This window comes from Parambassis ranga, chromosome 2 (assembly GCF_900634625.1).
Source record: "Parambassis ranga chromosome 2, fParRan2.1, whole genome shotgun sequence".
In the NCBI taxonomy this organism is placed as follows: domain Eukaryota; kingdom Metazoa; phylum Chordata; class Actinopteri; family Ambassidae; genus Parambassis; species Parambassis ranga.
Window position 1 is genome coordinate 43,123,444 of NC_041023.1, and position 63,392 is coordinate 43,186,835.

Genomic DNA, 63,392 nt, shown 5'->3' on the forward strand with positions numbered 1-63,392 from the left:
AAAAAATTCCTGCATGTGTGTGCAAATATGCACACTTTGAACACGTGTGCGCGCGCATGTTTCTACAGTATGTGCGTGTGTCAGCATCATCGCTCCATCTCCCTGTGCGTCTCCTGGAAACTGACAACTGGATAATAGCTTTTACTTTTCCAGAGCAGGGCTCCGGAGAGAACTAATATGATTATAAATCATTATTCAAATAGAAAGGTGAGGAGCGGGCGCTCAGGATAGTAAGAGAGCATGATAATAGCATCATTACCTTTTATTTATAATTCAGTTTTTGTGTGTGTGTGTGTGTGTGTGTGGCAAACGTGGTAACTCAACCTAATGCAGGATTTCTCTGTGAGACGAGAACATGCATCAGCCTGGATAAAGATGAAGTGAGGAAACGTGCATAATATGGAGAGGATGTAGTTTGTTGCCGCCACAAAAATCCTTTACATGTCAATTTTTACTTTTTGATTAAAAAAAAAAAAAAGGCACATGTGGAACCCAGATTTACACCGATTTTTCTGGAGGGATACATAGTCAAAAACTTGTCGTCGGCCTTGAATCTTCTTCGACTAAGACTTTCCGAGCTTCCACCGGAGCTACAGAAAGAATTATCGAACTGTTTTCCCAGGCTGGTCAGTAAGATTGACTTTGACATGTAAAATTGGTGATATGAGTTGTTTTGAGAGGCCGGAAAGTTCCTTGGATGCGCTGTTTGCCAGCAGATATCACAGATTTAGACTGGCAATCTTGTGGTAACACAAGCATTCTTCATATTATTCTGAGAAATATTTTTTTAAAAAGGAACATTTAGAAGAAAGACATGCTAATGTAATAAAACTGTTCTGGTGCCAGGTAGGATGCTTTGTTCTCTGAAAGCTTTCAATTCCTCCTCAGATTCATCTGTGATTGCTTGAACTTGGACAGCTGAATTGTGTTGTGTATTGAAATCAGGCTTTGAATCCACTTTGAGACCTCATCCATGTCAGAGTCGGTTTTTGTTCTGATTGCAGTTTCGGGGGATTTATCTGATGCTCTTATCCAGACAAAGGTTCAGGATCATTTCGACAGGGAAAACATTCTGACTTAACTAACCGCTTTGTTATTCCGCTGCTGCTCAGGTATGAGTGTGTGATGAGCAGGCAGCTCATCGGACGTCACTGAAATTCAGATGATTTAGCAGCCGATTAGTCACGAAGCTGCAGCTTTGTGTGGAATACGACAGGGAGGGAGAATAGAGCAAATCCGTCTTTGTCAGACCAAGAGATGCTACAGACTTAGCAATTCCCCCGCTGACAATTCAAAACGATGTAAATCGGAGAAAATGTGAAGTGACTGAAACAATGTCGTCTACAGTTTAAGATAAGGTTGCCATTAAACATCCCCAGAGTAAAGAGATTTAGACTTGAGAGCTGATTGAGGATCAGTTTTTCCTTTGAGGTTATGTCAGCTCTTCCCAAGGAGAGATAAAAATCAATGCCTTGATGTTTGCGCCAACAAAATGTTTCTGTTCAACCATGTAATGAGGCTTTGTGTGCATGCATCTGTGTGTGTGTGTGTGTGTGTGTGTGTACACATACAACAGAGGTGCGTATGGATGAATGTGTGCAGGGTTCTCCAACACGGCATCCCACTGAGTAGGAATCTCACCATTTGTCCTCCAGCTGATTTCTGTAAATGCAGCTAAAGGAGGCCCAGCCCAGTAACTTTATTTTTGGCCTTCAGGCTCTAAGGCGTAACAGATGTCACTCTTAGCTCCTCTGGTGTGCTGCAGAGTAGTAGTAACTCTGATGTGTGAGTAATATTGTCTCTTTAAGTTCCGCATCACTTCAGTCTGTCTTTGGATTTTTAGTTTTAGACATTTTCTTGCAATATCCAGGATACGTCCCGCCCACGTCTACAAACATTCTTGTGACCTAAACAGATACTGATCAAAGCCTTTCTGTGACCCTAATGTACAGTCAGCAGAACATCCGAAGCTCTTTTATCACACAGTCTCTAGTCAATAACAGTGTTTGCTGCTTATCGCCTCCTGCAACTTCCAGCATCCTTTGGGAAAAGTGTGTTTATACCTTTTCATAGCAATTATTTCTGAGGGGGCCCTTAAGCAAGCCCTGGACCTCTAATTACCTGAGTGGAGAACAAAAGAAGAGCGTGCACCTTTCTTGGAGTAAATGTGAATCTTTGACAAAAGAACATGCAGATTCAGCAAACATCTCCTGCTAAAGGTATTTCAGTGTGTGTTGGATCATGGCCAGTGCAATAAAATCATTTTTAAAACCTGTAGTAAAGACTGTCAGAGCTTTGGGGTTCTGCTGATGGATGATAAAACAGGGTGGGGTGGCAGACTTGACCTTGTAGCCTGGAGGAAGGGGGGGGGGCCATCATTAGTGTGGCACCAGGAAGGTTGTACACTTGACCTGACAGCCCTCACTGTCGAGATAAGAGTGAGGGATGAGCTTCGGATCCTCCCTCCTTCCCTTGCTTCCTCCATCCTTACCTCCAGTCTAGGAGTCCCCAGTTCCTGGCACTAAAAAAAAAGGAAAAGACAGACTATTCAGCTTCTCGCTGTTTCCTGCCTCAGCAACACTTCTTCATCTCCCTCCTTCTCCTCCTCCTCCTCCTCCTCGCCCTCCCTCTCCATCCCTGGCGACAGCACAGAGACTTGTTAGAAGACTGATGTCTGCCCCAGTTTAACTAATTAATCATTCTCAACTGCGCAGCTTTTCCTGAAGCCCAGCAGAACCCGTCAGACCACTGAGTGATCACACCTGGCTTTTTGTGCTGGGGATGCATCACTTTACGCTTACAGGGAACAACACACAGTGAAGTGGCTGCGTTGTACTGGCTCTTTCTTTCACAGAACATCTTGAATCCTCTGCAGTTCTAAACCTCATCTCAAGCAAAGATGTGTAGATGTAAAATATCCACACGTCAATTTAAACAGCCCGGGGCCAAATTCCAGGGACTTCCTCCCTTGCAGATCCTATCCTAACTGTTTGATAACCATAGTAATTAGAACTGGGAGCTGATTTTGCAGGAGATAAAAAGCTCAACCTTTTGTCACCCAGCCTCTTAACCACCATTGTTGGACCACAAGTAATGTAATGAAGAATGAGGGTTTTCTGTACAGTAGTGCTTCAGCTTTGGTCTAATTTAGCAGCCTACATTACTGCGGCCAGTGTACTTAACCAGCCATTAATCTGACTGGGACAGATCTGTTGCTGCAATGCCATCCTTCAGCCGTCAACTCTGGAAAAATCTGAATAAAGGTTAAACAAACACACTGGAAATATTTACTCGAAGCCTTAAAACTACTACTGTATGTCTGATGACGTTAATAAATCACAGTTTGAGACATTTAGTCTAACTACAGTGAATAAATCACTGTGTGCTCACAGAGCAAGCTTTGGCACATCAGGCTGGATCTTGGCTGCATTGAGATTCCTTTCTTTTTCTCTATACATAAGAAAGCTACAGGAAACACTCCTTTTTCTTTGGAAACCCCAAAAAAAGAAACAAAAAGTGTCCCATCGTCATCTATTTTTACACATTTACGTTATGCAGCCAATGAAACCTCCTCAGAGAGGATTGGCAACTCATCTTTGTTGTGTACTGCGTGAATAAGTCTGCTCAGTCGCTTTATAGAAATGATACTTTTACCATTTCTGGCAGTAGAAAAGACGTTCTTGCTATGGACAAGTTGCAACATCCCGTCCCGCAGGAAATAACATGGGGATTTATGGGAAACTAATGCTGACAAATAACTTGCTCTAACATACATCATGTCTGCCATGATCTCACTTGTTTGTCACTGTACCCAGATGTTACAGGTAATTTGACAGTGATATATGGATGTTATTAATTACTACAGCTTTTAAAACCTGACCTCTCGAACATGCATGCGTCAGACCAGTAACAAATTATGTCTTGTTCATCATAAATCCACAATAGATAATATTGCTTCAGTGTCTGGGCCATATAGGATTGACTGTCTGCAGGACGGCAGAGAATGAGCTCTCATGTCAGGGCTTCATTAAGTCCTGGTCCATGCTGATTATTACCATCTGTACTGAGTGTGTTGGTTCATAGAGTTAGTGGATGGTGAGTTATGTCCTCAACCGATCTAATGAAGGACCAGGGGAGGAACAAGGACAAGATACTCTTGATATTGGAAATATAAAGCCAAATCGTATCCCTGATGTTTTTTTTTTTTTTTTTTTTTTTTTTTGATGCACTGCAGAGCGGGATGACATGATATAAAGTGCGATGCTAGTGTGGGAGCAGCACTATAGCAGGAACTTTCCCAGAGCAACTCAATACATTAACCTGCAGGTCAAAAGCCAGAAAAGAAGACAGAGAATATGCACGTTACAAGATGCATTTAGAAGCATGTTGTTTCCTCAAAGATGCTGGAATAAACATGTACTTTCTGGTCTGGGCAGGCGGTTTAGCGGTCTAACCAAAGGACCAAAGGCTCAACCCAACAACATCTCTGAGTCTTATTAAAGATTCTGACATATAACCCTTTGTTAGCTGTTGGGTTTAGATGTCTATCTTATACAAAGCGTGTCTCCAACATATTTGAAAATTTCGGTTTCTCTCCCTTAGGTCCAAACTGGGATAGCTGAGGTAGCCACAGAGCCAACGGAGTAACTTCAGTCTTACACGGTATGCTGTAACCCATCAGAGGTGAGTTGACTGCATGAGGGTCTCAAAAATGGGAGTTTAGTTTGATTAGTACCTTACAGCTGGAGTCTGTAAGTTACTAAAATAACAATATTGAATTTAGAGCTGCTCTTTGAAGACGTTTTTTTTCCAGAAATGAGCTGTGAAGTTAAAACTCTCTTGTGGTATTTGGAGCAAAACAGAAGTCAGTGTTTCAAATAAAGGTTTCCCTCCTCGTGTGTGAGTCGATGGTCCGTTCCATGTTGATTTAATAAAATCACACCTCGTCCTCAGTGGGACACCCACTCTCTCACGGCGGATTGATCCTCACCCCCGCTTGACTTCTAAAGCCAATAAACAGCTATCACATGCTGATCAAGGAGAAGTGAAACTGTTACTTTTGGCTCCCTGTTCTCTGCTTTGATGTGAAGTCACTGGAGGACCTTGGCTGATAGACTAAATATATACAGACGTCTACACCTCACTTCATTGCTGTTCTTCGCAAACATGTTATTTTTTTCTCTTCTACTCGCATACTGCGGAGAGAGTCGTGGTAGGCTAATGAAAATCGGCTGTCGGCCGAGTGATTGATAGCACGAACAGCCAATTGGAACCCCGCTAGTCCCAAAATTGATTTCATGTAAAGCAACAGTGGCACTGCTGCTTCTTCATTTCATTAAATGTACCGAAGGCTTCAATCCTTTTTATCCTGGACTTGTATTGAATGAAAGAGAGCCAGACAGGATACCTATAGATCCAGAACCATGTGTGTAACGGTGCAAATAATTCCACTTTTCATCAGCCGGAGAGAGAATAGAAGAAAGAACAGAGCAGAAAAACAAAGCATGTGCCAGATGAATTAGAGAAAAATATATCATGGAAAATGACTTCTTTACAAAGCGGGGGTCATGTACCTGTGTAGGATTTAAAAAAGCTTCTATGAGTTATCATGCTATCATTCCACGCTGTCAGTGCCTTATTATTTGGAGGATCAGTGACGCTCGGATTATATTTCACTCCTCTCTCCTTTAGGGAACCTTCCTCTGCAGCCCTGCTGGGCCCACTCATAACTGGAGGAGTTTTAGGACTTCATAAGTTTTCCCAGAGAAAAGCCACAAGACTGATTTAGCTGTAATCTTATACTATGTCTTTATAGAAGCCAGATCTGGTGAATCGTGAGCCGCACAGTCAGATATAATGCGAGCTGTGGAATCGACAGCCGCAGCTTATGTTACAGGGAGGCTGTGTGTGATTGGTAAAAAGAAACGGTGCTCATAAGGATAATATTTAATATTTTAAATGCCAGAGAATTATTTATGCTTGCTTCAAAGTAAGTACACCAAGACAAGGTTACTGTAACGGAGATTTACAAAACAATATCCTGCATGCTTTACAGCCCAGCATCACAAATAATTGCACAGATTTTTACACATGCAGCGTTTATGCTCTCCAAATAGCTTGCAAAGATGGCTGCAGAGTGGCAAGACTTACCCCGAGGGACTGAAGCTGTGATTATTTGGAAGTTAGCTTGCGCTCTCTTTGAAGAAACTTAGAAATATGTATGGAATTTGGTCCATGGAAGCGAGGCAGAGGTGTCGTCAGTTGATACATGACCCAGTCTCATTTCTAACCAATTTGACTGACAGTGAGGTAGAAAGAGAAACACATGCAGACAGAGAGCTGAGTGGAGAGATAGGGGGGTGGGTGGTTGTAGCGGTCAGGAGTATCACCGTCAAAGTCAGATCAATTTATGCTGCTAAATTCTTCAAGGCGTCTGCTGAAAGCTGGAGGGGGGCTTGGCGGCATGCTTGTTTACCGCTGATGAGGGATAATTTCATATTCTCTGTGTGGCAAGAGTCACCTGATAGTCACTCACATCGCCGTATGAAAAATCGGGGCCACGATCACAGCGGGGATTCTAATGACATTTCAGTCTGCTGCAGTAGCAGGGCTACTTGTATACCTTGCGGCTGGATGGGTCAATTTAGATCACGTTCAGAGGATAAATTAATCAGGGAGCTAGGGGAGAGCATTTCAATTAAGGAAACCTGGATTGAATTGTGCTCATCTTTTCACTTGAACTTGCATGATTCAATTCTGTGTCATTAATATGTGTTCCCTATGATCTTTAATTCTGCACCAAAGTTTTCATGCATCTGAGCATAATAAATGGTGCATCTCATGCTAACCAACAACAGAAATCCAAAACCCGTGCTGTTTTTGTACCCATGCATGAGAAGCAGTGCGTAGACTTATCCCAAATGCAGATGTCAGGGCAGGCTTTCTGGTTATCTGATCTGACACATAACATGGCAGATCTATCTGTGCAAGAAAACAGGAAATGAAAATGACTTTACTCTCCTTTTTTCATTTAAATAGCACGCTCATTGATGCATGTTTCATGTTTGTGGGGATAATATGTGGAGCGGCATGGTTTTCTTTCACAGAGGAGGTCAGGATTTGGCTCACAGTCCACCATACACATGGCTTTAAGTGGCATCGGTCAGCTGAACTATCAGAGCAGCTTTTCATTAAGGTTCTTGCATGCTTTATATGACATATTGACAGACATAGTCCCAGACTGTTTATTCAAGCTAAAATCTCAAGTGAGAAAAACACTTGGTTTGCAGCGGCATGTGAACTTGGCAGGCGTCTGATTGCTGTGTGGATGCGGAAGTAATTAAAGAAATCAGGGAATAGAGACAATGGATTTAGAGTAGGGATGCACCGAAATGAAAATTCTTGGCCGAAACCGAAATCTGAAAATGAGGAATCCAAGGCCGAAACCCGAAAACCGAAACACAGAAAATACGTATTATGCCAATTATTAGTACCATTGCATTTATGGCTATATCTGTGTACTAACCTCACTAAAATCAGGACATTGCAAAAGAATAAAGCAATTAAAGAATTATTAAAATATTTACTTAGCACATTCAAACGATGCACAATATAAGTGCATAAATAAACATTTTGTCAAATTAAAAAAATGTCCAGCAGAAAAATAAATCTGATGTCACATATATAGTAAATCAGAACAGAATAGCCTGTCTATGATTTGAGGCACTCTACTGCAGTAGCACTCCCCGTCTCGTGCACGCTGCTTTATTCCCACATCTAAGTATGATCTTTATAACACGGATCAATACTTCCGTGATGAAGTGCAGAGGATCTGACTAAGTCTCAGTGAAACGCGTGCTGATGGACTACGAGTGTACTTTTCAATGTTTTCACCCTGCGGTCCGTCTCAACCTCTTTGCTTAGAAAACGCTTTGGTGCTGCGTTTTAAGGAATAACGTCAGCTGCAGATGCATCAGAGGAGCTGATCTCTTTAGTTAGCTGCTCAAATGGAGCAAGAAACGACACCTCAGACATGCTGGAGCGTCCAGACAAGCCTGTGCTGATTGCATCATCACAACGTTCTGTTTCGGCCGAAAACCGAAAATGCACTTTTGGGCCATTTTTAGCCGAAGATTTTTGGTGGCCGAAAATTTGGTGCATCCCTAATTTAGAGTAGCTATATTAGCATAGAGTTATATTAGCATATGCTTGTTGCAAAGACGTTTTCTCCCTAAAATGAACCCAACAGAGGGTGTTTCCTGTGTGGCTGCCAACTCTTCCTGGAACAAAAACTCCTTGCATACTTTGTCCTTCTACCTCAGTTGATTACTCTTGACCAGTGAAATGTGGACTGAGCCACATGTTCTGATTCACAAATCAGGATTTGATGAAGATGCAAACAAAGTGTCTGAAACTGAAGATGCGAGGGACGCTGGGACTGGGTGAGGCTGTCCCCTGGGTTTGGCTTGGCTCTGTTGAGTAGCATTCACTAAAGGAGACGTCGCTCAGCACGGAGAGAACGCTGTGTTACACAACTTGATGAGAAGTCAGAGAAGGCAAACAGAGAAGGGGAGAAAATATAAGAGATAAATAGAGAGATGACGCTGATGAAGAGAGGGGAAAATGAGAGCTGGTTAGTGGCTGTAGACGTGAACTCTGGCTGAACCCCCCCCTCACTCTGGCGGCCTCTGCTGCAACCTCAACGGGATGAGGGTACGACTCAGAGTGCCTGACATCAAACCGACAGCAAGACATGATATCTTATTTTCCTGAGTTGACACAAATTCAGCTCTCCACTTATTGTTTTCTCATGCCCATAGAGAGGGAAGAAGTTTAACACAGGAGAGAACTTGGCTCCCAGATGTTGCTGAAGTTCCTTCACGTTTAATTCAAGTAATTTTCAGATTGTTTTCATGACGAAGGATAAAGACGTTCCCCTTGTCAGAACTCTTAGTTTTTGATTGAAAGAAATCCTTGACCTTCAAGTGCCTTCAAATTAAGCTGAAGGAACACGATTGCATGTGCATGCAATTGTGTCTGTCAATCCCAGCATGAATATAAGACATGTGGACATGCCTTCACCATGTGATTCACTCTGTGTGTGTCTGCGTGTAAGAGAGGGTGAAAGAGATTGTGTTGCAGCTCCATATCATTGCAGACAATGTCATTTGCAGTCCGAGAAGATAAAACTCATGTTCAAAATATACTTTGCCCTTAAATTGCTGTAATGGCCGAGAGGTGCAGATAGCTTTTATCGCAGTGGTAGGGGAATTTTTTTTTCTCCTTCTCTTCTCTCTGATTTGGTCTCATGCTAATTCAAAAGCAGGCGTAGAACGGTATCGAATTTGTCCTGATCCTTTGCCAACGTGTCACCTCCCTGCAGCTGCACTCCCGTGACTCGCTGACAGGAGCTTCAACAATTAAAGCTGAACAAATAAATGGCTATCACATCACACGGGGAGGTGAAATTGGCCCTCTTCGAGCATATCAATCAGAGCAGATGTGTGTTTAGATAATAGAAAGACCACAGCAGGGCATGTTTCTATCGTTTCTTTCAGTGCACGCCGGCTGACCGCTGTAATTTTATATCTGCTTCACTGTGGAACAGTACAAAGGTGCTGACAAATTAGCTGTAGCACTGAATATTTTTATTATAGCATGAGATGAAATGACTGCTCCTAATGTGAAAGGCATCTTATCAAACATTGGGCACTTGTTGATGATCGTGTAGTAGAGCCAAGAGTCCTTTTCATCCTCTTTGTACGTGCAGCACTTAAACGTTGAGCTTGACTGCCTGCCCATGTTAAAGTTTGCTTGTCATCCAGCTACAAGCTGGTAAGCAGGAACAGTTCGGGCTTAAACTGCAGCACCGTCTTTAAGCGTTTTTGCCTTACTGCCACAACTGCACATTCCAAGTGGAGTCTCGGCTGGGTAAGAATGCACGTGGTGCTGGCCAACAAACCAGGCGAATTAGCATAAGTGCCATGTTCGATCCATCAGAGGGGGACTCAAATGGCTGCTGGTCCCCATCCCATCCCACGTTTTGGCCTTGTTTGCAGAGGAAGTCGTGAACTCGGAGAGAGGGAGAAGGGAGAGGCAGCCTGTTTAAGTTGATATTTGCACTCAAAGTAATTTGGAGCAGATTTTTTGGAATCAGTGAAAGGGCTTCGCTGTAATTCCCTTTCATGCTCATCTTCTATCTCTGAAGTCACCACGGGGCCTAAACAGCAGCATAAGGATGCCAGATGGATTAGAGGGATTCTGTCTTCCTCTCCCTCTCTCCATCCCTTTCAATCGCAACATGTTTTGTGTACAGGGATCCAGAAGGCAGATGACAGAAGACCAAATCACACTGGCTCTTTCTCACTGTCACTCTTTTCTTTCCTCACAGTAACTTACTCTGACATGTCTGTTTTTTTTTTCTTCTGGAGCTTGCTGAACTGATTTCCTCCCTCGCATCATGACTTGCTTGAGCAGTCGCTGGAAAAGGATGACAAAAAGTGCTAGAGTGCTATGATTGCTTCTTGTTAGTGTTTTTTTCCCCCTCTCTTCTTGTTCAATTCATAAAAAAATAGAAGTGTTTCACGCATTAATAGCAGAATCCAGGTCAACAGTAATAACCCAGACACAACAAACAGCGACAGACAGGGATCCGGGTGTTTATCCCTCCTTAACCAGTTAGTGTTTTTCCACTAACAACCTGTTACCAGACATTTACTATTGCATTGTTTTACTGTCACAGTCCTATGAGGACTGAAGCAAAGCTCTTCTCTTCCAGGAGCACTGACTTATTACTGATGAACTGTCTTGCTGTAGATTACCACACACCGTAAAACTCACTCCCCTGAATGACAGTTGGAGGTAACATGTTAAGTGCTATCATGGAAAAAAAAAAAAAATCTGGGATCTGTTGGCCGAGTTACGAGGATCCTCGTAAATATCTCTCGCCAGCTCATCAGCTGCATTGCACACCATTTTCCAGCTCGAGCTGTGGGCTGCTGGAGACGAGCCGTGATGGATGCAGTGTGGCACGGTCACTCGCAGCGCTGAGGGCCACACTGATAACACCAGAGAGAGAGAGAGAATATTAGTCTGTAGACCAAGGTCAGTTTCAGCTTACTGGGACAATAAATGTAGTTTTATTTTGCGTTTTTTTCCAAGAAAATATTATACACACCTACACTGGCTTGTTGTGTCTGCATCAGATGGGATGGATTTTATAAACCCAGCACGCGAAAAGCATGCAGATATTTTGAGGATGTTGGAATTCTGGGTGGTGAGATGGAATGAGAAGTAATGCAGAGCAGGTATTTCCTCAAGGCCCTGAGAATGAATATCTTCTGAGCTGACTCCCCTGCTTAAATGCAGGCTTAAACAGGGATATTCTTAATGTGACAACCACTGCATGCTTGTGCCAAAATGCATTTGCTGGCGAGATGTCTCCCGGGACAGACGTGAAATCCTAGTGTTGGTTGCCATCTCTCCTGTCATGCAGCTTGTAAAGGAATTATTCGCTCTTGTCTGTGGCTACACTTGTGACAAGGCTGCAGCATCGGGCCAATGAAATTACAGCTGTCGTTAGCTGAATGAGAGGATTGAGTAGATCCTGCTGCTTTGTGTTGGGATTTGTGCTGAAATAGGACAAGGTCAAATCTGTAAACTGCATCTAGTTGGTCCTGCCAAAGTGGCAACGGGAAGGAAAAAAACATATTATGAAGTGACAGAAAGCTTCAGGTTTTGTTGAGGCATCCTCCCTAACCTTGGCCAAAGTCTTCCATGGTTTGTCCTGTCCACCACCACCACCTCACACCTCTCCCCCAGCAGCTCGGTCCCCACCAGGTGGTTTGACTTTACAGCCACTTTTCCACTTGAGGACTTAATGCAGACACACAATCCCAGCTGGAACCCATTAGGTCCACAGCTCAGCCACCTAAGCCGAGATCATAACACCAGCTCAATCAGCTGATACAGGAGGGCCTCCGAACGGACAGATTACGTCCACTGTTTTGATCCCAACAAGGCCACATCGGGGGTTTTGTTTATTGATAAGTGGCTGACTCATCTTTGGAAGGATAATGATTTAGATTTTTGGTGCTGACTGTTCGGCTATGGACTGTTTTGGACTGCCTGCCTCCTGATGTGTGAAAGATCAAGGTGTGTGCAGATGGTCCTCAGGTCACTCAGGGCACCGCTCTGTCTCTCACTCTCTCACTGACTCTCTGCTGCATGACACCCACAGACAGCAGCTAGTTTAGCCTCTGGCTGACCTGGCCTTGGCACCTTGTCAGGTAGCACTCGTGGTTGGAAGTTTCTTGGTTGATTTCCCGAATTATTTTTAAATAATGCAGTCAGTTTGAACACAGTCAAGTGTTCTTTTGTGTATTTTTTTTTTGGTGTGAATCTGGCCATGGTCTGGTCTGCGTTTTTGGTCTGCTCCGAGGGTCTTTAAAGGTCTGTGAGGTCACTGAAGGCTGAGCCGGGGGCTGAGCAGAGAGACATCTGTCCAGGCCTGGAAGGATTTCACGCTTCTGGCCGTCCAGATGATTTAGGCCCTCCAGGACTACCTGCTGGGAGAGGCTCCCAGCAGGTTAACCTGACACAGATGGATCCCGACGCTGCACTGAACACACACATTAAGAAACGCACACACATGCACGCACACAATACAGTCTATGAGGGTAAAGACAGATGCAAGTGTGAACATATAGGAACAAAAACAGAGCTGACATGCAGAAGTTTAACGCCACACAAACTCTCACACCCACACAGCAGCATGTCACAGGCAGACTGATGTATGTCATACCACACAGGCATCACACAGACCAGTCAAACAACTGCAGCTAGTGCCAAAGAATTTCCCTTTTTTTTACTGACTGATGGGTAGTTCTGCTGTCAGACCGTCTCAAAATTAAATGCTTGCAGTTTGTGGACAGATCAATTACTATTAAAATCTCTGATTTGTCAGCTAGTCGATTATTATACTGATTATTTGGGAGTACTCAGTCGAATTGAATCAGCATGTCGCTACAGTTCCTATAAGTTACGTTTTGTATTTGCTGGTATTTTTTTTTAATGAAAGGAAGAATTGGTTAAAAAAAATAGCAGTGTAATGGCTCAGTAATACAGAAAAAAGCAAACAGGAAGCACAAATGTCTCTGAGAGCATAGAAGTTACATCATGTTTATTTGAATCACATACCACCCACTGCAAAAAAAAAAAAAAGAGGAAAAAAAAATCCCCTTTAATGGCTAACCAAATTTGTCCAGCGGGTCTGACTTACTCATCCCAGTCGTCTCTCTTAATTCTGTAAAGCTGGCTGTAAACTTCCCTCTGTGGAGTGGCAGGGATCAGCAACATCTGGCTAGGACATCAGGAAACGCCTCTCTTTCTCTCTGTAACACACACACTCACACACACACACACTCACTGAAGCACACTGGTACTCAGAACGTGCACTCCAGTGAGCGTGAGGCTTATGAACATCTGGCTTCCCAGACTTCTCCCGAGAGGGAATCAACTTTTTGTTGTTTTTCACCGACTGCCTCTCATTTCATTTTTCGGTCATTCTCCTTTTTGTCTGTATGAGTATGGACACATTTAGCTTAGCTGAGCGAGATCTGTCAGGATCAAGTGTAAAGAACCTCTAATTACATTCCTGCATAATTCATTTGTCTGTGGGGCCTATTTTGGTTTCTTTTTAGAGCCAAATAAAGCGAGCTGCTGTGCTGCTGTGTTGGTTTCCTCAGGGGGTGCCCTGCTTTAACCATCAGCCCCATTGAGAGCCTGTTTCTACACACATTAGTGGTTAATTATTATCAGCCCGCAGCCATAATGAGCTCTGCATCGACCTGTGGCTGTATGTGTAGCAGTAATATTACTTAATGGAAAAACAATCAGCCAGCTTTTTTCCCCATTGAGCAGCTTAAGGAGTTTGCATAGATAATAGTTGATCGATCACAGAGAAAATAGGAAGGGGTGGAATGTGTGAGTGTTTGCTAAAATTAAAGCCTTGTAGTAATTTGAATAAAAAAATCCACCCCGCCTGCACAGATCTGTTTCTCGGCTCAGTCAGAAGTCACTGAAACTTCCAAAGGAGACACAATGTGGCTTGACTTAACACTATAATGAAAAACTGTGGCTTTTCACATCTGTCTTCAAATAAAGCTTTAACCAAGAAAAGATCTATGCAGCAAAGTAAACGTATAGATCCAAATGCTACTTTTTAGGATTTGTTTTTTTTTGGTCATTTGTGGAGGCAAAGCTTCCAGGACTTCTTGGCAGGCCAGCTGCGAACGTGACTTTCCTCCTGCTCACATGTCAGTGATCCATTACAGCTCATCAACCCATCGTCACATCCTTTATAAAATGTCTATTAGTGTTACCTGTACGTTATTATTAAGACGTTTGCAGTTAAAATAATATATAACAATATCATCAAGATGACACCGGTTCTGGTTGTATTAATTGATATATTCACAACAAATATTTATTATAGTTTAAGTTCCTTTTTGAATACAAGATGTTTTTGTAACAACCACAGACAGACGTGCATCATATGGCTTTGTTTGGTGCTCGGCTTTCTATTTTCCATTTGAAGGAAACAAAAAGAGCATAACCAGAATGCAGTTCTTGAAAACAGACCGATGGAGCAGCGTCACACTGCTCTGAAGTCTGTATTTGTGAATTCCTGTGGAGACGTGGTGAAAAAACTCGCACACATGCATGTGACCTCCGCATTCACATCCCAGAAATGGCTGACATTTTTAAAAAAGATGACTTTTAAACTTGTTTGATGGCTCTTTACCATGCAGTTGTCACAATGCTGGATTTATATAGTTATTATATGTATGTATATATCTCCTCTGAGTGTTGTCATTCCTTGTGAGACCACTGGCTAATGCTAGCTACAGACCAACGTCATGCACTTCCTAGCATAAACGTGGTTATAACTTTCTTTTTTCGTACATAGTAAAAATAAGAGGACTGTTTTACAGTCAGAATTCAAATGTGCGTCATTTTCGTGCACATTAAGCGGTGCAGGAGGTCGTCTGTGCGCTGACACAAATCTGATCCCTGACCAGCTGTTTAAGACGGCTCATCTTCTGTCGACAAACATCTGCGGTTCATCTCCACAGTTTGACGGGAAATGCAGGACTTGAGCTCCCTCATGCTCCTCTCTTCACTCCCTTCCTCTCGCTCTCAGTTCTCCCTCTGATGTTTTGTTTTTGCAGCCATCTGCTCCTGCTTTCTGAAATACTGACTTTAATACACAGAGGCAGGCGAAGGCGAAAAGAAAACAAATTTAGTCCAAATCAGCGCTTCTCCGTCCACTTTATTTTTTTGGGAAAATGACACGGAACATATCCTCCACATTGCATGTTTGACCTTTCACCTCTTTGATTCGTCACATCCAGCATGCAGGTGTTCGGCCTCACACCTGTTAGCACACAAAAAGCACACATAGATATCCATAAATAGTTCTTTTGCCAAAACGCTCCTTGCAGAATGTTTGGTCGTTGTGTCAGCGTCAAGTGGAGATGATTAATTACCACAGCAAATACACTGGATGATGTGGCTCAGTGTTCCAACAGTGGTTGCAATTCAAAATTTGTATCACAACGTTGCATTATCAACATTTAATTGCACCAAACTTAAAGAGGAACACCGTATAGACAGCGCCTATGACAGCCGAACACCACGATAAGGACGAAACACATGTACACTGACAGACTGACGTCAGACTCACAAACACAGACAGACAGAGTTATGCTTTAGATGGTATGTTACAGACCACACAATGTGCCGGCTGTGTGTTAAAACAGTTATTCACGGTCTCGCATTCTGCTGCCTAGAGCCAGAGATGAGTCGGCCTTGTAACCTGAACTTCTGCCCTCTGTGTGTGTGTGTGTGCTGATGTTGTTTGCATATGACTTTGAAACTGTACATTTAAAAATGATGTGGATTGTGGATAACTTTACCCATTTTCCACCAAATTACTTGGTCTCAGCTGCAGCAAATTGGATTCATTGTCAGCTCTGGAGCAGCCCGGCTTGCTGAATATGGGATGCTTTACTGTCTTTTGTCAAGTGAGGCTTTGTAAATAACTTAGATTTCCTCCTCTGGATGCCTGCCAGTAGCTGTTCACTTTAAACTACTCGAGCTCCACAGCTTTCTCTGAGCAGCCGACTGCAAAACGGACCCCAGACTCTTGACCCCAGACTCTTGACCCCTTTGAGGCGCTGAGAGCCATATTTAAGCTAATATTTCTGTACGGAAGAGCTAAAGCAAGCACCCAAAGTGTCCATGGTGTGTACTGTATATCTTGAACCGGTGGCTTTTGTTGCTGGATTGTCAGGGTGACATATATCTGGCTGTGGAGCTGATGATGGTGACTGTAAACATTGTTCCACATCTACATTCAAGTGTACCTATTTCAGTCAAAACAAACACAAAGTATACACGTGCTATAGTAAAAGCACATGCACGAATTTCCCCACATTCATCATACTGCTCCAACAGTGATAGCGCTCCCATCAGGATGGAGGCTCCTTCCTTTACCCTATGACAGCGAGAAGTCTTCCCATACACCGGGTGGCCACAGAGGGCCCCCACGCACCGATGACATCAGCGTCAAGCCTGGAGGAGCTCTGTGACAGCCGTATGTAAATTGAATATGAGTAATGGCTTCCCCGCATCACCTCTCGCCACCTCTGGGCCACCGCGATGAGAGACAGGGAGAGGGGATGGAGAAGAGGGAGAGCTCCACAAGTGCGTCTGCTTTTGAAGTGTGAGAGGAGGGTTAGAGGGTTAGCAGCCAGACAGACAATGTGTAAGTCAGCCATTGTTTCATTCTGGACAAAATAAACCCACAAATGATGAAGAAAGGTGTTTCCCGGGATGTCTGTGGTGTCTGTGTTCTCACCACTTAATGGCTGACCAACATGGTGCACTGCAAAGTCTGGAAGTAATGCCTCTCAAGGGGGGAAGAGGATGGGAGTGTGATCACTATTTTCATCGATGACCCTCTTGTTCTCACAGCTTGGGTTTTCTCAGTGGAGTGAAGTGGTTCACACACACACACAGAGAAGGACAGAGACAGTGAAACCGAGTGATAGAGGCAGTGGGAAGATAAAGTGCTTCCACATGTGGAAGGCATGAAGAAGGCAGAGGTGCGTGTGACCACCCATACAACAAGAGGGGATTCCCAGGTGTCCCTGCCTTTGTTCTCACTGTGTTTGTCTGTGTATACGTGTTAGTGCATCCACAGGAAATCTCCATGAGAAATCTGCATTAAAGACAAACAGTAAATAATCAATATAAGCTGTCACAACGGTGACCGCGATGCTCAGTTCTCATAATAATAACTTCATATTGTCCATGTTTTCTCTCATTGCAATATGAATGAGTGAGGAAGCAGATTAAAAAGCACCCAGCAGCAGCCTGGATTGATGTGCTGTCTTGCCACATAGCTGCGGCTGGAGATGCACTGTCATTTCCTGACGCTTGCTTTTTAATTAGAGCCGAATAACTGTCCTTAAGCGCGCCTTCTTCTCAGTAGCTATATATTGGAAAAAAACATCTTTTTGTAGTAAATTTGTTTTTATAAAAAAAGAAGAAGATTGAGTTCACAGGAACCCAAAAATGTCATTTTTATCTCTGTATGACAAAGATCTAGACGCTTGATTTGTGTGATGTTACCACTGTTTCGCTCCTAAACCAAACTTTACACAAAGCTCCCTCCTGAAAAAATGGATGTTTTTACAGCGAGCCTTTTGTGTGACAACAGTTCAACATCTACACGATTTGCAATTAAAAACAGTTTTGGCCTACAGTGTGTGTGTTTATGATGTCCTCACCACAGCCACCTTCTCCTCATCCCACTCTGCTCAAATCACCCCCTGATGGGCAGAGTAAACAAGTGGCGCTGGGTATATCCTCCATGTAATCTGGATTTAGCTCGGTGAGATCACGGCTGTTGGAGCAGAGACTCCCCCCCCCCCCCCCGGACTCTCAGTTGCATTGTGGGAGGCTCCTTCTCAATGCCACCTTTGTCTGTGTGTGTCTGAGATAGTGTGGTCCCGTTGACAGGCCACAATAACTCATGAGTAAACTTCCCCCTGTGGTGAGAACCCATCTTGGGTGAGTGTGTACTCCTGAAGTAAAAACACTGGGACAAGATGAGCGTCAAATGGTTTGAAATTCAGTCTTACTGTTTCTTGCTGCTCTCGACTGCTCTCACATGGAGGCTCACACACACACACACAGCAAATGTTATACCAAGTCAAGTGCAAGGGGGACGTGACCCCTCAGCAGTTCACAGCAAACTAATCACATTTTAAGAAAAAGAAAAGCAAAACGTTGCTTTAACTCAGACCTATAATTTATACTATGTTTGTGTATTTATTTTTCTACATTTTTGCAAAACATAGTATTATAGAAAATAAATAAACAGCTCTTCTTTTGGTGTGTTAAATTTAGCCGGTTTCGTATGCAGTGTGAAAAGGCCGATCTGATGTGGAACCAGCTGGATATCTGCAGTAATTTAGAGGGAAGAAAGTTGAAGGACCTCTCTCTCTCTCTCTGTCTTTCTCTTTGTCTTCCTCCTCTTCTGTCCTCATGAAGGCAGCAGCTGTGAAGGAATCACTTCCTTCTCTCCTTAGCACCGTCACCGTCACAGGGTTGTGATCTAAGAGGCTCTGCATGGATGCATTTTATGTGCGTTTGTCTTTGTCCTCAGAAGGCTTTCTTACTTCTGTGTTGAGAAGTTAAACAACAGTGCGAACACCTAAATTGAGTGAGGTCACACACACGGCCGTCTCTTTTTGCTCGGATGACAGGTGTTTCTGTTTACTGTAACCATGCAGTGTGTCACAGAATGTTTGTAGTGGCCAATGAGAAGATTAGACATTCACAAAACCCCTAAAATTCCTTTCAATCGACTTTAAAGCACCCAAAGAGGAACGTCCTATACTTTAAAACTCATAAAAATGAAATTACAGAGGCTAAAAACCTGATTTAAATCATATTATGTGCATCAAATCTTAACATTTGTGAGTGAAGTGTGAATTATTATAGGAAGAGATATACATGTGCGACAAATATTACAGCATCAGTGCATGAAGGCTGAGAGGTCACCATGCACTGCTGACTCTCTGAGGCGATGCAAATTTCTGGCAGAAAGAATGGGAGACACACCAGTGTGTGTGTGCGTGTGCGTGTGTGTGAAATATATATAGACACAATTTCTATTTAGAAATTCACTTTTTGCAGTGCTGCACTTTGTGGTTGTTATATAACAGAGTTGTGAGGCTGTTAATGCTTCGTTTTGTGCGTGTGGTTCTACCTGCTGCTCTGAATCCAACTCCTTCCTCCTTTAAACGGCAGAGATTTCCAGTGTGTATTCTCTTTTTATTGCTATCATTTGCATATAAATTAAATCCATATTGTGCCTGCGAGGCAGACTGTGCTAACTATGCAAACGACCCCTGGCTTTTCTTTGTTTTACAGATAAACCCTCGGCTTCCTCAATGACAAGGTGGGAGGGAGGGGGGGAGAGAAATCCTCTCGCTGTTTCATAATTGTATGAATTTTAAATACACTGTCATAAGAGCCTCTTCCGCATTCACAGCAGGGAATGAAACTATCATTATAATATTAGAGCTACAGGGTTAGCTGACCGTGAAGAGCCAGGCAGCCTCTTCATCTCTGTTCACACATGCAGGCCAGATGGCCAGAAATGGCTGGATTTAGAATCACATTAATGCTCCGTGTGTGTTTTCTAAACATTTACACCATTTAATTCCTAAAGTACAGAAGTGTCTTTAAGTTATTTTACATCTAATCTATTGTTCTGTGCTGTACACAAGCAAATGTCGTATGATTATAACAGAATAAATTAGATTCTGTCAAGCTGAAATCAAGTCCCATAAATATTTATTGATTTTTTTTTTTTACTGACATTAAATTAGCCCTAATATTACTGCTGGTCCCCTGGAAGCCCCTTCAAGGATCTCTGGAGGTTTTCATTGGCTGCAGGGAAACTGATTATACAGTTCATCTGCACCATAAACAAGAACCTGACTGTGGAAAAAATAAATCTTTGCACCTTTTCCGGATGTAAAGTCCTCCTAGATAAACAAAGGTCATTTAAAAAAAAAAAAAAAAAAAAAAAGATAAACTGGTAATTAAAATCTAAAAACATGCAGAATAACCTGCCTATAACCTGACAGCGATTCCCTGGTCGTCATTACTGAAATCAATTATTAACACGCTATGCTGTGCGCTTATTAAATCTCTGCTCTATAGGCAGAGCTGAACACAAACGCAGCACTTGAAATAATTAAAAAGCCTGAAACGCGGAGGCCGTGAACTCCTCCGCTGCAGACCTCTGCAGGCTCGTTAGCTCTTAATTAAATAATCCGATCTGCGATCAGTTGTATATGAGCCACGCAACAAATAGAAACAATATGAAGAGCTGAGGAGCGCAGGAAGCCCCACCGGAAGCCCTGCACGGTTTTTAGACATCAAAAATAAACCTCGAGGTGAGAGAGCGGCTCTGACCTGTTTCTATGTTTTAGAGAAAAAACGGATTTTATTCTTAAATATTACCGGTATTTGAATTAATATTAATGTTTTGCATTGAAGGTTTAGGCACATTTTTAACTCAGTAAATGATATTTTGTGAAAGAGGGTTAAACTAGTTAAAGAAAAGTGTAAAAAAAAAAAAAAGTAATAATGCATCTGAAGAATTTAAATGACGGAACCAAATATCTATGAAGATTTTTCTAAAGCAAGGCGAGAACACCACCTAAAACAGCGTCTTGCAGAAGATAAAGAGGAATTAAAATAACCTCTTCACAGCCTAACATAAAGAAAAATCATAATCATATCTATAGTGCAAACAATTCCTCATAATCCATTAAAGTTCGTCTTCTCTTTTTGACCTTGGGGTACAACATAAACACACACGCCGTGTCACAGAGTTCACAGCCAGGCTCTATCAAATCTGATCCTGAGGTCAAGTCAGGGCGAACGGGGCGAAATCAAACCCAAGTAGGAAAAAGAGAAGAGCGTCTCCCCTCAGATGATGAGACAATATCATCATTTATGCAACCAGACTGCATGTATTCACTGAAGTTCAGCGAGGGGCTTCCCAGGGATGTGAAAACTTGTGAATGCCCAGAATAGTTTAATAGCTGAAATGTTATCCATTAGGGAGTGAAAGGGGGACGTGCGGGTGGCTTCCTCAGTGTGTGTGTTTATATCTCCAATAATATCATTTTTATACATAAAGAATTTAAATTAATTAAAAACAAAATTGGCAAGAAAGAATTAAAATTGGCGGATTGCTCCTTTAAAATTGCATACACCCATTTTAAAATTAAAGGTCGTGCGTGCTGCGAGTCAAATGACAAAATATTCATAATAATAATAATAATAATGTAAAATGTGTTTTAAAATTCCCCATTACAATCATTGTTGATTTCCAAATCTTCCAACAAACCGATTTTATTTTGTAGGCATTTTTAAGAAATAAAAAAAAGAATAATTTAGTCCATTATCTACCGTTCTCTCTGTCTCTCTCTCCTTTTTTTTTATTTCAGACTACATGTGAACATATTAAAATCTTTGGCTTGTTTGCGGACTTGTGTTTTTTGAAGGAAAATATGGTGCAAAAATATATGGAGGACAGGAGAGAGACCACAAGGACCAATGGAGCCAGTCAAGACACTCTAAAAACAGTGAGAACAGACAGAAAGGATCCGGATGAGAATGAATATGAAATTAAATATACTGTGTACAACATGATAACTGCGTGGCTATATAAACTTTAATAACGATCGTTCATTTATATAATTATGTCCATATACTGTTACCATTAACAGAAATCTGTGTTTTTAAATAGCGTGTCCCCCACTTTCATTTTTTTTTTCCATTATCTCCATTAGAGTCTTGTGACGCGGGCCTCTGCGCAGGGGGAAGTGTCCGGGGCCGCACATTATTCACTCTCCTCTTTGTCGTCCTTCACGGTGGTCGTGGAGTGGTTGTAAAGTCCTTGCGCCATGAGCTGCAGGGCCAGGCCGTTCTTGTAGCCGGTGGCCTTTTTAATCTTGGCCCTCTTATTCTGGAACCAGATTTTAATCTGGGACTCGTTCAGGTTGAGTTCCTGGGCCAGAGACTGTCTCCGCTGCTCCGTTATGTACCGGTTGGCCTGGAACTCGGTTTTCAGTCTCTGCAGCTGCTCGGCCGTGAACGCTGTCCTGGGCCGCTTGTCCTCCTTGCTGCTCTTCTTCTTTTTCAGTTTCCGTGTCCTTGGGCCTGGTGTGGAAACGACAATAGGAATAAAATATTTATTCTAATGTTACACAGAGGGCGCACAGAGCTGCGCTCCATCTTATTATCGACGGAGCGTCTCAATGATGAGTGATGATTGCGCCTTATTATCAAATGTAGGTCACCGGTATGAGTGATTTGGTGCGTGCGTAAAGCTGCGGAGACGCACGTCTCTTTTTGTGGTGACTCTTCACAATATGGACATTATGTTTGGACTATATGTGAAGAGGCACACCGTGCGTTTTTAAAGGCCTCCATCCAAACCAGGACGCATTAAAATAAGACACCAATCCAGTGTCTTATACATAAAAACACACTCATACTGGCTTCATACGCACCACAATGAGTTAATAATAACAACAAGAGAAGAGCTAATAACCCATTATAATAAGATTTTTATATTTTACTCCGTGAGTTATATGCTTTAGGCGTGATTATTAAGTTAAGCAGTTTGGAAAGTTTGCACGTTTGTTTTTTTCTTTCTGGACATAAATCAGCCAATCAGAAGCCAGCATAATCCAAGAGCAGCACTTCTAGAGAAATACCCAAATAAACAACAGGCCAGGAATGTGTCTGAGACATGTGAGAGGACAAAAACAGCAGTCATCTTAATCTGCTGCTGTGTTTAAGTGACGCGAGCAGGTTTACGCATTACACCCATGTGGAGCTTTCTGTAAAAATCTAAGTGCCAAAAAAACAAGCAGCAAACCGCCGCCATGCTGCAAATACAAAAAAAAAATCCTCTTTTTGACAAGAACCCCTAAGCAGACTTTACAGGTCCACATCATCATCATCATCATCATCGACTTTCTCTCCAAACAATGCATGGAATCCATCCAGGACCACATTGCTTAATCATTTAACTGCAGCTTAATAATAATAATAAAAGAAAAGGGGGGACGCGGCCTGGAGGTGCAGGAGCTCGCACACACACAACTAAACGTGTATTGTGCAGCAACAACAAAGCGATTTAAGTTAAAGTGGAGATTTGTTGTCATGAAGATACACAGTGAACCCCCGGACCTGAACGAGGCATTAAAATATAATGTATAGGCTACATGTGCCAAAACCAAAAAAAGGGAGCACTACAGGCAGTGATAAACAACACACACAACATTTTAAACAACACAAATCTGAAGTATTAACCCCCAATTTAAAACTGTTTAACGTCATATTGATTTATAAATTTATCCCCATGTGTTATTTAACGCTTTTACATTCGAATTCCAAATATATAAACACTAAACGTCGGAGTCTGCACTTTTTCTCTTTGATAAACTACAACAATGGCGGAGTTTCTGACTCACACATGCAGAACACTTCACTTATCCTGTTATATCCAGCGTAAAATCAGAAGATAAACAAAAACCAGAATAAAGAGTTTTATCTGACGTCATTTAATATAAACATGTGTCTCAGATAATTCTGTTAATTTAATTGAACTCTTGAGTGTTGGCCCTCAGAGTCATAGCACGAATATTCAGTGAATAACTGGCATTGTTGTTTTTGACTTTCTGTTGTTTATGACCTGTACCGTAATGCATATATACCAAGCCAAACACCTTTTCATGATTTTCAAATGACCTCACGTCTTGTGGTCATATTCTGTGTTTGCTGGCGGATGAAAACAACATTTATACAAGAGAAGTTTTTTTCAGCCTAATATGATGCAACTGCACTTTAAATGATGACCTGTTTTTAAGTTTTAAACTAAGCCTGTAGGTCACATGTTTCGTTTTATTTACCTGCGTAATGTAGAAGAAGAGTTATGGTTTATAAAAACCCTCTGATTTGATCAGCTGGGATTCATTACGGTAAATTCAAGATGTTATTATTATGATGTTTTTTTTTTTAATATAAGTTTAATGAAACTGTGCAGGAGCCCAACAAAGTTCCCCCAGCACTCAGCTACCCCATTCGGGGACTTGTAGCGCCTTACCAGATGAGGGCCGGTCCGAGTACCGTGTACAGTAAACCCAAGCGGGCCACAGCATCGGCTGGCTTTCTTTCATTCTGGGCGGGGACCCTCCATTGCTGCCGCTCATAACCATAATTGACGAGGGGCTGTCTGCGTATCTGCCAGTCCCGTTGCTCGCCGGTTCGCCCTGCTTGGACGAGTTCTGCTTAGACGAAGGGGAGGACGACGACGACGACGAGGAAGAAGAGGGCGACGACGACGACGTGCTGTCGCTGCTGCAGTTGGAGTCCAGGCAGAGGCTGCCGGTGTGCGGCGGCCTCGCTCCCAGCGGGTTGACGTTCTCTCTGCCGGGCGTCTGGCTCCTGTCGCGGTAGCTGGGCTCTTTCCTGCAGCCGAAGTCCGGCCTCAGGATGTTGTCTATGAAAAAGTTCGTGGTTCTGTGCGCCTGCTGCGCAGCCTGGTGGGGTAGGATCATGGCAGGGGATGGGAGGTTCGGCGACAGGGACATGCTCTCCTCCTCGGTCGAGTCCCGGCCGCTGTTGGGCTCCTTTTGCTCTTCCATGGCTGGGTGAGAGGATTTCAGCCACTCCACGCCAAACTCCACTTGTTGCTCAATCTCCCGCCCCCTTCAGTATCCAATTAGACCGACAGCATGTAAAAACAAGCCTTTTTACTAGAATAAACACCTGTGCGCGTTAATAATATCACCTACAGCGGCGACATGTCCTCTCCTAACCGTCTTCCAAGACTTGGCATAGCGATCAGATCCACGTTGCGACCTGCCTCTCTCCACAGCAGCATAATATCTGTGTATTCGCTCTTCCCAAACTCTCCTAAAACCGTTATCTCCCCCCTCTCGTGCGTGCGTGCGTGTATTTATGTGTGTGTGTGTGGGTATTTTTCTCCATTCTCTTTACACTCAGCCGGAAGCACGTGTGCGCGTGCAACGGACCAATCAGGAGCTGAGCTGGTTCCTGTCACAGTTGACGACGACCAATTGGGGAAGAAAAAAAAAAAAAAAAAAAAAAAAAAAAATCCGCGGACCAGCACTCCTGCGCGCACACGCACACACAGCTCCCGCGCTCCTATAGTTTAGTTGGATCAATATTTGTTGCATATTGGTGCACGTGCATGTATACGCCAACACAAAACAAAAACAAAAGGGGCCACCTTTAACAAATGTTTGTGTTTAAATGCAGATAAATGAACGGCTTTATATATTTATTAATGATAAAGGAACGATTTTACAAGACATTTACATTATTAGGAAAAAAAAGTCTGGAATTATTTTCATATTTATTTTAGGTTTAAAAAAATGTGTATTCACATTTTATATTTGGACCCATTCATAAATACTGAAAAACATTTCCATGATAAATAAATGTAAAAACAGAAGAATAATATTCCTCCAACTGCTCATTTCTCCCTTTTTTTAGGTGCATTTTCTGTTCGCATGTTACTTTTTGTTTTAACATACATGTTTTTTTTTTTTTACCAACACAACAAAACAATAGACCTAGATGCGTCTTTTTTTATTATCACCTTGACTGAGAGCAGAACTTTGAACGCAGTGAGGTCTAGAAAGCAGGAGTGTGTCCTGATAATAAATAGTGGTTTTGCAAAAAAAAAAAAATCTCCAGGATATGAGTAAAATTGCCATCGAGCTCTAATTGGCGAACTGAAATAATAATAATATTAATAATCATAATGGCGACAGGCTGAAAGTGGGGACGTGTTGATGGTTAACACAGTGAAATCTTTATCCCGCAGGCCGGAGTGGGAAGCCATGGCTACTTAATTAAATTCCAATTAGGACAGTATCAATATGCTGTTTAGCCGCAGCGCCATTGTGGGTAAATGAGCGCTCAGTCTGCTCTTATCTGGAGCCGCAAAGAGAGGCTGCTTGAGAGGGGCTGCAAAAGATAATTTATAGCTTTTAATTAGTCTTCATTCCGCCCGATCTGCCCGGTGTTCATCACGGGGAGCGTGCTGAATAAAACCCGAGTCAAAAGCGCTGTCACCGGTCCCTGGCAGGGCCCTTAATCAAAGTGAAGCAGGGGCCGCGCTACAAGCCACGTAATTTCCAAGGTGCTGATAAAGCTTGTTGAATAATAGCGCGGGCCCTCTGAGACACCATTTACAGAAATGACTTTATTGACGGCTTAACGTTGGTAATTCATTTTACCTTTCATGTATTGGGAGCCGGATTTGTCGCCGTAATAGGATGATAAATGCACTGACGGATCGCAGCCCCGGTTTTATTGAGTAGCCTATATACCCGAGGTGCTTCAGCACACACACACACACACACACACACAGGGAGTCATAATGTGCCTCTTGTAGGAGTAAAGCTGCGTGACAGTTTGCACATTGACTTCAGAGAAGGAGAATGAAGTGTGTGTGTGTGTGTGTTTCATTTAAGAATAAAAATAAAGTGCGAACAGGCCCATGTTTTTGTTTTCTTCTTCGTCTTTTACTTCTTCACCTCAATATTTACCCGCAGTGTCTGACTCTATTCAGCAAACAGCAGCTTCATGTGTATTTCAAATGATCAACACTTTCGTGGAACAATTTGTGCACATGAAAATCATTTAAAAAACATTGAGAGAAAAACACACTTTTTCTTTTGTAAGACTTTGTGTAATAAAATATCATGGATTATGATGTGAAAGGAAGTAATCATTTGCTCTAAAAAATAACAAATTTAATAAAATATTAAATAATTATTTAAGTGTAAACTGACAAATAATCATTTTGCTGCATTTATAACACATTAACACATATTACACACTTACAAAAAATGTTTTTTTTTATAATTTTATTTTAACACTTCCTGTTACATGCTCATACTCTCTGTGTTGGGGAGTGGTCTTATTTTATATGTTTCTTTTTTTTCCTCCAGGTGATGGTGTTTTTAAAGTGGTCCATCTTTAAATGATGAGAGGGACAAGGAAGCATCTCAGAGGACAACATGACTGTGTGAACCTCAGATTCAAGTTCTGAAGCTTTTGGTTGGTGATCAGTGCTGCAGCTGCTTGCTGGTGCTGCCACCTTTTGGCGGAAGAGGGGAAGTGCAGCAAATAATTCTACAGGTATGTGCATTTTCACACTTATTCAGGTTCAAAATGAGTCAGTAGAGATGACTGATGAAACTAACAGTTTATGTATTTTCTCGGACTGGATACAACCCTAATAAAAACAAATAATGTATTTATATATTGTGGAGACATTGCATGAGTCAGGGTGGCTTCACATCTGTTAAGTTCACAAGTTAAAAGCTATATGACTTTGGCGCCACCTACACGGACTTTATTGGCAGTGTATAAACATACAGTCAAATTAAAATTCCAACCTTGTGTTGTGAACAGAAAACAGATACAGATAAAAACACAGAAGCAGCACGAGTGATTTGGATGTAAACAAACTGGTGACTTTAGTGGATTTTAGTGGTTTTACTTGATATAAATCCATGTTTTCGTGGCTTATATATCAGATGTGGACAGTAAAGACCATGGAAGAATAGTACATATATAAAGAAATAAAAATGCTTCAGTAAAAATCCAATAAATGTTACAAAACTGTGTCTATATAGGCTACCTATTACAAATGCGCATCCTTGTACTACTCTGCGTGTCCACAAGATGTCAGTGTAGCACAGCTCATACTGTACTGCACCCATATAAAATTAAATGAAGCAGTTTTTATTATAGGGAACAATTTCATTAAAACTACACCAAGAGTTGAATGTGTAACTTGCAGAAATATAAATGAATAGGTATGAAATGTGTGTGTGTGTGTGCCAGAATTGTGCTATTTATGGTATGATGGACTAACGGTGAGTCACAGTCAGTGAAGGGTGGAGGTACTGGGTGTTGCAGCCCTGTGAAGTGTGATGGCCGCCAGCACAAAAAGTGCCCCAAATGTTTTTTAAAGGCACGTGGCCAGATGTGAGTCTGTGCTTGGGGTTGCTGCTGAGAGGATGAGACGGGCTGTCTGTGATTGCTTCCCCTCCTCTCTGACACTGCCCATGTGCAACAACAGACAGGACAGAAAAGGAGAGATGGATGGTGTTCCTTCATTAAAAAAAAAAAAAAACAACCAATAAAACCCAACAAGTTTTATTTCCTTATAAAATGAGCAAATAAAATACTTATATGACCATATATAATCATTTCCTTTACAACTGTTGGTGCAAGCGTCTGATGAATGGTAGCCATCATCTTCAAAATGATAAATAAGTCCACTTTTTGATTGTTTGACATTTTCAAATTTGTGTTGATTGAGAGACAAAGAGGCACCACACAAGTCCTCCTTCGTAATATTAAAATGCCAGCAGTGTACAGAGGACATGTTTGCATACTAAGCAGTGATTATCATTCACTGGGTTTCCTCCCCATTACCCCACCACCACCTTTCTCTCTCTCTTTCTGTGTGTGTCTCTCTCTCTCTAAGGTCCGGACTCTCTCCAGTAATAATACATGAAGGGCTCCTCTCCCTCATCCATTAATCAGGAGGGAGACTGGGGTAACAGAGGGCTGATCTTTGGCCTTCTCACACATACACACACTCACCTATCATTAATAATTGAGGGGATATTAATGCAGATAAATAATTAAGCTTCAGGGGATCTCTTCAGAGTCCTAATGAGAAGTGGGGGACAGATTGCTCCTCAGTCTTATTACATCTTGCAGAGAAGTTTGTGGAAGCTTAAGGTGATGATAAATGGGCCCCGTCTGGTAATTGGCAAATGAAATCGATGCAGGCACTTTGCTGGACAGTGTCTCTTTTTATCTCTGTGTTGATTGTTTTTGGCTGTACATGCCAATCCTAACAACTTTCCTTGCTCCGAAGCTGAAACCTTTCAGCTGCTATCGAGGATGAATCACAGCGACTGTCTGCGTCTTATTTATAGCACTTAAAAGCCACAATCACTCGTTGAAAAGCCTGTGCAATGACACGCTTAGGCCACATGAATACAGCATCTTATGCATGATTGAAGGGCTCTTGATGTGTGAGTGTGCATATATGTGTGAGTGTGTGTGTGTCCTCATCAGCAATGCTGCCTGGGGCCAATCTAACCTTTCAGTCAGCTCTCCGAGGACCGTCCCTCTCATCTGGCATCCTCGGTCTGTCACTGTCATCAGCGATAAAAGATACAGTCCTCATCGGCTCTGTTACAATAAAAAGCTGCCGCCTTCAGTGACTTATTTCTTTAACCTTTTACTCCTCTATATTCACAACTGACAAATTGCATGACATGCGGTTTCAAAGTCCCTGTAAGAGATGATAAATTAATTATATCTCAGAAGATTCATAATCAGATTTTTCACAGCAAAAAGTAATTAGTTTTTTGGCTACTGTTTTAACAAGCTGTCACTAATCTGCAGCGTGATGCTAATATAAATGAGACAGAGCATCTGCAGTCATGCTATTGGCTCTGTAAGACCGTACTTTGACACAGCAGTGCTAAGAGCTAAATGCTAATGATCTGCAGGTTAGTGTGGGTCTAGGCATGCTAAGAATGAGAAGTGATAAGAGTATACCAGCAGGTTAGGCGAAAATATGGCTATTAGACTGATTCTGAAGCATGTAAAACTTGGTGAGGCTGGACATAGGTGGGACATAAATAATAATGCTAATTTAAAAACTGTTTGAGAGAAACAGTAGAGCAGGAGGAGGAGGAGACAGTCAGGAGGGAGAGGTGGATGGCCGGATAAGGAAACCAGTGTGTGAGAGACAGATTGATCTGTGCGTAGCCTCCTTTAGCCGACCTGGAGAACAAGACTGAGATGTGTTTCTGACAGTTCTGCCATTTTCCTGCCTGCTTGCAAATCATCTGTGTGCATGAGTGTGAGCTGGTGATTCTCAGGTTTAAATGTCCTCACAGGGGCAGAAACGGAAGCGTATGAGGCAATGACATTTTGGCTGTGAATCACATTTAAAGATAGAGTTGTTAGGTTACACTATGAGCCCTTTATTATGACTAAACTGTGAATTCAAAAGGAGTTAGTAAACAGGAGCTTAAGCCTATTTAAGCATTCTTTTTGAAACTGAACCACCACTGCGGGCCCTAAGGTTGTGTCCTTTCAACAATAGGCTGTGACGGCACACAAACAGGACAAACTCGGCTCATTTGAATGACTCACAGGATGCTGATATGATCTCTAAAAACCTCAGATGTAAGAGACTGCTTGATGGAAAAGGGAAAAAGGTCACACATGTGTGCACTCAGGATGCCATGTGCAGAACTTGACAGAAGAACCTGGATTACAAAAATCATCCAAACAAGCTGCATTTCTCTTATTTACCTCCACAGAGAGGAAAAAAAAAGCTTCTTTTTACCCGCCTTCTCTTTCACTCTGTTTACTCTGTTTCCCCTTGTTTGGCCGATTAAAGCACGGAGTGCAAACTGACAGATGAAGTGAGTCAGCATTCGGCCCAATCATTATCCAGCATAGGAATTGTAATCCTGAGCAGAGATTCCACTGAAGCTAAATTTGTATCTCAGTGTTGTTTTTGATTTTTTTTCCACATATAAATGGACATTAACACCAGTTCACTTTCACGTGTTACCAGAGGTTCTGCACTGCTTTTAAACACATAATAAAGTTTAAGGAGATTTCTTATTTCATCTCTTGCAGACACTCCACAGTTACAACTTTAATATGACAGCCCTCTCCCAGCTGTGGGATTGCGAGCGCACCACTGGCTCAAACAAAAAAAAAGAAGAAAAGCAGAAGATTTTCGATTAAAAATGAAAGTTTTCAGCATTCAGCCTTCTCTCTGGGGTCTCTTTAGACGTCCCCTTTTTTGTATTTCAGTCGTGCAATGTTGGCATTTGCATCTCAGGCATGAACAGGGATCAATCATCGCTGGGTGAAAATCGGTGCAGTGAAAGAATGAGGAGAGGGTTTTAAAAATGTCCTGATGATTGGCTGCCGGCGCACAGAGCTCGTCGGCCGCAGTGTTTTATTGCAATCGTTGAAATCAGCTCAGCCAGACTGCTGCTTATTGCTGGAGACACATGTTTGAGTAGCAGACTGGTAGGCGTTGCTAATGTAAGCTCTAATTGTTTGAGTAGAAGTGATTAAATTTAATGAAGGTGGCACACGTGCACAGTCATAGATCAGCAGCCAGAGTGCCCAGCGACACATACTATCATTACTCCAATATGATGCCTGTTGCTCAGCTGCCTGTCAAGCTAAATTCCCCTGAACACTGTGTATGTGTGTGTGTGTGTGTGAGAGAGGCTGTGTCCCACTTATCTCATCCATCAGAGAATTTCACTACTCTGCCTGTCAGTCAGCAATCCCTCACTGTCATCCAGACTAGGGGGACGGAGCAGTTGGATCATCTATCGTGTTATATATGTGTGTGTGTGTGTGTGTGTGTGTGCAGGCATCCGTCAGGCCACCAGTGACACGTAGTGCTGTTGATGTCTCAGTCGGTGTCAGCAGCTCCACTTTTCATCCTAAATGTGTCTGCAGTGGGAGCTGAAAGCCTTTCAAGGCCATCACACGCTGATCTTTAAACAGTTTAAAAGACATCATCGCCCCTTCTCGCATCTCTTTGCTTTCTAAGAAAAGATCCTCTCAAACAGCCTAAAGTGTGAAATAACATCTTCAGACATCATCTTTTGTATTGTCCACTCAGTGCTAACTTTATGTTTCTAACTTCTGTTGCAGAAATTCTCAAACAAGGTCAAGCAAGGACTGCAACATCAGGGATTGTGCTCTTCAGCAGGTATGTGGAGCCAGATGTAAGCACAGTAATAAGCTCTACAATTCTGATCATAAACCTGGCAATGGCAGCTGTCAGCGTGGGTCTCTGTTCCTTGAGCAGCTCAAGAATAACACAATCCCCCTCAGGAGGAGGACAGAGATAGTTTATAGAACGCAGAATAATAAGCCACCACCTTAATAGAGGTTTATCTAAGCAGACATGCTAATATTTGTTTCCCATGATTTCCATTTAAAGTGACAGGAGTGGTGTGTAAACAGCTGGTTTGTGTGCGTCCTTGAGGGGTAGAAGAAAAAAAAAAATCTAAAAGACACACAAACCGGCCTCCATCATCATCATCATAATGAAGGCTTACAGCGATGTTTTATTGTGGTGAAGCATCTGCAAATCTCAATACAAGCAAATTAAGAGTGAATCTGGCAGCCACCAGCCTTTATATTTGAGAATGTACCCTTTCTATTCATCACCTCACCTCAAACATGTAACTGAATGAATCCACTTTTTAGTGGTTTGTGTCCAAGCTCAGCAGCTGCAAATGTCTTCAGGCACAAAAGAGCAAAGGACATTCAGGGATACACCTGGAACCTGAAGGACACGCTGTTATTAGACTGCAGTGCAACACATTCAGGCAAGTGTGGAGCAAAATATGTGCCGACAGGTTTCAGGCAGAGCTCTGATATAACCTGAATCATCCTGTATCCTCTTTAGATTTAATTACTCCTTGCAGCCTTATGTAGGTCCATGCATGGTACATATACATCGGCCGCACCTGGATTCAGAGATTTGCACACAGATGTTTAGTTAAATTGGATTTATTGGCATATATAATAGAACACAATAGAACAGATTAAGTCCAGATGCAAGACATCTGCTCACATCATTTATGTGTGGTGATTGGTTATTTTGTTAAAACACTGAACACGACTCAAAACACCACAGTTTTTGCTCACTGCATTGATCAAAACATCTTGCACCTAAAATTTTGTCTCTCATTTCTGGCAGTTTCTGCGGAATATTCCACAATAAATGAAAGGATAAAGTCTATTTCAAACCACTGCTCACATGCTCATATGAATTTTTTTTGCCTGTTTTAGTCATTGCTTCTGTTTTGGCACACGAAATCATAACCTGGTGGGCTAGCTACTAATAACCAGGGCCAGATTGGAAGGGTTGAATCATTACAGAATGATACAAATGAAACATACAGCTTCTAATGGGTGTGTATAACTTCATGTTATATGTTGCTGATGCAACCTCGGCCTCCAGATGCCGCCTGTCACACCATCATTTTGCACTACAAGTTGCAAGTGTGAGTGCACAAAAAAAGTGCAAAATGTGCTGCTTTTTGACAACTTCATTTCGTTGCATTTTCTTTAAATATCCTGCTTTAACATACACTGCTTCCCAAGAACCTCTCAGTCTGTAACCCATCAGTCCATCTTAAGGCTGGCATTTGTAAATAACATTTTCCCAGGGGTATACTTACCGATGACAGCGGCCTTCAACTGAACTTAAATACATATGTACAAAAGGATCTTTCACTAAATTAACACACGGTTGCAGATAAGCCCACCAGTGTGGCACCTGTCTGCAAAAAAAAGATAAACATATTTGATCATACATGTTACTTGTAACAATTTTCAGTGATGATTAGTGTCCAGTGATGTGCTGCAGCCTGTTTTAGTCTGGGTAGAGGATAAAGCCAGAGAACGTGCTGTACTTGTTGTTATTGCCTCCATGAGCTTTTCCACCATCCAGTTTGACGTAGACCTCGTCTCCAGAGTCCAAGTGCAGCACGGCGCTGTTGCTGGCGTAGTCGTAATTCTGGTCTGCATCCTGAGCTATGGCGCTGGCCCGGACCTGGTGCAAAACAAATAAATAAATAATAAAAAAAAAACCAAGAGAGAACAAGACTTGGTGTAAAAGTTCACATATACCTGAGAGGCAAAGTGAAGCATCAGTGGTGCGTAAAATGATTCTAATTTTAAACCATCTAGTAGAAATTTAAGAGGGAAAATAGGATCATAGAATAAAACCTGTTTGAGCTGAATCCCCTGTCAGCACCTTTAATGAATAGTGATAATGTTAAGCCTCGTGTGTGACCCTGCATTCAACTGGAGCTGTAAACCTCTGAGAGGGAAGACTCATCCAGACGGGATTTACGCATGAGTGACACAGCCAAACAGAGCGCTCAGACAGCCTTGGAGATGGCCAAAAATATCACCGATGTTGCTTTGAATTCATTAAAGATAAGAATCAGTTGACTGTGTTGTTATGTAAGTCGTGTTAGGGAGAGGAAAGGGCAAGTCTTATGCCACGCTGTGCGCTTTTGGTGCGTAAAATTCATTGTTTTCTCTGTATAGAATACAATTATCATAATTTTTTATCCAGTCAAGCTGAACAAAATCTTTTTGGTTTAGTAGTCAGTTAGTAGTTGTTGCAAATTATTGTCATTGTTCCTCATTATTATGCGCGTTCAGCGACAGTCATACCTGTCCGTTTTTGCACAGATCGGCCCACATGCTGGTCCCGTCTCCACCCCGCATCAGTACATGGTAGGTGAAGAAATAGATCCCGGACACATGGCAGGTGAACTTCCCGGTGGTCGGGTCGTAGTGGTTCCCCAAGTTTGTAATCACGTCGTCAAACTTTAACACCTCATATCCCTCGTGTGGATTCTTCAGACCGACGTAGAAAGCGATCCTGAAACCGCTGGCCGTGGAATTCACACCCTCTCCCGTCTCGCCGTTCTCACCTGCTGTGGATCCGGTTAACGCGGGGAAAGCGAGTTTACTGTAGCCGCGGTCTCCCGGGGGCCCCCTCGGACCAGGTGGTCCTGGTTCACCCGGTGGGCCCCTAGGTCCCGGTTTTCCCGGTCGCCCTGGTTCCCCGCGGCTACCGTGCGCCATAGGCGGCTGGGGAGCGACACCGTTCACGTTTTGGATCACCTCCATGGCGGTTGCGCCTCCTGGTTTTGGGGTGTACGGGTCGCACACCATCCGACAGGTGCCCATCATCTCGTAGTAATGAGCAGAGGTTTCAGAGGTGCGGAGCAGCACTAATGGGACAGCAACGGCCAGAGCCAGCAGAACCATCGCGACGGCGGTCACAAGAACGACCACCGACCACTTCCTCCGCGCCGTTCGGGGACAAATCGACGACAGGAGATCCGTGGAGCCTCTTCGGAGAGGAATCGTGACAGAGGACAGTGGGGGGTTCAGGATGAGAAAAACAAAATAGATGAAGTTAAGTTACGGCGCATAACTCGGTCCAGCTGTTCTTCAAGCCCCCGGGCTGCGACTGTGACGGAGACGGGGTGCGCGTCTTGGCTGGATGGATGGGGGCGCGCGGACAGCTGCGTCCAGCTGCGTCCAGCTGTGAAAGCTAAAGAGGATGAGACCGGAAGATGGTAAATACGGCTTTCAAATTAGCGTGCGTGGAAGTTTGGAGAATATGCAAAAGTAAATCATAATTAGATTTTTTTAAAAAAACGTCCAGTCTCCCTCAGTGTGGCTAAAAGTCAGCAGCAAAAGTGCAGCTGATGCTGAGCTATATGACCTGAGGTTGTCCTGTGTGGCTCAGATTTATCATGCCTGTTACATAATTTGCAGATAGATGTCAGCAGTACTCAAGTGTACAGCACAGTTTTCAGGCAATTATCCAGTATTTCCAGTTACTGCAAACTAACTGAATAATTAATCATGTAGACGTGCATATTACTTTTAAATGTGTGCCAGGAAGTTTTCTAATTAGTTTTGACTTGACAGAAGGAGAATTGAATAAAGTTTGTCTGTACAGTTTGTATTCTAAGTGGCAGCGCTTACAAGTAAACAGATATCCAAGTGTATCAATGTATGCATACACATGCAACCTTAAAATGCAGCATGAATCCATATTTATATTTGCAAATCTCAAAGGTATTGAGCCATTTATGTAAGTTCTTATTGGCAGAATACATACATACAGATTGCAGGCACAATTTATTCACCCACTCCCCCTCTGTGGAAATAATGGGTTGAGCTTATAGTTCTTCAGTTAAGATGCATTAATGGAAACTTGTGGAAGCAAATTACGGCCAAATATTTGACTCAGACTGTGAGGGGTCTTTTCAAAGTCATGTCAGACAGCTGAGGGCAGGTTCACAGCGGTGTCATCATCAGTGACCGCCTCTGCATTGGTCACCTCACATACACACACACACATATTTTGAGGGAGAACAAGGAGAGCAGGCGAGGGGGGGATCAGCTAATATATGCAGGAAGTGGACCAGAGATGTCTGACGGCTGTCGACACCTTCAGCTCCAAGCTCCCTGTGGCTGCAGGGACATATTTGATGTCTTGTTTCACGAGGTGGAGTGCACAGGTCTTGAATTTAGATTCTCCAACAAATTAAAATTCTCGCCGTGCACAGGCAATCATGACTCTATTGCATACAGATTTGTCTTAAATGCCTCTTTTTTAAATTCTGTGCCACCGAGGCCCCCTTGCACCATGCTCGCTGTTCGATAACAACTGTTATTAATGCAATTATTTTCTTGCTAATACAAGCTATTGAGAATACACAGTGCTCTGCTCACTTAAAATCATGATTAATTTTGGCCATGAGTTTAAAAAGGGGGTTCTGAAGGACCTGAAATGCTTCAAAAACTGTGGTTTGGTGTAGTTAAGCACCTGGAATTGGAGCACAGGCCCCCACATCCACAACAGAGGCTTTAGAGCTCAAGGTTGATGTGCAGAGGCTGAAGACGAGGCTTAGCTGCAGCCTTGCACTCCCACCCCCAAAACCCATTTTTAACTGGTGCTCTGCTCAGCTGTAACTCCTCAGAACACGGCTCCAGCCTGGCCGCTCCTGTCTGAAGGTGAGCACACGAGAGCCGGGTCAAAAACAAAATGAAAACAGGTCCTGGCCAGGCTGAACATTCCCTGTCATGTTTTACATTTCCCCTGTCTACTAACTGATAGGAACAAAAGTGCACAACAAAACCCTAAAAATAAGAACGCAGGCAGGCATGCAGGGCTCCCTGCCTCTGCTACACATCTGCAGAAATGACCTTTACTCAGGATTAGTACAGTGAACGCTGTCTTTAGGCCATGGTGAGCACTGCACGACACACTGTCCACATTATGCACTGCAACGTCTGAGATTATCCTGCCCCGCAGCACCGCCGTGCTTCCAATCATGCCGCATGTTAGTGCTCTGCTGCGTCATGCACGTATGGTCAGACAAATGAATCAGTCCATTATTAGCTGCCTTTAGACTTTAAGCTGCGTTATTAAGGAAAAACCGACACGTGAACAGGATTCCTGAGTGTGTTTGTTTTGTGTGTAAAAAAAATATAAAGAACTTGAATCACTGTGTTTTATCATAGGGTGAATTATGGGTCAGTCACTGCAATTATGTTCAGTCTGGATGAGCAAAACAGTGCATTTACTGTGGGTAAAATGTCAGAGTGTATTAACTGTTAATCTGTGTGGGAACCCATCACCAAACCACAACAGGACAGCCATGAGAACTTGCAACATCAGCTCCTGTCTCGACGTGTGACCCTAATCCCCCGTGAAGGGCACTGAAGACACCTCTACCCTTGATAGCACAGATATAAATGTCTTCCTGCTTGTAGCGCTTTGACAGTGAGGTCCCATCAGATGTTAGCATGGCTGTACCTGCCCACCTCAGGCAACCTATTGACCTTTCCTTCCTACTTCTGTCACAGTAACTCTAATCCAAGACATCGAACTATTGTAAAATTTCCTCACATTTTACATTTGGTTTTTAAACCTTTTCGATGCACATCACCAGGCTTTTTCAAGGGAGAGCAGCAAGTGATCTTGTGTTACTGAATCAGAATAACCTCCATTGATTTGAGATTAATGGGGTACCACCAGCAATCCATTTCAATGAATGAAGAGGCTCAAATATGTATGTCAAGGACTGTGACCTTATAAATAAACAAAAGGCTAGAGAGAGAGAGAGAGATTGTGTGTGTGTGTGTGTGTGTGTGTGTGTGAGTGTGTGTGGTGACACTGTTGCAGCACAGCAGCCGGAGGGATTCAACCTTTTGCAAGTGGCAAAGGCAGACATGATGAAGTCATGTTGACAGTGTGTGACCTGCGGTCAGGCATCTTTTTAACACGGTTTTGCTTTTGCTTTTTTATTCCAATCCCAAGGCCAACTTATCAAATACACCTTTAAAAAAACAGATAAAAGGGGACTGCTGTGAGGATATAAAAGAAAAGACATGAATAATGCCAGCTGGTGCAATAAAAAAAACTGAATTCAGTGTTCAGTGCACATGTGAGGAGAAGCTAATTAGCTAATTAGCATAAAAAGATGTTTATATATTTAATGGCTCTTCCTGTTTTCTGAATAGTGGATCATTCTGTGTATTTATGCACTTTTTGTCACGTGTATTTATCTACTTGTTCCGTTATTATCTTCTGCGCACACATGGGGGCGTGGCCTCGGCTGTTGCGTCATCTTATCAGGAAGGAACTCTCTGGTTATACACGCACAGCGGAGGAGAAGCGAGTGACAGAAAACAGCTGTAAAACACGTACAAATAGCGCGGTAAGTACGAACAGAAGCTAAAATATGGTATATAAGACGTCATTGTAGAGATATGTAGGTTTTGTTTTGCCTGTGTCGTCCTGTTTTTTTATGAAAAGTAACTTTATTCGGCGGTAAAGTTTGCACGAGTTGAGCCAAGGACAAACCAGCACGCTTCTCTGTTTTGAGAGAGAGGGCAACATACCGTTTGATTAGTTTTAGTGTTTATTGCTTTTTGTTAAGCTTTACTAAGGATGTAGCATTAGTTTTTACTGTTTTAATGATAAATTCGGCAGATATCTGCGTTGTTATAAACGTAGCACGTTATATCTTTTCTTCTAATAACAGTATGTGCAGCTAAAGTTTTCCTTGAGTGACAAACCAGTTGGTTAAAGTTTATGTTATGGAATCTGATTTTGAAGAGATCTATCTGTTATATTTAGATGTTTGTAGAGATGTAGGACATGCCAGTGGAGACAGAGAGATAGTGAATTAGACATCTCTGTTTTAAAAAAGGAGCTGACAAAGAAAATGCAAGTAATCATGAACCTAAATAACAGCCTTGTCCTTTCTGTAAAGGTGTGTCAGTGCATTATGCCCGATGAGATGTCAAGGCCTTTAATTCGAGGAAGAGGGGAGGGAGGAAGCTTTCGACACCTTGAAGCCTCTGTGTCTGAGCCTCATGCTCCGGTGATTGGCATCCTGGGCACAGGCGACTTCTCCCGCTCGCTGGCCAGGAGGCTGGTGTTCTCCGGGTACCACGTGGTGGTGGGGAGTCGAACCCCCAAACGCTCCGTGGCTCTGTTCCCGGATGAGGCAGAGGTGACACTGATGCTCTCATTCACACACATACTGTGTAATTGGTGTTTTTGTTTCTTTTAGTGTGGTGATAATTATATGTTCCTTTGACAGTCACCACCAGGGGTAATCGCTGTTGTTGTTACACTGAATACACACCTTATAGATCATATTAGTCAAAGATGAGGCGACTTTTCCCACACAGAGTTACAGTGATAAGCATTAACATGCATTTACACACTAATATAAAAACAAGCCCCATCTTTGCACAGCCTCAGTGTTTCTGTTGCTGTCTTCTAGGTGACATCCCAGATGGAGGCAGCTAGCCAGGCGGATCTGGTCTTTGTGGCTGTCTTCCCAGAGCACCACTCCACTCTGGTGGAACTAAAGCCTGTGCTAGCTGGAAAGACTCTGGTGGATGTTAGCAACAGTTTGCAGATCAATCGAGACGGTCCCTCCAATGCTGAACAGCTGGCCAGACTTTTTCCTGAGAGTTCTGTGGTCAAAGGGTTTAACACCATATCAGCCTGGGCGCTTCAGGTGGGACCGCGAGACGGAAGCAGGCAGGTAGGAAACAGGTGTGGGGAAAAGATTGGATGGGAAATGAGTGAAACAATTCCAATGAATTATTCCTCTGTGTTTCTGCAGGTATTCCTGTGCAGTGACAGTCAGAAGGCCAAGAGGTCTGTGATGCAGCTTTGTCACAGGATGGGCTTCATCCCTATCGATATGGGTCTCCTCTCCTCTTCTCTAGAGATTGAAAACATGCCCCTCTTTCTTTTTCCCTCCTGGCGCATCCCTGTCCTCTGCACCCTATTCCTGTTCATCTTTTTCTACCTGTACAACTTCATCCGTGACGTCTTGCAGCCCTTTGTCACAAAAGGGAAAAGCGTTTTTTACAAATTGCCCATTGAGACTGTGAACGTCACTCTTCCCTCTGTGTCCTTGGTGATGTTAGCGCTGGTCTATCTGCCTGGTTTGTGTGCTGCCTTCCTTCAGCTTTGGTGGGGCACCAAGTACAATCGCTTCCCCAGCTGGCTGGACCGCTGGCTGACCAGAAGGAAACAGTTTGGGCTGTGCAGCTTCCTGTGTGCGGTTCTACATGCTATATACAGCCTGTGCCTTCCCTTGAGGAGATCTGCCCGCTTCAAACTGATCAACCTGGCTTACAAACAGGTGAGATAAAGAAGAAGATGCTTCGATTCCTTGATTCTTTTAGTATCTTCACTGTTTTACTTCCTTGTAATCCAGGTGAAGGATGGGGTGGATGACTCGTGGGTCAATGAGGAGGTTTGGAGAATGGAGCTGTACCTGTCTGCAGGCATCTTGGCCCTTGGTCTGCTCTCTCTACTGGCTGTCGCCTCGCTGCCCTCAGTGGCCAACACCATCAACTGGAGGGAGTTCAGCTTCATTCAGGTACACACTGTGCTGTCAAAGAACACGTGTCTGCTGCTTACAGTACATTACCATACACAATGATTGGCAACGACAAGGAAGGACTTGACATGTAGATTGCAGGCGTCACACTGATGTACAGAGTTTGTCTCTTACTAGCATGTAGTAAACACTGTTATTCCAAGTGCAGCTGACCCAGATTTATCGCTAAACTTGTGCTGTGACAGAGCCATCACTCGAGTGCTGTGACTCAGTACGCTCACTCCCCCCCTCTCATCTCCTTCATAACTTCCCCCCCACCGGAGCCTCCAGTTTTCTAGGACTGTCTGCCTGTGCTGCTTATTGCCTTTCATCTTTCTGTAATCCGGTGGCCGTCAGATTAGTCATGTGCCGATAGCCGGCATGACGAAAGGCAACGTTCTGTCCTGCACATCTTAGACGTGCTGCCGGACAGCTCTGCTGTGTACTTAATGTGACGATGTGTTGACGATGACGTATGTACAGAAACACGTTTTTTGTGTCCGCCCGCTGACGCCAGAACATTGCCCACCTGACCCGCACATTTTGACTTTAGTACATCTTTCAATTTAAACATCACAAAAAATCAACAGTTGGGATTTTTCTTCATGTAGTTGAAGGTGCAGTGCAGTCACGCTGCCGTCATATGACAAGATTTGCCTTATAGAACTGTACAGCAGATGAGTCCCCTTCTCAGACCCTCCACAGTCATTTAAGACGTCTTAACTCTCATCAAGTGGAAATAATTATGATCCACTCATCCACCCTGTTAATGAGTTGTATGAAGCTCTTTTTAACCCTTGGCTTGTATACCCGAGTCAACCTTGAAGTTTTTGTAATTAGTGAACCCTGAAGGTGCGTAGTATCTCACATACACATGTACACCAGTGGGGTTCATTTAGGTCATAAGTGGTGGGTCAGTGTGTTCCCTCAGGGGCTGCAGCAAGCTGTAACACACTGAGTTAATCTAGTGAACTGGCTGTCTCTTTCTTTTTTTTTTTTTTAAACAATGTAGGTCATATATCCCTGCATCCCTAAGATGTCTCAACCATGAAGAGTGTTGGCCAGCAAGCTGTAAATAAAGTCTTATTTATTTATTTTACCCCCCCTGCAGTCCACGCTCGGTTACTGTGCCTTGTTCATGGCCACCGTCCACACGCTGTTCTACGGCTGGAACCGCGCCTTTGATCCGGAGCAGTACCGCTTCTACCTGCCTCCCACCTTTGTTCTGGTCCTGATTCTTCCCTTCGTGGTTCTTTTGGGCCGCCTGGCTCTCTTCTTGCCCTGCGTATCCCTGCGGCTCTCTCAGATCCGCCGCGGCTGGGAGAAGAGCCGACACATCCGCTTCACCCTGCCGGATGAAGACGGCCGCAATGGGCTGGAGGATATCAGCAATGTGTGAGAGAACAGCATGTGGTATGAAAAACAACAAAAAGATGTTACAGTGTGCACTTACACACACACCCGGAATGGATAGAAGTCTCTGGCCTGTTGAGAGTTCAGTGTCTTTTCAAGAAATTAGCTGGAAGAAGCAAACTTATTGCACTATGCATCCTTTTGAATCCTAGTTTAATTTATTGATTTCTGTTAGTCTTTGTGAGACATCAATCAAAAACTGAAGAACAGTATTGGCTTTTTATTAATTTAATGCAACTTTGATGAATATATAAGTTCATAGTCAAGACTTCTCTGATCGTCAGATTTTCCTTTTGTTTTGTGCATTCCTCTTTAGTTGTTCTATTTATCAATCACTTCTTTTATTTTGAAATATAAAAGTGTATAATACTAGTGTGCTGTATTGTGTATTATGGCTGTTCGGCACTGTGTAGAAACGATAGGGGTGAGAAAACTCAATACTATGTTATTTTAACACTGATTATTATATGCACATTTCAGGATATATGCCAGCGGCCACGTTTATGGATCTTAACACAGGTGGTGACAACAGTCTGTGGTGTTTACGCAGCTAAGAGTGCCCTCTTGTGGTCATGTGAATGTAAATTTAGGTGGGAGAAAGAAGACCAGAAAAAGACAAATAAGTTATTTACTCCCTGTCGTTTAAAGATCGATGAGTAGATTGATCAGCTTATTCATAATAAGCTTTAAATAAGCTTTTCAGATTAATAATTAATTAATTAATAATCCCAGAAGGGAAACATAGGTCAAAAATTTTTTTAACTCACATATGGATGGAGTGAGTAAAAAAAAAAAAAAACAATCACCACCTATAATTTCTATGCAGTCCCTCACTCAGGTGTTTCTCATAAAGTGCCAATGTTGAAGCTTTCTTTTGTTTTTGATCAACCTGCTGATAGATAGTTACTGAATACACAATCTGACTTGCAATCAAGTACCTCAGTGGGCCGTTACACAACTTGTTTCCACTACAAACAAAAACACCATTTGTGTGTCTCATTTATATGTTCTGTGTTTTATTCTCTTACCAAAAATGATTTATGTTAGTGTACTGACGTCATAAAAAATGTGAAAATTTCTAACAAAACATTGAATAAAGCATGTTTTCTACTGCGTTTTCCACTATGTATGGATGTTTGTCCTGATTTTGAATATTTAGTTACCCCCCTCATTCCCTCCTATGTGTAGATGCTGCCATCTAGTGGTGACTCACTTACATAGTAAAGGGCTGTTTTCATGCAGTTTTAATGCAAAAAACTGCAGCGTTCCTGTTTTTATTGCGTGAAACTGGATGGTGTCTCCTGCAGTTTTTGCTACCTCCCACTTTATCCCCTCGAGCTAACAGGGTTGCAGGACGAGTTAGACGAGCACAACTGTACAGCAACTGCAAGGTGTGTCTGCCTCTGACTGCAATCATGACTGTAAGTACGATCTCTTCACTATTTAAATCTTGTTGCAGTGTCTTTCTCTTATGTGTTTTGGCAAATGTCAGCATGTTCCTTAGTGTAGAACAGATAGTGTTTAAAGTACAGATAATTTCAGGACCTCTCTCTCTCTTTCGAAGGAAACTTTTAAGAAAGCAGCGGAGGAGGTGAAGGTATTAAAACAAAAACCGGACCAAGGAGAACTGACTGCACTGTATGGGCTATATAAGCAAGCCACGTCTGGTGATGTTAACATAGGTGAGTTTAAAACTATTGTGGTCTAACTCTTTTGCTAGTGGTGCATGGAGTGGTGCATGTGGTGACTACGGGAAGGGCGGGGATGAGGGGGGGAAAAAAAAGAGGCCTGACAAGTTAGGTGCCTTTTTTTGTTTTTTTGTTGTTTTGTTTACACTGTTAGATTTTACCCTCGAGCTCCATGCATGCTTAACCACCCATTCCAGCAAGTTATTATAGCCCATACCAGTCAAAAATAATGTCTGTAATTATTAGTTAACTACACCAGGAATCAAGTCTTGAAGATTTTTAATCATGTTGGTATTTTATTACATCTGTATGGACATTTCTTTGTCCCAATAAAACTACCACTAAACAGTAAGACACATAATTCTCCAGCTATGTGTGTTCTTGTGGTACTGAAACACATTTTATATTGCAAAGTCCTGTTATTAATACTGTGTTTTAAATCCACAGAACGTCCCGGGTTCTTGGACTTCGCAGGAAAAGCAAAGTGGGATGCATGGAATGCACAGAAATGTCAGATTTATGCAGCCTTTTAAAAATACATAAGCAAAGTTAACTTACTGTAAAACCAAAAATCCATATATATATATATATATATATATATATAATGTTAATGGCTTTGTCACTTTGTTTCACAATAGGTCTGTCCAAGGATGAAGCAATGACTGCTTATGTTGCCCTGGTGGAGAAGCTGAAGGGAAAATATGGAATCTAAAGACACATGTTGATCTTTTTCTCTCCTGTGATGCTCTGAACACGCTGTACACTACGGAAAGCACAATTCTTCTCACATCAGGACAGCAAACGAGTGTTTCCTGAAATGTAAATGTACATTTGTTATGACATTAAGTATCAAAAATAAAGACTTTTGACCTTTTCTGTTTCGGTTGTCCTCTTAAGAAACAACACTGAGGGTAAAACATTCCACTCCTGGAGGTGTCTGCTACAGATGTGCACAGTTTTGGTCAATTGTCACTCTTATGTTGAGCTTCTGGTTCTTCATATACAGTTTTAAAAGGGGGGATTTAACCCATTGTTTTGTTAAGTGTTGTCAAGTCTGGAAACAAAAAAATGAATCTGGAGCTGTGGAGCACTCGGCCATCCTAAAAATCATCACATCTCCACAATATCCACAGGGAGTCCGCTGGCTGCCAGGCTGCCTGGAGAGCAGGGCAGCAGGGAGACCTGTGTGTGAGGAGCTCCGCTTTGGCTGATGGAGCCTCGATGCTGCTTACGCCGGCTGGGTAGGTGCTGAGTCAGCCTCCACCGCCTCCACCTCCTCTGAAACTCATGTTGCACCTGAAAATACATGTCACTTAGTCCACAATGTACAAACTCACACCTCATTAGACTGAAACGCTTCTCACCTCTCCGTTCATGAAGCAGTAGAGAATGGCAACCACAAAACCCTTTGAGGGGCAAAGGAGATAGTGAGTGTCTGTGCGTTTGTCTTTACAGTGACTCCATGTTGTCGTGTGTGCACCTGCTTTACCTGTGTGGATGACAGAGCCAGCTCTGCAAACGTCCGGATCTTAAACACGGAGCTGCTGACTTCAACAGGTAACACAAACAGAATGTAGTGCACACCGAACAAGGCCACCAGGAAGAAGGTGGATTTGATCAGCCTCCTGGTGGTAACACATTCCTTTCGTTAATATATGAAATGAAAACATTCCCGAACTCGTTATTGTGTCTTTATTTTTACGACATTACTCACTTATACTGGCTGAATTCATTCCTCTGAGCGTCTGGCATTCTGAGTTTGCGCACTAGTATCCTCATAATACCCAAGAAAAAGACTAGATTCATCTGAAAAAGATGACAACAAAAGATGAATCTTCTCCTCATATGACAGAGTGACGTAAATAAAAGGGAAAATAAATGTTTTTACACATATACTTAGAAGAACTGGAACCCAAAGTATCCACCAAATCCATTCATGTCTCCTGGTGTCCCAGCAGCTTTGGCAAGAAAATAAGAAAGATGTGATAATCTAGCTGCAAATTAGTGAAAGATTTGTTTACCCTCTTACCCTTCATCTTCATAAAAATACTTTGCACAGCCCCAGCAGATGATAACAATCAGCGGTACACCTGTGTGATGACGTAAATCTTTGTGAGCTCTATAAATAAATTTAATTGATAATCCTTAATGTATGAGGTTCTGCTTACCCCAGCTCAAGACGATGTACCAGGCGAGATGCTTCTTCAGGGAGAAGAAGGAGCGGCTCACCAGTGTGAAGAGGAAGTGACCCTCCACCAGCAGCCAGCTGTAGTTGGCAAGGATGGAGTAGTTGGAGAACATCAGCACAACTTTACACGCCACCTATAGATAACAGTGGGGAAGGTGAGTTTGGTATTACCAGCTTTAACATGATGTTTAATAGAGACAGAAAGCGTCTTGTGTGCTAATTTGTTTACTTCTGCTTTCCTCATAATTATGAATAAACATCCAGCGTAGCATAGCTGGAATCACAGGGAAACAGCCCTAATTAACAAATACTAGGGTAAGAAGTGGTTTGTGCTTAAAAAACAACTGTGTGCAGTGATTTCCTGGAATCTTTGCTGTTTATCCACGCACATTTCAGATTCCTGGAAGCCACTCTTCCCGCTCTGAGCACATATTCTCATGTAAAGAGCCACTAAGCAAAGCAAATTTAATTGGCAAAACTTAGGAATTAATTATCCTTTTGACTGTTTTTCTGTTTTACATGATCAACATGTGAAGTCATGTTTACTTCCAGCCTCTAGCTGCTTACTTTTGTAGGGCAAGTGCTAGAAAATGTGAGGAAATAGCCATACTGGGTAGTAGTCACAGTGGTACAACTTCTCATCAGTGAATAGTAAAGCATCTCTGATGAAGATGAACATGGCTCTCAGGATGAAGGAGGTGAAGAGCTGGATGTGAATGTAGTTTCTGGTGCAGTGCAGCTTCCTGAGGAATTATTCACACTTTAAAGGTCATTATGCACAGTAATTCATCAGCCTTAAGGGCACAGTTATTCACATGGGCCTAAAAAAAATATAAAAACTAGAGAGCAGAGATGAAGGATCCTCACCTAAACAGACAGAAAATGGTGATGGCGATGGTGAGAGAGATGACAGACAGTGTGTATCCCACTGTGTACATGGTCTTCACGTAGGAGAAATACAGATGAGAGTCTGAGGACTGAAGAGGAGACAGTGCCTAATTATTTGTTGATAAGTCCATCTGTATAACTGCATGGCTACAACAGGACTACTCATAGAAACAACTAACCTCTGCAAGAAAGTGGAGTGTATCATTGAACGTGTAGCCACATGCATCTTCATATGGGACGAGCAGGTCCGTCCAGCCGTTGGCGGTGCAGTTGCGATGCACTCTGCCTGCAGAATATGAGTTAAATCAACACACAAAGCAAATACACACATACACAGTGTTAATATCAAACAGTGAGGAGCTGCAGAATCATTCATTTCCCTCTTCAGGTGCTTAGATAAATGATTATGAAATCTACTATCCAACATAATCCTAGCCCTCTAATATGTTACCCAGTGATGGCTAATGTTTGCATAGCCTCTGATTTCCATTTGAAAACAAATGGGTTTCCTGGCAAATAATCAACCAGTGCAATGTGGAATAGATAATTTCTGCGTGTGTGTTTGTATGTCACCTTCTGAATTAAAAAACTCTGGACACGGCTGAGAGACCATTTCTCCGAGAGATGCAGGTGGCCAGCAGTTCAGGTCATCCCACATTCCTTTGCACTGCATGCTGATGTTGTTTTCTAAATAAATAGAAATAACATGAGATTTACTTGATTAAATTCCAATTAAGAAGTACACAATTTTACGTTTAAGTGCAGGACCAAGCTGAAATACAATGTCTTTGGATGCAATATGCAATTTGACCTTTAGGTGTCACTAAAACACTGCTTCTAATTTCTGTAAATTCAAAAAGATTGATTTAAATATTGAATTATAATCAGAGATCATCTATATAATCTTTATAGAACATATCACAGATGGCGTAAATACACATTTTATTAACTGTGCTGACTTACCGGTTGCTTTGTGTGACTTTAAAAGTAAATCTTTGATGCACTTTTCTTCTTCTTTTACAAGATTAATATGAGGATGAACCTGGTAATGGGTTTGCCTGTAAGAAAGAAAGTATAAAATGATACAGTTTTATCACAAATTAAAATCAAGTATGCGTCAGTTTCACCCTCTCACCTGTGGCAACAGTTACAGCCCAATGAGTCCAAGTTTTTTCATCATGCTAAACAAGTTCCTTTTTTGCCATCCAGATGTGTATCTACGTCCAAGCCGCATATCTGATTAGAATGAAAAGCAAAGATCCTGCCATGCAGCAGATATATGAGTTCCGAAAAGCAAACATGGGCTCATTCCGGGTGTTGATAATGGTGCACGATACTCTGCTGGGCAAATCTGATATATGGTAGATTTAATCAAAACGAAATATCCTTCTGTTAGTTTCAAAATAAACTTTTAGTTGACAGAAACGTGTAAATATTTTCACCTAACTTGATTAGAAAGTGGAAATGTGGATTCGTAGAAAGTGTATTTATCATACAGTATTCATTCGAACAAATATTAGCTACTGCGTTACGATATAATGTGTTTCTTGGCTTTTATTTTGAAGGTAACACAACTGTGTTCCGGTCTAATTTTTTCACACTTTGACGCAGTTTAATGGAACGTGCAGCCAGCGAATCATATTCGCTCACAGGCCAGGTTTGTCCCGCCCCCCCTGTCACCGGACGTCACCATGGTAACAGCAGTGTTTAGTCAGTGGTGGCGTCCTCTCTAACAACAGCCAGGTTAGAAAAAAGGACTAAAACGAAAGGTTTTTATAACAAAAACACTCGGAATATATCTGATGTTCCTTGTTAGTAACATAAGTAAGTCCTGATGACACATTTTCAGAAGTTTAATCTTTACATGTCTTTCTTTTAAAATTAGCGCAAGTTACTTCATGCTAATTGCTAATATTGCTCCTTATTTTAGGCCACCTGCTAACTTTAATCATATGTTTCATTGCCGATTCTCAGGTATATAACAAACGTAGAGGGCTGACATGTCCCTTTCATGTTAACAGTAATAATATAAACAGCTTGCCTCTCATTTACTCATATAAATAAACAACCTGCTGAACTTTTTTGTCCTAGGTTTACCAGCATAATATTCCCCAGCACGTCGCTGTCTCCTTGACCGTCCTCCTCCAGCCTTCTGTCATTTCTCTCATGAGGGTCCAGTGCTGACCTTTTTTTTTTACCAGGATGGAGGTGGCCTTCTCTGGCCCACAGACGCTGTCAGAGCCCCTCAGGAGGGGGACGCCTCTGCCTCTGAGCCAGCTGGTGGGGGAAAGCAGGAGCAAAGCCAGCATCCCCAGTCATCTATTGGAATCAAGTGCGTATTATTAACCGTGACCTCTGAAACCCTCTGATAGGATACATTAATACGGCTGTCTTACTGCATTGATGTGTTTAACCTTACAGTGGCATTCAATTTATGAACAGTGGCAGCCAATCTGTGCCATAAAGACAGATGATGGTTCAGTTGCAGCTTATTTTAGGGGCTTACATTTATGTTCTTCTTTTAGAAATGTATGCCAAACTGAAAAGCAATACCTTGATCCAAGCGGATCCGTCAGAGCTTCACTTCAACGGGTTTGAGCTCGGGAAGGATTACAGAAAGATGCTGGTGAGAAAAACGTGCCTATTAGTTATTTTAATTATTGTATATTCACATGCTAAACTGCTGTTAATTACTCGTATGTCTTTAAGCAACTATTAAGTTAAATGTAGTTCTAATTTTACAACTTATGTGTGCGATGATGCGCTTTAGGCTGGATGAAAGCATCAGGAATATGGAAATAGTTTTCTCAAGTGCACATGATTAGATACAGAAACAGTTTTTTCTCCTCTTCCTCCCCATCAGAAACTAATCAACGTCTCATCTGAGGTTATGAATATTCATATAATTCCCACCCAGACCAAGCACTTCCAAACAACCTACACCAAAAAGGTATGTTTTTTTGACCTGAATATAAGATTATACCTCCACTTGTCCGCAAGTGCAATCAGTGTTTTTTATTTCCCTGATGATTCAACCGTCATTCCATCTGTTTTCCAAGTATCGACTCATCCCTGGCCTCGCCTACACACTGAAGGTCGCGTTCTGTCCTGATGAGTGGCGTTACTTCTATGACTGCATTCGGGTTCACTGCAAGGTTAGGCACCACAGTGCGGCTTTCAAGCCAGCCTGTTCTTAAGGCATTAACAGTAAAGTACAGCAGCTAGAGTATGTAGTGTATCTTATGTCTTATGTAGTACAGCAAACATTCAAATGCCATAAGGAACAATTCCTCGCTGTTTTATCTCCTTCAGACACGTTTCCTTGTTTACTTTGAGACCTCTCTTATCTCTGTGCTTCTTTCACCCTGCATATCTTCTCTCTTGTGTTTTCTCTCCGACTTGTTCATTCAACCCGCCTGCACTCTTTCGAAGGGGGAAGAGAACCTGTTAATTCCAGTTCATGCTTACCCTGTCATCGATGACCTGCACATTCCTCCTCATATCGACCTATCAGCCGTACCACTTGGACAAAGGTGTGTGTGTGTGTGTTGGGATCTCAGACTATTTTGACCCCATATCTGCCTTAGGTCTCGCCTGTCTCTTTGTATTCCTCCATACAACCAGCCATGCTTCCCTTCACCCGTTGGTGTCAGATCATAAAAAAAAATCATCTTTCCTCCTCTGTGTTCAGTGTTTGCCGTGTGATTCCTCTGAGGTGCAGCTGCCCTATCGACTTTGAGTTTCAGGTATATGTTATTCAGCCACACGAGGCCTTCTCCATCCACCCTCTGTCAGGTAAGAACCATTAAAACACAGTGAAATGGATAAATAAAGTTGTTTTAGGCCCTTAACAACAGTCACTTTAGAAAGAGCTTGTGTTCTGTGCTTCCTCAAACCCTCGCACTGCTGACTTGAAGGATGCCTCCAGTTTCCACACACTGACATTAATAGCATTCATGGTCTGGGAAGCATCATAACACACGGCGGAAAAAGACACTTGGGATCTGAATAACGTCTCTGTAGAAAGCTGGAATGAGAAGATGTAGTACAAATGAGTTCCTTATTTTAGAAATGCTTTTATGTACAAAGGCTAGAGGTGGTCGACAAATTGCATCATATATAAAAACGCAGAATATAGATTGTTTTGGATTTATTCAGAACATTTGCTCTTTTTTAATTCATCAAACTTGCTTTTATTCATGACTTTGAGTAAAGTTGGTGACTGTTCTGTCTCAGTGGCAGCAAGTGCTTGGAGCTGGATGTGTACTGTAGTAGAGATCCCTAGTTGTACATAACTAACCATAGTCAAGCTAAAACATTTTGTATATTTTTCCTGCTCATCCAGGTGTCATACCAGCCAATGGTGAAGTCAAGATTTCTGTGACCTTCAGTCCTCTGCAGTATGAGACTGCACAAGTCACCATCCAGCTGGTCATTTCACAGTTCAACACCAAGCCTTACCTTTGTACCATCTCTGGGAGCTCGGAGCCTCACCTAGCCAGCAGGTAGCTAAAAGTTTCACAATGCTGCACAGAGACCCCCACTGCATGTTTCACTGTGTTATCTTATCTACCTGTGTTGCTCTAACTGATGCTTTGGCTCATTCCACGAGTTGTACAATTCCCAGCTAAAGTTGGATGAGAGAAGTAAATCAACAAAACCACAATGAAGCAAATCTTTATCTCATTTCCTGCTGCTCTGAAATGAAACCAGGTCTCAGGTTGTACAAGCAAACTAACTCCCAGATTAGTGGCCTTGCTTGGGGATTAGAATATTTTTATAATGTTTAATTCGGTTCCCATGAGAAAGAGGGTGCTATCCATCACACGGCAGCAGGTCCATCCACTGCACTGTCTGGCGTTATCTCGGCCAAAAGTTAATAATTCATGAAAATAGCTTGGTTGCCGGTGCAGTGATATCAAGATGGATATGCTTCCCAATGGCGGTTTAGCATATAAAACACACACTCTCTCTCTGTTTGTTGTTTCCCACAGTGGAACCAAATAAAAGATGAGATGTGTGCAGTGTAGAGCCAGTGTTTTTCCAGCTTGTTTGACTCTGACGCTTGTTGTAGGACTGTCCCCTACTTCACATATCTGACATAAATAGAGGCTGTGGTTTACATAAACAGATGGGGATCTTTGTTGATATCAGACTGACTTTGCTTCTGTGTTACTTTTTCCATCAGTCTAATCAATCCAATGCAATCTAACACTGACAGTCTGCAATAAATCCTTAAATATATCGAGGTAATCTTCTCATCTCTTGTTGACACAGTGTCAGAGTGGTGCTGAGTCAACTCTGTGCTGATTTAAAGCAGCAGATAGGCTGGACTACTTCTAATTTTTCCACTTACGCTTTCAAAAAAAACAACGAAGAGGGCGCTGACATTGGAAAGATGTCCGGTGGAAAAAGTGAAAATACATTTGAACCATTAAAGCAAATTGACACACTTTTATTTGTTTATTTTTTTTGTGTGAAAGAAAACCACATCAGGGAGAAGCAGTGCCTGCAGAATGCAAAGGTCCATCACCTGCCGCCCCACTGCCTCCTCGGAGAAAAACCAAATACAGGTCAGCCAAGGCGGCGGACGAAACAAAGGTAGCAAACTATTACTATTTGTTTTAGTTCTGACAGCTCTGCTTTATAGCGGCTGCTTCAGAGAATGATTTCATTTCCCATTTGATTAAGGTCCCAAGAGAATAATGGCAGTAATTTCCTTCCAGCAACAACAACAAATTGACAGGCTTATTTTTTTCCATTTGAAAAATACAGAATATGTCATTATTAATTCCTTTCTGTTATTCCTTCACCTGTCCTGTAGACACTGGGAGATCAGGCTGACGTTAAGCTTGCACTACAACCACCAGTGGATGTGTGTACGCCTGCAGGGGTGGCCAAGATGCTGATTAAAGACACTAATAAATTCAGCTCTAAAGACCTGAAGCAAGGTAGATAAGAACCAGTGATTTCACTCCTCAAGCTGACACACTTCATCTCTTCAGGGTGTAAATACAGCATTCTCTTGATTTTACTTCAGCCATATCCAGTGGCAGTATGGTACCACTGCAAAACAAGCAGTTGAAGGAGGCGCTGTTCATTAAAAAGGTTCAACAAGATGTGAGGGAGGAGCAGGCCAACAACATCAAATGGTAGGTAGAACCATAACATCAAACGGATTCATTTTCAATGTTATTATTGTTCTCTGGTAAGATTTGATGTAATACAGATGTGTGCTTACGCAGGCAAGTTCATCTGGGAATGGACCCCATGACAGAGCAAACCAGGAGGCAGATTGTAGAGGAAAGAGAGATGGCACAGCATGAATACATGGTAAGACTTTTCACTCTGAAGCCACTTTCACACTGGATTAAAAACCCACTAATAATTATTAGGCCTTTGTTCGGCGCCTCAGCTCTGTGTGGCAGCAGCTCTTACTCTGACTTTGGTTAATCACACTTAAAGTTTTTAGATCTACAGTTCTCATTATCTGGAGGTTTGATGGAGTTGAGTGTGTTACTCGGCTTCCTGTTGCTTAGAGAGCAGCATTCACCTCATGTCGCCTCATTTTCCCTCTCCTTCCCTCCCTCCCTCCCTCCCTGCTGAGGTTCGTCTCCATTCAGAAAATTCTAGCTCATGTCCTTAAATCTGCTCACGTCTGGCATGTTTAGCTTTTCCACTCATTTCTGTTCCTTGAGGGTCAGCACTCATTAACAAACCAGAGTTAATAGAATCCTGCAGGATACTGGCCTTCCAGCATGGATGTGTGTGTGTGTGTGTGTGTGTGTGTGTGTGTCAGCTCATCTCTCCTCTCTCTGATTAACAGTTACAACAGCACAGACTTTTGTTGATGTTTTCATGTCTGTTTTTTTCCATTTAATTTAACTTGACATTTACCAGCTGTGCTTATAATTAAACACTTATGCTAGAGTAGACATACCAATGTCATAACCCCATTCAGATGTAGTATTATTGCATCCACACCGGATTCTTTTTAATCTCTCTCTGCCTCGCTCTGTGATTGGTTTTATTGAGTCACCTTGGAAATAATGCAGGCTCGGCCAAACTAACATCAGTTTTGAAATATATGTCTGTGTGTGTGTGAAAGGTTGTTTGAATAGTTGACAGAACTCTCACAGACACTCAGCAGCACTTCCTCCCTCATCTCCTCTCCACCTGCTCTGTTTATAATGCACAGACAGAAGCATCCTCTGCCATACACACTCTGTTTTACAGCCTCCTATCACCACACTTTTGTATTTTATGAGAGCTTGGTTGTTTTTATGATAGAATGAGGTATCATCTTCTTTGATAGGTCCTCTTTGGAATCTTGACTGACGTCCAGAAGAAACAGATAAACCTCTGCCCTCTGTTTGCATCACAGCGATATGGTTTTATGGCATAGCGACACAATTTTTCATCACCCAGTCTGAGGATGCACAAAGGCTATCAGTCGCTAAAGGCTTTAAAATGAAATATAATACCGCCGCCTGGCCCAAATGGCTTCATCATACCTGTGATCGCTGTGCATTCAGAGAAAGAGTTCATGACATAATAAAAGAGAAGCCATAGGACAAGGCCACATGAAAGGCGGAATGATAATAATAAAGATAACACACAATAAAAATGCAACAATCACATGGGTCTAAGTCCATAAACATGGATTTTAAGATGTGATTTAAGTTCCCTCATGGTCAGCCATCACCTTTTGACGATGTGAAGCTGCAGGCTGGCTCATATGGGGTCAACATCTCTGTTATGCAGCTCGGAGCCAAACATAGCTGTGCCTTAAAAGTGATCAGTAAAATCTTAAATCTTTGCTGTAGCTGCATATAGTTTTCTCATACACTGACTGAACTGTGCTGTAGGTAAAAAGGGGAGACACAAGGGAGGAGGAAGACTATGCTCTTGGACCGCCTCAACTTGACTGCAGGCGGCTGCTTCGTGAAGCAGGACAGGTACATCTTAACTTTACTTTGCTGCATAAAAATGAAGAATTCACCCCATAAACTATGGCTTTCTCCCAGCTTAGATTATGTCATGGTCTGTGCAATAACCCTCTGTCAGGCCAAAGCAGGTCTGGTTGATATAATTTTTTATTCTTGTACAGGAGAGGTTTTACTGAAAACTGTCTCTATGGTCTTATATTAAATGAATCCGCTGCTTACAGCCATATTCCAGTTTAATTCATTTTGACATTTACTTCTCCTCTATCTATTGTCATTTAAATACCCCTAGCTAAAACCTTGTGAAAATTTACTTTATGGCCCCTTTTCATCTGAAGTCAACGTAACTGTGCCAAATGAGTATATGAAAGTCGGCAATGAATGTCTGTGTAACCATCTCCAGACCCCCGAGGGAGCCCCGTGCTTCCAGCTCTACTCTGCTTTTCAGCTGGAGCTGAGACAACGATCCCTCAGACTGTTCCAGCAGGCAGCACGCAAGGTACACGCATCCGAGCACCGTCATGTTGCTGGAGTACATGTGCAAATGCACACATGCATGAGCATTTGCTTAGATGCACAATACATGACACACACACACACGTCTCCCTCTGGATAAGGCTAGTATCCCTCTGGCAATTTCCCCTCCTTCTGTTCAGCCATGTGGAACGTTCCTCACACTAAACGTATAATACTCTTTACAGCTAACTTTCCTGTGTGCGCTGCAGACTTCACTTATTGCACAGGTAGACTAGTTACACATGCTTGGTCTGCTCTGAATCCACCATACTCTCATGCAATAAGCAAAAAGGAAAATAACTGGCACCTCTTCTTAGATAATCAAAAGAGGAAATCAGTACTTGAACTCTTTCCTCCCTTCCAGGTAGTGATCAGATGTCGTATGAAGCGCAGACTGTCCTGCTTGAAGAAACTGTCTGACACTATGAAGAACCTGCCCTCGGCACAAGGTTTTGATTATCTTATGATCTCTTCATGCAGAAATAATCTCATTATGTGTATGTCAGTAAAGTAAAGCTTAATTGCGTTTATTCCTAGAGGTGAAATTGAAATGAAGTCCCCTCAAGTTATTAGGAGGTTGTTAGCACATATATGCACCCCTTAGGATCAGATGCTATTTATAGTGCTGTGTACATTGAAAGCTGAATTAATTTGACTCATTTCTGTTGTTTCAGCTAAAGAAGAGAAGACGCGTGACCTGAAAGTCTTTCCATCGTCCTTCCCCTTCTTCTCCCCTTCTCCCCCTTCTCCCCTTCCCCTGGTGAGTAAAAAAACACACATGTAAAGTGTACCTGTTCATCCTGCTAGCAAATAGCTTCATCTTGTTAAAGCATGAAATTCTAAACTACCTAATCGATTGGTGACGTGCAGCAGAAGATGCAAAAGCACTGAGAAATCAGTGCGGGCTATTGTCCTGCACACGAAACACTTTCCATCCATTACTCTCCCGTGAAAGACGTCTTTGATGTAACTGGTGAAATCACAGAGGAAGCTCCGTTTCCCCTCACTTTGATTAAATCTTTCATTTCCCAGATGCCCCGCAGAGAGAGAGAGAGAGAGAGAGAGGTCTGGGCTCTCAGTCGAACAAATAACACCATTTGTCTCCTTGATATTTCTAGGCTGGCAGTAATTTCGACGCATTGCCTGTGGATCCCATTGATGTGGCTGTGACTGCACATACTCCTTTCTTCAAGCTTCAAGTAGGTGTTTTTCTGCAGCAGCTGAAGATCACGCAAAGACATTCAATTTGAACCCAGCGCTGGTTAAAAAGTTATAAAATCTGGCAGTGTCCTCCAGGACAAACATCTTTATAATAGTAGTACTGCTTTTTGTTTTGATTCTTTAGGTTCCTCAGCACTACAAGCTGATGGGATACCAGCCTCCGTCAGCGTGGGATGCCTCCAGCTCTTATATTCCTGCTTCTTTGGCCAGGCCTCTGCGAACAGAAGCTCTTGTAACGATTTATTATTATACAGTACATGGCCTTGATTTATCCACTTATCCACTCTGATCTGCCTTATCATTTCATACTGCTTTATCACCTTTCAGGACCAGCTGCTGCCCACTGAGGCCAGAATCCAATCTTCCACAACAGGAGCGGAAGAGCTGCATAAAAATGAAGAGAAGGAGGTGCAAGCAGAGGACACTGGCCGTCGTCTCTCCTTCACTGCCCCTGAAGCTCTGCTCAGCCCTTTCCCAGCAAACCCGCTCAGGATCTTTGTAAGGCTGTGATTTATTAGTTCTAAAAAAAGGGCTTTGTTTGTTTGCAGTGTTTGTCATTTTATTATGGTTTTAGAACCCAGCTCCAGACCTCCATGCATACAAACCAACCCCTAAATACTTGGAGAGTGACTTGGAGTTCCACCTCTGCCCTCTACCTCGGTACAGTCATCCTCTCTTAAATCACCTCTTTTATGTCACTTGAACCTCGAAACAATCGTGCAATCAGCTGCTTTCTGTGTGAAGGTACACAGCTCCTGAGAGCAACACGCCCGGCATGAGGACACAAACTCCACACACTCAGAAGGAGCTTCTGGATCACAAGGTAATCATCACTGGGTCATCGCAGTTTATTTGGAATGCTTTTAGGCATTTTTAAGACATACAGCAGCTTCCTGCTGGACTGAGGTGTCTTGTAGCTAAAACATGATCTTTTATTTTGTAAAAAAAAAAAATGGCTTCTTTTCTTGGCCATAAACAGGAAGTAATCCCAGGACTCATGACATGGAGGAAATTCGATTCGATCACCTGGAACATTCTGTCCAGACAGCCTGCTCTCACCAGCGACCGTGCCCCGCGCAGGTAGGTAAATGGCTGTATATATATGTGTGTCCCATTAAGAGCTGTAGCAGAAAGCGCTACAGTAAAAAGCCTTTTAACCCCTGCCTGACATAAATTACTCAACACTTGGAGTTTGCCACCACACCACATCATTTCTTCAGAATTGAACCTCAGAATGATGTCAAACTTTAACCTGACGGATTTCCCAGAATTCTGACTTTAAATCTTCTGTGCCATGTATGAATTGTTCAGATTCACTGACTTCCCAGAAAAAGAAAGGCCCAGCCTGACCGTGGCATCATGGGATCATAAAGTACTTGTTTACAGAGCATGTTTACAGAAGGGAAAGTGGCTGTTGTTCACTTCCTCTCCTTCTTTTTTTTTGTGGAAGAATGTGACCTTTTGACCCTCTGGTTGTTAGATCATGTCATTACATAACATGTATTTTCTATATCTTTAAACACCAGTTGGGTTTGTGCATCCCATCTGGGTGTAGATCTTGATCCTCTCTGCGCCCTCTCTCTCCGGTCAACATTGCCAACATGCATCATCTGCACTAACAGTTCATCATCTCACATGCTACATTACAGAAACACGTCTCACTGCCTTCCAAAATAAATATGTGATAGTCACATCCACTTAACTCACGGTGCCCGCCAGGTTCCAGGATGTCTGCTTGTAATACAGTACAATAAGCAGCACACGTCTGACATTCACAGACTTGGAAGGGATTGGTTATAAAGTATTCTGCACTTAAAGCTCTATTGTATCTGATATAAAGCTTTTATTTAGATCTTAACAAAAACAGTCAAAGCTAGTTTTCTAACTCATGAGATATTCTCATGAAACCCTTCTTTCCTGTGGTATTGTTGTTGTACCTGAAGTGTGTGTGTGTGTGTGTGTGTGTGTGTGCAGAATCGTCCCTCACACAGTGAGACAATGATTTATTCAGTCCTCCGTCTAAATGGACAGTGAATAAATGATGGTATTTGGATGTAGTGTATGTAGTGAACACAGCACTGGCCTGTCCTGTTCTATTTGCGGCGGGCTATATGCTTCTCTCTGCACCCTGTCACAACCGATAGCAGTCAGGTGTGCAGAGCACCTCCTGCTTCTGACCCTTTTTAAGACACCGTCGTCGTCGTGCACCTTGTAATTCATCCTGCTTGATAGAATTTTGTGTGTGAAGCCAAATTAGGTATCAAAGTGAACATTGCAGAGCTAATGAAGCAAGCGCTCCTCCAGAGATATGACAGCGTTCTACGTCTCTCGTTGACAGTATGCCAGAGCAATTTGGGAAGCTGCTGCTCACATGATGTACTCGTGTATTTCTGTCTAGTTCCCGTTTCCTTCTCGCCTTCCCTATGTTATATAATCAGAAGAGTTCACTGTATACCTGTCAGCACTGATCTGCAGGATAACTGTAAGTATAGTCTTCTTTATTCATGCAGGAGAAAACTTCCCCTGCTCAGTCTTATTAGTTTTATATCGCCTCCTCACAGCTGGTTATCTAGTAAGTCAAGTGGTAAGAGATGGGTTTGAACGTGATGCTACCTTGTATTGTAACTGGAGTTTGAATTGTTAAAAGAACAGTGTGGCACTTGTGCTAGTGTTTGTTTTTCTGCTGTAAAGACATGGTGGACTATGAGATACCACCCAGCCTCAAGTGGCCACTGGAGGAACTGCAGTATTGCCCCCTCTGTGTCAGTGTTTAAATTAGATTTTGCCTGTTGGTTGTCAGCTCATGCTTAGGATCACCTTCATCATTCCCTGTTCAAACTGAGACTATCCTTTTCATCTGAGCATTAATTCATGTGTGGTCTGGCTCCCCTGTGTGTGTGTGTGTGTTTCCTATAGGTCTGTGGACTACAGCACGGATATACTTCCACTCACAGCACCTCCTCCTCTGGCCGTCCTCCCTGATGATGATGAGGCACCACTAATGGACACAGTGTAAGCACATACAAACACTGTTTACACTACTGATCATCTTCTTTCTATCGGGTTTCTGATCATCTTCTCATGTGTGTGTGTGTTTTTTTGTGCAGGTGTGAGGTGGGAGTCCAGCTGACACCAGAGATGATCAGAGCAGAGTTCCTGTCTGGAGAATCTCTGGTCTCCCATAGCAACCTCACCGTAGGAGAAACAGCCAGGTAAGGCTGCTGCCAACAGGAGCGGAGAATTTCACAGTCCACAGATTTGTTTTGTTATTTGTTTTTTTTTTTAATTTGTTTTTTTTTGTAGGCATGATGAATGCATGTTTCAATAAAAAAAATGCACCGTTTACCTTTTGGAAGCAGCAGAAAACAGTGTTCGAGGGGAAGTCTTCCAGATAAAGCAAACATAACTTTAATGAATGTGCAAACCTGGAGTTCCTTCCTGGCAGATGGAATTCATCTTCTCTATCTTATCCGGCATATAAACTCAGTTAGCCCAGCTTTTTAGTGACATTGTACTCCACAGATAAGCCATAAGTGGATACATAACATTACTTAACAAGTTCAAAGGCAATGTTCTGCTAGGAAGCTGCCACACACACACACACACACAAATACACTGAGTTATATTTGCATGTCTGTTTTGAGAGACATTTCATCATGTTTCACTTTCAGCAGGAGGCAAACTTAAGTTCAACCGGACCAGAGCGAGCCTTCCTTTCATCTGTAGGAGGACCCGTCAAAAGCCAAAAATACACATACTGTTTACATACAAACACCATTGCTGCGCTGCAAATATGCATTTTACCCATCGACAAGACTCTGCGTCGTCTGCTCTGCCACTCATGTAGAATAAAACCTTTCTCGCCCACCTACCCGCCTTCTTCCTATACCCACTGAGCAAGCTTTGAGCAGCAAAGCTTTCCTCCTGTGCTCTCCTTACAAAGCCTGGAAATTTGTTATCCCTCCACCCACTCAGATCCATATATATAAGCACAGCTAGAGCACAGTCTGCCCAGCTGCATCACATGAGTGGCAGCTGCACACGATTTCCCATGATAATTCTGCACTTTGACCATCTCAATTAAACCTTTTCTCAAAGACCTGTGCTGTGTTTGACCTTTTATTGCTGAAAATTTCATCATTAATTTACACTGAAAATGAATTCCCATCGCCTATGAGTTTTAATTACGGTTCTGTCCGGCTGATTTGTAACCACCAGAACATTGGGTGTTATCTTCACATTTCTTGGAAAGATGAATTCACATTTCTGTTGCTGTGAGAGGAGAAAATAAAAGTCTGATTTATAATAAAATAAAAGATCTGAGAGGCTCTGAACACCCCTAGAGGGAGCTCTAACTCTACACGTTTACAATTAAGAGGTGTCCACACGCATTTGTCCTTCAATGAGTGTGTGTGTGTGTGTGTGAATGGCAGTGTAAAAAATACAGTAAAAGCCCTTTTAGACACACACACACACACACACAAAGGTCACATTGTTGAGACATGGGGTTAGAGCCACACAGGAATATTAAACCAGCTTCAGCCTCAGATGGCAGTAAATGATGTGTTTTTAAAGGACAGTGCAGCTGCAAACGCAGATGTTTTTGCTAATTTTACACTGCTATACATTTGACTTGCTGCAGCACTGATCTACAGTACATTTAATAAGTAATAGGCAGTGTAATAATAGCAACAGGGAGGAAATGAGGAGCACAGCAACACACTCCTGCTTCAGTCAGTTTGTGTAATTCCTTCACCCAGAGTCTGCCTCTTCCACAAAATAAATGAAAGCTCACTTAACTCTGAAGCTGTGAACACATGTGCCATTATTCTTTTTATTCCCCATCCCGGCTGATAAATGAGACGGTAAAAAAAAAAACAGCAGTTTTTTTTCATTCGGCTCGCTCAATTTGAGCTGAACCCCATGGCAAGAAAGTGGCTAACTGACACAACCCAACCATCCTCTCTACTTTCAAAGCGAAAAGGGTCACTTCTGAGTTAGAATCTGCCACTCTTTCTCTGTCTGTACACCATCTAGGACTATTTACAACTTCAGGGACAAATCCAACAATAACTTGTACTGACAGCCTCTCCCTCCCTTTCCACCTCACACATTTTACTGAAATACTTGCTAACAGGTCTTGGCTGAAAATTGTGTTTTTTGAGTAATGGCTTCTCAGAGATATAATGTTCTCCCTCCAATTCTTTGACTGGCAACCAGGCAACTTCTGTCAAAAGCTGCAATAAATTTGCTTCGACTTTGAACAAGGTCTTTGGCTTAGTCTGCGCCTGGAAAAGCTTCAAGAACCGGAGGCATGCAAGATTTGTTTAAATATAAAGCACAAACTCTGGAGGCTGGTTGAGTGTAGACTATAAAGCTTGCTTGATCATTTTCTTCCCTCTGAATTGAAATAATTCCATTCATCTGTGTGTGTGTCTACACTACAGAGAGAACAGAAGGTGGGGAAGAGTGGCGGGTGATGGGGTCACTTTTGTCTGACAGACTGGGAGCCAGAGATAACAAATGAAATCTGTCCTAATGCCATGGTCAGCTGTTTATCCAGCTAAACAACTTTAACAGCCCTCGCATCTCCTCTGACTATTTCTAAACTTCAACTAAGTGTCCTGCAAATGTTCTAGACTGCTTTACCTCTTGCCCTTGACAACAGAGAGGCTTAATGGCTGTGGCAGTGGCAAGGCGCCCTGTACCATTTGCAGAGTAAAATCACTGAAAGGCCTGTCTAAATGAAGCGATGTCTCGCCACTGCCATTTAAGTGGGAGGACTAGCTGAACATGTACAACATGCCTGCGAGATGCCTCACAACAGGTGGAAAATACAAGCTTAAAAATGGACTTTTGAATGTCAAATGTAAGAGTGGAGACAAAAGTTCTGCACTGGCAGCTCAAAATAGACGTTTGTATGAAGTGTTTGAAGTGATCAGAAAAGTATTAAAAGTCAGCGGCGTCCCGCTCTCTCCATTTCTAAAATTGCCGCAGTCACTTCAACGTCTCCAAACTTAAAATGATTTTGCAATCTTGGCCACATAAAGAGCCAGAATCATAGCTGAGTGCTGTGTGATACTAAAAAAAAAACAAATTGGCAATTTAGAGACTGTCTCTCTTATTGTTGTGGTGTGAAAAGCAGATTTTTGTTGAAATGCCAGGCTTGTCATGTCTCCATAGCCAGCAGCTTGTTATGTTTTTTTTTTTTTATAATCCCTCCGAAAATTGTGAGTCAGACTTAAGTGAGCTACATGGAGGTGTTGTTCGTTTGACGCTCAAACGTGCTGAAGAGGCAGCTAAAAATGTGTCCCATATTCTGTGGTGGAGCTTTGTTTGCCCTTTGATTTTATTCTGTTAGTGGAATAAATTACCTCTTTGTTCTGCAGCTGCTTGATTAGTGCACATTCTCCACCTTAACAAGACAGAAATTGTTCTTCTTGGTCACTGGCACACTTCTGTTTGCAGTGTTAATATGTTGTATTTAAAAATGTCAATACTTGATGTAGTCAGAGTGGTGTGGTTACCATCACTCTACTGATTTCACTCACTCAGAGTGGTGTGGTTACCATCACTCTACTGATTTCACTCACTTCACAGCATGAGACGTTGACATTTTTTAAATCTGTTTTAATATATTCTTTTTAGTTTATCCCACATTAACTTCATCACTGTTCTTTCTGCACGCAGAAACGTCTGCCTGTGAAGCCGAAGTCAGTCCCCGGTGCTGCTCCTGCACACAGGTGAGTCCACCTTTTTATTTGTTTTAAAGAAGATATGT

General features: G+C 42.5%; 6 protein-coding genes across 10 annotated transcripts; 3 read left to right on the forward strand and 3 right to left on the reverse strand.

The window, feature by feature from the left end:
• Positions 1-21,646: 21,646 nt before the first annotated feature.
• LOC114431731 (homeobox protein engrailed-1-like) lies at positions 21,647-25,106 on the reverse strand. The gene is made up of 3 exons (XM_028399335.1): positions 24,963-25,106; positions 24,272-24,876; positions 21,647-22,317 (listed from the first exon to the last, which is right to left on the reverse strand). The coding sequence occupies exons 1-3, from the start codon at positions 25,049-25,051 to the stop codon at positions 21,998-22,000; spliced, it is 1,014 nt and encodes a 337-aa protein (XP_028255136.1). The 5' UTR covers positions 25,052-25,106; the 3' UTR covers positions 21,647-21,997.
• Positions 25,107-33,670: 8,564 nt separating this feature from the next.
• LOC114431716 (complement C1q-like protein 2) lies at positions 33,671-35,085 on the reverse strand. 2 transcript variants are annotated; one of them, XM_028399314.1, is made up of 4 exons: positions 34,939-35,085; positions 34,791-34,905; positions 34,483-34,724; positions 33,671-33,850 (listed from the first exon to the last, which is right to left on the reverse strand). In XM_028399314.1, the coding sequence occupies exons 1-4, from the start codon at positions 35,083-35,085 to the stop codon at positions 33,671-33,673; spliced, it is 684 nt and encodes a 227-aa protein (XP_028255115.1). The 2 variants fall into 2 exon arrangements, with proteins under 2 accessions (XP_028255115.1, XP_028255114.1); XM_028399313.1 differs by having other exon boundaries at positions 34,483-35,085.
• A 3,387-nt stretch (positions 35,086-38,472) lies between these two features.
• On the forward strand, positions 38,473-43,286 carry steap3 (STEAP family member 3, metalloreductase). Its single transcript, XM_028430486.1, has 6 exons — positions 38,473-38,558; positions 39,117-39,359; positions 39,636-39,902; positions 39,984-40,511; positions 40,587-40,751; positions 41,863-43,286. The coding sequence occupies exons 2-6, from the start codon at positions 39,132-39,134 to the stop codon at positions 42,148-42,150; spliced, it is 1,476 nt and encodes a 491-aa protein (XP_028286287.1). The 5' UTR covers positions 38,473-38,558; positions 39,117-39,131; the 3' UTR covers positions 42,151-43,286.
• A 125-nt stretch (positions 43,287-43,411) lies between these two features.
• On the forward strand, positions 43,412-44,727 carry LOC114451708 (acyl-CoA-binding protein-like). The gene is made up of 4 exons (XM_028430508.1): positions 43,412-43,585; positions 43,729-43,846; positions 44,300-44,362; positions 44,491-44,727. The coding sequence occupies exons 1-4, from the start codon at positions 43,412-43,414 to the stop codon at positions 44,562-44,564; spliced, it is 429 nt and encodes a 142-aa protein (XP_028286309.1). The 3' UTR covers positions 44,565-44,727.
• Positions 44,645-48,254, reverse strand: sctr (secretin receptor). The gene is made up of 13 exons (XM_028430497.1): positions 48,064-48,254; positions 47,892-47,986; positions 47,502-47,615; positions 47,108-47,214; positions 46,908-47,017; positions 46,651-46,783; positions 46,021-46,174; positions 45,882-45,942; positions 45,741-45,810; positions 45,567-45,658; positions 45,342-45,477; positions 45,217-45,258; positions 44,645-45,148 (listed from the first exon to the last, which is right to left on the reverse strand). Exons 3-13 carry the CDS (start codon positions 47,599-47,601, stop codon positions 44,963-44,965), a joined length of 1,191 nt encoding a protein of 396 aa, XP_028286298.1. The 5' UTR covers positions 47,602-47,615; positions 47,892-47,986; positions 48,064-48,254; the 3' UTR covers positions 44,645-44,962.
• Positions 47,559-60,606, forward strand: cfap221 (cilia and flagella associated protein 221). Of its 4 annotated transcripts, none has more exons than XM_028430464.1 (25): positions 47,559-47,574; positions 49,130-49,260; positions 49,454-49,554; positions 49,792-49,878; positions 49,988-50,083; positions 50,361-50,461; positions 50,620-50,723; positions 51,274-51,433; positions 52,412-52,529; positions 52,753-52,879; positions 52,969-53,080; positions 53,174-53,261; positions 54,797-54,886; positions 55,278-55,373; positions 55,755-55,839; positions 56,065-56,150; positions 56,509-56,589; positions 56,736-56,843; positions 56,939-57,109; positions 57,186-57,271; positions 57,356-57,434; positions 57,591-57,691; positions 59,528-59,623; positions 59,719-59,823; positions 59,915-60,606. In XM_028430464.1, exons 2-25 carry the CDS (start codon positions 49,131-49,133, stop codon positions 59,937-59,939), a joined length of 2,433 nt encoding a protein of 810 aa, XP_028286265.1. In that variant the 5' UTR covers positions 47,559-47,574; position 49,130; the 3' UTR covers positions 59,940-60,606. The 4 variants fall into 4 exon arrangements, with proteins under 4 accessions (XP_028286265.1, XP_028286251.1, XP_028286274.1 ...); XM_028430450.1 differs by lacking the exon at positions 47,559-47,574 and adding an exon at positions 48,650-48,752; XM_028430473.1 differs by lacking the exon at positions 47,559-47,574 and adding an exon at positions 48,650-48,752 and having other exon boundaries at positions 60,283-60,606.
• The last annotated feature ends 2,786 nt before the right edge of the window (positions 60,607-63,392 follow it).

Coding starts and splice junctions, on each gene's coding strand:
- LOC114431731 (XM_028399335.1), bottom strand. CDS start 25,051: ATGCTGCTGTGGAGAGAGGCAGGTCGCAACGTGGATCTGATCGCTATG. Junction 24,877..24,962: donor GGAGAGGACATGTCGCCGCT/GTAGGTGATATT, acceptor TGGATACTGAAG/GGGGCGGGAGATTGAGCAAC. Junction 22,318..24,271: donor CTCGGACCGGCCCTCATCTG/GTAAGGCGCTAC, acceptor TTTCCACACCAG/GCCCAAGGACACGGAAACTG.
- LOC114431716 (XM_028399313.1), bottom strand. CDS start 35,085: ATGGTTCTGCTGGCTCTGGCCGTTGCTGTCCCATTAGTGCTGCTCCGC. Junction 33,851..34,482: donor ATCTGTGCAAAAACGGACAG/GTATGACTGTCG, acceptor GTTTTGCACCAG/GTCCGGGCCAGCGCCATAGC.
- steap3 (XM_028430486.1), top strand. CDS start 39,132: ATGCCCGATGAGATGTCAAGGCCTTTAATTCGAGGAAGAGGGGAGGGA. Junction 39,360..39,635: donor TGTTCCCGGATGAGGCAGAG/GTGACACTGATG, acceptor GCTGTCTTCTAG/GTGACATCCCAGATGGAGGC. Junction 40,752..41,862: donor GGGAGTTCAGCTTCATTCAG/GTACACACTGTG, acceptor CCCCCCCTGCAG/TCCACGCTCGGTTACTGTGC.
- LOC114451708 (XM_028430508.1), top strand. CDS start 43,412: ATGCAAAAAACTGCAGCGTTCCTGTTTTTATTGCGTGAAACTGGATGG. Junction 43,586..43,728: donor CTCTGACTGCAATCATGACT/GTAAGTACGATC, acceptor TCTCTTTCGAAG/GAAACTTTTAAGAAAGCAGC. Junction 43,847..44,299: donor GTCTGGTGATGTTAACATAG/GTGAGTTTAAAA, acceptor TTAAATCCACAG/AACGTCCCGGGTTCTTGGAC.
- sctr (XM_028430497.1), bottom strand. CDS start 47,601: ATGCAGTGCAAAGGAATGTGGGATGACCTGAACTGCTGGCCACCTGCA. Junction 47,215..47,501: donor AGAGTTTTTTAATTCAGAAG/GTGACATACAAA, acceptor CATATTCTGCAG/GCAGAGTGCATCGCAACTGC. Junction 45,943..46,020: donor GTACATCGTCTTGAGCTGGG/GTAAGCAGAACC, acceptor GTCATCACACAG/GTGTACCGCTGATTGTTATC.
- cfap221 (XM_028430464.1), top strand. CDS start 49,131: ATGGAGGTGGCCTTCTCTGGCCCACAGACGCTGTCAGAGCCCCTCAGG. Junction 50,724..51,273: donor CTCCATCCACCCTCTGTCAG/GTAAGAACCATT, acceptor CTGCTCATCCAG/GTGTCATACCAGCCAATGGT. Junction 59,624..59,718: donor GCACCACTAATGGACACAGT/GTAAGCACATAC, acceptor TTTTTTGTGCAG/GTGTGAGGTGGGAGTCCAGC.